Source organism: Carettochelys insculpta, chromosome 29 (assembly GCF_033958435.1).
Source record: "Carettochelys insculpta isolate YL-2023 chromosome 29, ASM3395843v1, whole genome shotgun sequence".
NCBI lineage: Eukaryota > Metazoa > Chordata > Testudines > Carettochelyidae > Carettochelys > Carettochelys insculpta.
In genome coordinates, this window is record NC_134165.1 from 618,764 (window position 1) to 679,711 (window position 60,948).

General features: G+C 61.6%; 1 protein-coding gene and 1 long non-coding RNA gene across 3 annotated transcripts; both read right to left on the reverse strand.

Moving 5' to 3' along the window:
• Positions 1-4,348: 4,348 nt before the first annotated feature.
• OLFM2 (olfactomedin 2) lies at positions 4,349-56,585 on the reverse strand. Of its 2 annotated transcripts, none has more exons than XM_074979914.1 (6): positions 49,794-50,536; positions 20,865-21,014; positions 16,964-17,119; positions 8,908-9,127; positions 6,854-6,960; positions 4,349-5,255 (listed from the first exon to the last, which is right to left on the reverse strand). In XM_074979914.1, the coding sequence occupies exons 1-6, from the start codon at positions 49,929-49,931 to the stop codon at positions 4,578-4,580; spliced, it is 1,449 nt and encodes a 482-aa protein (XP_074836015.1). In that variant the 5' UTR covers positions 49,932-50,536; the 3' UTR covers positions 4,349-4,577. The 2 variants fall into 2 exon arrangements, with proteins under 2 accessions (XP_074836015.1, XP_074836014.1); XM_074979913.1 differs by lacking the exon at positions 49,794-50,536 and adding an exon at positions 56,341-56,585 and having other exon boundaries at positions 4,350-5,255.
• Positions 14,407-16,931, reverse strand: LOC142003188 (uncharacterized). The gene is made up of 3 exons (XR_012642793.1): positions 15,133-16,931; positions 14,858-15,020; positions 14,407-14,429 (listed from the first exon to the last, which is right to left on the reverse strand). It is a non-coding gene; the product is annotated as an uncharacterized LOC142003188 (long non-coding RNA).
• Positions 56,586-60,948: the final 4,363 nt, after the last annotated feature.

Below are 60,948 nucleotides of genomic sequence, written 5' to 3' on the forward strand. Positions count from 1 at the left end.
CTGCTGGCGAGGCCTCTGCAGCCACCCCCTCAGACTCTCAGCACCTCGGCTACCTGCTGGCGAGGCCTCTGCAGCCACCCCCCCAGGCTCTCAGCACCTCGGCTACCTGCTGGCGAGGCCTCTGCAGCCCCCCAGGCTCTCAGCACCTCGGCTACCTGCTGGCGAGGCCTCTGCAGCCACCCCCCCAGACTCTCAGCACCTCGGCTACCTGCTGGCGAGGCCTCTGCAGCCACCCCCCCAGGCTCTCAGCACCTCGGCTACCTGCTGGCGAGGCCTCTGCAGCCCCCCCCCAGGCTCTCAGCACCTCGGCTACCTGCTGGCGAGGCCTCTGCAGCCACCCCCCCAGGCTCTCAGCACCTCGGCTACCTGCTGGCGAGGCCTCTGCAGCCACCCCCAGGCTCTCAGCACCAGAGGAGCCCGGCAGGGCTGTAGGGTGCACTGGCCTAGAAGTGCAGCCGCGACTCCCTGTGCTCAGACGTTGCCCTGAGTCCCCGCTGAGTTCCAGCCCCAACAGCTGGCTGGCCCCACCACAGGGACCTGTTCCAGGTCTGCAGGCCCTTGCAGCGCGTGTCCCTGGCAGCGCATCCCCTCAGCCACCTGACTCTCCAGCGCCTGCTGGGGAACGTGTGCTCTGCACTAGCCCCATGCACATTCAGGCTGGGCCTGGTGCCGAGCCCTCCGGCAGAGCCAGCTGCAGCAGCCCCAGCAGCTGGCCCCTTGGAGCCCAGGCCCAGACAGACGAGCCCACTGCACCTCCCAGCCGAGGGCAGGTCGCCTGACCGGCAGGAGCTTCGCCCTTGCAGGAGCACCTCATGACGCCAACATGCCTCCAAAGGCTACTTGGCGCCCCCCCGCGGTAACCCTGGGTGCGCACAAACGCACGCCAACCAGGGCGCACGCACGGTGTGCTTGTGCGCGAGACCTCCCGCACATCCATGCACACGCGGTCTGGCTACAGTGATGACCCCCCCCCACACACACACAGGGGACACACCCACACATGCTTTGTGTGCCTACACACAGAGGACACGCGCACACACACACACGCGCGCACACACGCACTCTGAGGACGCACAGGCCAGCGGGGTGCTTTGCGGTCACCGCTGGTAGCAGCACCCCGGTGACTCTCCCCGCCAGCCAGGAGGCGACACATTTGGCCCCTTGTGAGGCGGGGCTCCCTGGAACCGAAGTGCAGCAGCTGCTGTGCCAGCCCAGTGCCAGATTAATATTCATGCCCACAGCTTGTTTAGCTGCGGCAATTACCGAGCTCAGGAGCTTCGGCTGGGCCCTAATTGCTAAACAACTGTCTGGGGGCGTCTTGTTTACCGCGCACGGCCGGGAGCAGGAACTGACTGCGCGGCTGCTGATTACGTTCTGACTTTGCCCTTTGTGAGTCTGCTGCCCTGGCTGGCAGGGAGCCCCAGGGCTGGCATGGGGGCTGCAGAGCCCGGAGTGTGCCCCCAGGGCAGCCGGGCACTGCTGGAAGCACCGTCCCATGTGGGTACAAGCAGCGGTGAAGCGTGGACCCAGCGTGACTCTGGGGGGTCCTTAGTGGGATCACCTGCGGGGGGTGGAGATGTCTGGCCCCCTGCCACCAGTCCAGCACCAAGGGCCTGCCCAGGATGGGGTCTGGGTGGGGCGGTGGGCTCTGGCCAGGGGATGGACGTGGCAGGGAAAAGTGGAGCTGGGGGGTGGCAGCATGGAGGCAGTGGGCCCCAACCCCACAAAGGACTAGCGGGGGAGGGGGTGTGGGCACGCTGAGGGACACTCCCGCAGCTGCTAATTACCAGCACAGCAGGGGGTTAATTACTATCTATCAGAGAGGGAGCCAGTGTTAGCCTGTAGCTTCGAGAACAAGAAGTCCTGTGGCACCTCACAGACTATTTTGGAGCATGAGCTCTCGTGGGCAGAGACCCGCTGCGTCGGACGCACCAGCTGTGTGTATCATGAGCTGTACCTCAGGCACCTGCCGAAGCAGGGCCCTGCCCACGCGCGCTCATGCTCCAAACAGCTGTTAGTCTCTAAGGTGCCCCAGGACTTCTTGTTCTCAGTTACGATCTAGTCACTGTGCTGGTGTGCAGCCAGCCCTCACCCGCCCTTTGCGCAGCAAAACCAGACCCCCTCCATCAACAGACCAGGCCCATTGTGGGGCTACACCCCCTGCTCCGCGCAGGGCCTGGCCACGCACTCAACCAGACAACCCCACCCCACACCCACACCCCCTCTCTGAAAGGAGACCAGGCCCCCGAGCAGTGTGAGCCAGTGCCCCTGTCATGTCCCTCCAGGGCCCTTGGCCAGAAGGAGGCTGGATCGTCTCTGTCCTGCAGGCCATTGGCCAAGGACACCCCCAGCTCATCCAGGTGGGAACTGGTGCAGAGCTGGCAGGCGTCCAGCATCCAGCCTGGCCTCCAGCTCTGATGGGAGCCTCCAATCAAAGCCCAGCAGCCTTTGCACCTCACCGGGCTCCCGCCAGGCTTCTCCATCATGGGCAGAATAAATTTTGTTCTGTACACTGAGCCTGTGCCCGTGTGCACCACCACAGAAACACGCCGCCGGCTGGGGGCGCTCGCTCACCCGCTGAGAGGTACCCGAATTGCTCTGGGGCGGCTGCCCACGCACTCTGTTTGCAGGCTCCATCTCCAGCAGCTCCATCTCCAGCAGCTGCCTCGCTAGTGTTGGGCTTGGGGGGGAGTCGTCTGTCAGGGTCACTCTGACCAGGTAAGGGCCTGGTTGATTAGAACCAGACAGGCGGCAGTGCTGCACAGCAGGCCCAGGGCTGTGGAGCTGTAGATGCGGCAACAGTATCTGCCTTGTGTCTAAGTGTGTGCGTGCATTCATGTGCGTGCTCAAGCAGGGATGTATTTGCAAGTGCACATAGATGTGCAGCTGCGTGAGTGTGGAGGAGCACAGGGGTGTGCTGGCAGGCACGGCCGTGCGAGAGTGAGTGTGCATTGCTGGGCTAATCCCTCTGGACTGGTGCTTGGCTGGCAGCTGCGGTGCGTCAGACATGAACCAGCCGTCCCTGGGGATGGCCTTGAAACCCCTGTATCACTGGCTGTCCCTGCGTGCCCGACAGCTCTCCTGCAGGCTTCGCCCTGCCCCTAAATCGATTACCAAATGAGGACAGGCCGCGCCGCGCCGCTCGCAGCTCGCCTGGCTCTGCATTCTGCTGGCCCATGGCTTGCAGCCCCAGCGCAGAGCCAGGCTGCTGGGGGCGCGGGGGTACAGCCCTGACTTGGTGCCACTGGCTTCCCAGCCCCTGCTCCGCCCGCTCCCTCTTGCATTGCTTCAGATAATGGGCCAAGGCTGGCCTGGATCTTGTGAGCTTTGGTCCCTGGTGCCTTTCAGGCTCTCAGAGCTGAGCCCGCTTCCGTGCTCTGTCGTGGGCAGGACTTGAGAATCCACCGGTAGGAAGACACGTTACTAAGGAGGAGCGTCGCCAGGGCATGAGCCGTTCGCGCCCTTTAATTTTTAACATCCATGTGCAGAATCTATTCTGTTACATGATCAGATGTGCATGTGGCTGTGTACCACCAGTAGAAACAAGCACTGCCCACGGGGGGCGCTCTGCTCATCAGCTGTGGGGCCCCTGAATCTCTCCTAGGCGGCCACCCAAGCGCTCAGCTTACAGGGAACACTGAGCATGGGGGGCAGCCAGGAGGCCCAGGCCCCACTTCCCCTGCGTGTATTTTAGCTGCACAGCGATACCATCCAGGAACAGATGCCGTAGGCATTTCTTGGGGTATTACAGCCGTGCCGGAAGTCCCAGCCATGGGCTCGCCCTCGCTGTGTTGGTCACACTGCACAGAGCTAGCACAATAGATCAGAAATGGTGCAGTTCGTGCCGCACACGGCCCACGGCAGCTACGAGTGAGGGCTCAGCAGGACACGGAGTAACGAGCGCACGATGCTGGTTAGGGTGTGGTGTTTGCGCCCCTAGGCGCTCGTATTGACCAGCAGTTCAGATGTACAGCATTTGAAAGTCAGTCAACCCTAAGGACACTTGCCAATCTTCCACTTGCATTGCTCATTGCTAACATTGTAGCTGCATGTACGTTATCTGTCATTTTTAACATTCACCATCAGTGTGGCTCTGTGCGTCTGAGCTACGTTGCTCATCTGTAATGGGCGCTGCTACTTCAGTGTTTAACTTTAGCTGGCTGATGTTCACCTTCACCAGCCCTCTCCTCATAAACACTATCGACAATGCACTTTTTAACCGTTGCCCTGGTTTTGGGCGCAACTCTCGCACGGTTCTATTTTTACCAAGGTGAATGCCCCACAGGAATTAGAAGCATGGGTCCCTGGCACAGAAGCAGAGACATGCAGCCAAGACTGGACAGAAAAGCCACACGGCTCCATCACGTGTCAAAGAAATAACTTTTATTTGCCACCAAATCAAATCAATCAAATCACTGGCCTGGGCTCGACGAAAGCGGATGAGATCCATGCGGCACGTAACCCACAGGAGGAAAGAGAACACAACGAAGAAGCACCTCTTGGCTCTGCGTTGCACAAATGGCGGCCGACCCCAAGTGTAGAAAAAGAAAGAGCGAAGCGCCGAGTCCGCAGGCGGCTCACAACTCGCCCGAAGTCTTTATGACGTGGAAGAGCGTGACGTTGTACACGACCTGGTGGCCATTGTTCCACGTGTACAGCACCCTCTCCCGCGGGTTGTAGTCCAGCATAGAGATGTGGGAGTACTGGTTGTGGAAGGGGATGTCCGTGTACTCATAGCTGGAAGTGTTCGTGTAGTAGGCAAAGTAGATCTTGGCCCCGGCCAGGTGGGAGTTGGTGACGTAGAGGGTGCCGCAGATCATGAAGGACTCGCCAGCGCTGCGCTTGGGGTAGCCGGTGTCCCAGCTGCGCAGGACCTCCAGCGTCTGCGGGTCCACCTTGCTCACCACAATGTTGCCAGCATTCTGGTTGGTGGTGTAGACAGCCCACAGCCCGTTCTCGTCCACCATGAAGTCGATGTCGGAGAAGCCCCCCCAGGAGTAGGGGAAGGTGTTGTTGTAGCCGGCGCTGCTGAGGCTGCGCTGCACCTGCACGCTTCGCGAGCGGAAGTGGTACTTCACCACGATGTTGCTCTGGTACTTGTTGTAGTAGAGCGAGCCGTTGAACACCACGTGGCCTGTGCCGGCCCAGGGGTGAGGCAGCAGGTGCTGTACAAAGTTCTGGCCCGTCACAAAGTCGTTCAGGGTGCGGAACTCCAGTACGCGGCGCCCCTTGTAGTAGCCGTCCATGTACCACACCTGGGTGGAAGAACAGCCGGGGGGTGAGGGGGCAGCAGATCTGGGAGGTCTGCCCCATGTGGGCCCCCAGCCCTCACCCTGTTCAGGGCCTCATGTGAGGCTTGGACCCCAAATCCCACCTCTGGGTAGGGCCCAGCACGAGGCCCCCCCGCCTACCCCATAGCCCTCAGTAGGACCTTGCATGGAGCCTGGGCTGCCCCAACCCCTCTCCCTCTGGCAGGGCCAGCACGAGGCCTCCCCCCAGCTCCCATCCCCAAGTGGGGGCCACATAAGCCTAGGCCCTGCAAGTCCTCAGTAAGGACCAGTGCAGGGCCTGGCCCCCCCAGTGCCCCCATGCCTGGGCAGGCCCCAACACAAGGCCTGGGCCCAACCCCCGACCCTGGGCAGAGCCCAGCATGAAGCCTTCCCCCCGAATCCCTCACCCTGGGCAGGGCCAGCAGGAGACCTAGCCCCCCACCCCCATCTGCATAACGGGGGTTGTGAAGGGACCTGCTGCCCAGGAGCGGCTGGGAAAACGCTTTGAACTGCGCAGCCTGGGGCATCTTCCCCTGCCCCGCGGGGCTCCCCTCTGCCACTTTCCCAGCCCTGCTCTGCAGCACCAGAGGACAGTCACTCCCTCCCCGCATGGCGCGACGGCTCCCTGTGTTCCAGCCCTGGGGCCTGGGGCTCCGGTCCAGCCCTGAGGCCAGCCCAGCCCAGCCCAGCCGGGGCACAGGCAGTTGGCAGACCCTGCGGGGACATGGCAGCAGCCTGTCAAACCGGCTGAGGCGGGTAAGGGAGACCGAAAGTGGGGTGGGGATGTCCATGACAAGTCCCGCGTTCCGCATTCACGCAGAAATGTCCCGCGGGGTGGCCTGGGGGCCCAGGCCCTGGCCCTGGCCCTGCATGGGGGAGCTCAGCAGCCCTGAAGGACGTCTTGGCATAAACGCAGGACTTGTCATGGGAATTCGGGACTGTGCTGAAGGATGTCTGGGGACCCCGCTGCCGAGCACGGGCACATGGCAGTCTGCCAGGGCAAGGGAGGCCAGGGCAGCAGAGAACAGACCATGGGCGCTCGCCCCCCCGGATCTTAGCACCATCCCCTCTGCAGCTGAAAATGCCCCTTGCACCGACTGTGGACCTGGCAGCTGCCCTGGCTACGCAGCTCCATCATCTCCACGTGTGAGGGGCCCTCTGTCTCCCTGCACCAGCCACGGGCAGGGAAATACATGGAGGGAGCTGGAATTGTCACTAGTCTCCACGTCTGGAAGTGGGGCCAGCAGCAGCCAGCAGAGGCCTCCCCGATCTGTCCTGTGGACGGGATGGTTTGGCCGGTGACCTGCCAAGCACCTGAAGAAGCAGCCAGATTGTCTGAAGTGCCCAGTAGGCAGATCCGTGCCGGTGCTGAGCTCTGGGGAAAGCCTGCCTCCGGCGGCTGTGAGCACCAGTCCCGAGCCCTTCTTGAGCTGGAGCTCAGCCCCTGTCCAGGTGTTCCCACGCTGGGCACCTGGAAGGGCCTGAAGCCGAAGTCACATTTGTGGATCGCAAGGGGAGAGGGACCCTGGGCAGGTGGAGCAGCCCCTGAGCCCCATCCTGTCCCTGCAAGGCCCGACACTCACCCGGCTGTCAGAGCTGGGAGCCATGGTGTCTGTCATCCACGACCCGAACCGGGAGCCCGAGGCCCGGACGGTGATGGGGTTACTGACCCCCGTCAGCCTCCCACAGCCTGCAGCAGGGTGGAGAGAACAGTTACAGGAGTGAAAGACGCCCAGCCACCACCTGCAGGCACAGGGGGCAGAGCAGAAGGCTCCCGGGGGCTCAGGCAGCTGTGACAGACACCCCCTCCCCTTGGGCTCATGCCGGGCAGCGCTCCAAGAACGGCCCTTGCAGCCAGCCAGGGGTGCCTCCCTGAGCCTGTTCCCGCACCACTCCTCCTGTCCCTGTGCTGCTCCTGGGCCCTGCCTCCTTCCCCCACCACTGCTGAGCAGTGTGTGCTGGGAGCCATTCGTCCCAGGCAGGGCAGCCGCAGTGCACCACAAGGCTGGTGGCTGGTTCCAGGGGCCGCATCTTGAGGGGGCTCTGCCTCCGACTGGAGCTGTGTGATCCCATTGCTGGAGAGCAGCAGGGCACCCCGACCCCTGCTAAAGCAGCATGGCATGGGGGGCACCCGGCATCTCCACCAGGACCCCCCAGGCCCAGGACCCAGCTAGAAAGGACCTGGCTCAAAGCAGCGGCTGTGCCTGACAGAGCCCTGGTCCCTGCAGGGGCAATGCCAGCTCTGGTCAGCAGAGGCGTTTACATCTGTACAGGGCTCCTCTCACCCACGTTCTCTCCCGAGCCCTCAGCCTCATGTCCAGCTGAGCCTGGTCTCAGTCAGTCCAGTGTGGATCTGGGGTGAGCCATGTCCAATCCCGATTCACACAGGAACAATTTCAGCCTGGGGTCCTCTCCATCGTCGCTGGTGAAATCACCCCTACCACCGCAGCGCACGAGGGAGCAGGTCCTGGCACCTCAGCAGGTGACACATGAAGCCTCCAGTAAACACTGGCAAGATCGCACACAAACCGTGCAAGGCGCTGCCCAGCCCCAGCCATGGCTGGGCCCTCCCTCGCACGAGGAGCTGCACGGGCATGCTCCTGCCCCACAGGAGGCATAGGTGTCAGGCGGGAGGAGAAGGCAAGCCAGAGGCCAGCGTCAGGACTAGCACCCAGCTCTCCTGCTGCTCAGCCCAGCCCAGCCCAGCACACAGGCCAGTGAGGGATGCTCTCCATGGGAGGCACTGGGGCAGGAGCTGGGGACGTTGGGGGCTTTCAGGGACTGCACTGAAGCAGCTGCTCCTGCCAGCACGCTGGAACTGGCCGAGAAGTGACTCAGGTGGCAGCTTCTGACCCACAAACTGCTCCCATGCAGAGAATCAGGCCTCAGGGCGGCAGCCCAGGCCCAGCCTCCCCGGCAGAGCCCTCAGCTGCTGAGGTACTCGGAGTTCTTGCTTGCAGTACTAAAGCCCCTGGGCTGGGCACTGGGAGACCAGTCGCAGGGAAAAAGCAGCAGCTCCCCATGCACCCCGGGGGGCAAGCTTAGGAGGAGATGCTGGGCAGACCTCCCTGCAAGGGTTGCCCTGCTTCCTGGGAACTGACAGCCCAGTGTGGAGAAGAATGTAGGTGACAGCCCCTCCTTGAGCAGTTCTGCTCCCCTCCCTCCTGTCACACCTCAGCTTGGTCTTGTCACTCACAGCGCGAGAACGCAGGAGTCCTGGCTCCCACCCTCTGCCTGCAGGCCCCCACCCCTGCTGCCCTCCCAGAGCTGGGGAGGGAACCCAGGAGTCCTGGGCCCCTGTGCTAAGCCCTGAGATCCAGTCCTTGCTGTGCAAAAGGTGCAGGGAGGTAGGTAGGCCAGGGCTCAGACGGAGCCCTGGGCTCACTCAGCTAGCACAAGCCGCCCCTCTGGAGGGGAACAGGCACTGCCACGTGCCACTGTAGGCGCCCTCCCTCTTGGCCTGGGGTGCCCTCCCCGGGGGAATAGGGGGGCTTCGGGGCGCAGGCCCTGTCTGGGTGGGGTGCAAAGCAGAGCTGGCACCTCCGGGTGCGGGTGCTGTGGGAACGGGCACTCCGGGTGCGGCGCAGCCTGCAAGCGGGAGGAGGGACAGGGGAGCGAGGGCGGCCGCGTTCCATACCCAGTTTCTGCATACAGGCATGTAACCGCGCCTCCAGGACCAGCACCCTCTGCTGCAGCTCCTCATAGTCATACGCGCCCATCTCCTCCTGGATGGCCAGCAGCCGCCCCGAGACGTTCCTCACCTCCTCCTTCAGCTGCACGATCAGCCGCGCGTCCGCTTTGTACTGATCCAGCACAGGCAGCAGGGGCAGCAGCTCTCCCATTTTCTCCTTCAGCTCCTGCCACACGGACAAAGGGACCGGTGAAGGGAAACGCAACGCCCGTTCCTGACGCCAGCCAGCCCCCGCCTCGCCCCGGGCCCCTGTGCACGGGCTTCCTCCCCCAGCACACACCAGAACCCCCTCCCTGCCTACCGCCGGCCACCCACACAGCCCCATCTGCCTTCCGCCGGCCGGACTTGCCTTCCACCCCTGCCCAGAACCACCCCTGCCTACCTCCTGGTCCCCCATCCCGCAGCCCACGGACGCCCTCCTGCCTACCTCCTGGTCCCCCATCCCGCAGCCCGACAGACACCCTCCTGCCTACCTCCTGGTCCCCCATCCCGCAGCCCGACAGACACCCTCCTGCCTACCTCCTGGTCCCCCATCCCGCAGCCCCACGGACGCCCTCCTGCCTACCTCCTGGTCCCCCATCCCGCAGCCCACGGACGCCCTCCTGCCTACCTCCTGGTCCCCCATCCCGCAGCCCGACAGACACCCTCCTGCCTACCTCCTGGTCCCCCATCCCGCAGCCCCACGGACGCCCTCCTGCCTACCTCCTGGTCCCCCATCCCGCAGCCCCACGGACGCCCTCCTGCCTACCTCCTGGTCCCCCATCCCGCAGCCCGACAGACACCCTCCTGCCTACCTCCTGGTCCCCCATCCCGCAGCCCACGGACGCCCTCCTGCCTACCTCCTGGTCCCCCATCCCGCAGCCCACGGACGCCCTCCTGCCTACCTCCTGGTCCCCCATCCCGCAGCCCCACGGACGCCCTCCTGCCTACCTCCTGGTCCCCCATCCCGCAGCCCGACAGACACCCTCCTGCCTACCTCCTGGTCCCCCATCCCGCAGCCCGACAGACACCCTCCTGCCTACCTCCTGGTCCCCCATCCCGCAGCCCCACGGACGCCCTCCTGCCTACCTCCTGGTCCCCCATCCCGCAGCCCGACAGACGCCCTCCTGCCTACCTCCTGGTCCCCCATCCCGCAGCCCCACGGACGCCCTCCTGCCTACCTCCTGGTCCCCCATCCCGCAGCCCCACGGACGCCCTCCTGCCTACCTCCTGGTCCCCCATCCCGCAGCCCCACGGACGCCCTCCTGCCTACCTCCTGGTCCCCCATCCCGCAGCCCCACGGACGCCCTCCTGCCTACCTCCTGGTCCCCCATCCCGCAGCCCCACGGACGCCCTCCTGCCTACCTCCTGGTCCCCCATCCCGCAGCCCCACGGACGCCCTCCTGCCTACCTACCACCCAGCCAGACACTCCCATCTACCTACCTACCTACCAACCACCCCCACCCTCCCACCCACATGGTGACCGAGAGGGGCCCCGTCGGACCGGGAACTGCCCAGACACACAGCGACCGAGAGGGGCCCCGTCGGGCCGGGCGCTGCCCAGACACACGGCGACCGAGAGGGGCCCCGTCGGGCCGGGCGCTGCCCAGACACACGGCGACCAAGAGGGGCCCCGTCGGGCCGGGCGCTGCCCAGACACACGGCGACCGAGAGGGGCCCCGTCGGGCCGGGCGCTGCCCAGACACACGGCGACCGAGAGGGGCCCCGTCGGGCCGGGCGCTGCCCAGACACACGGCGACCGAGAGGGGCCCCGTCGGGCCGGGCGCTGCCCAGACACACGGCGACCGAGAGGGGCCCCGTCGGGCCGGGCGCTGCCCAGACACACGGCGACCGAGAGGGGCCCCGTCGGGCCGGGCGCTGCCCAGACACACGGCGACCGAGAGGGGCCCCGTCGAGCCGGGCGCTGCCCAGACACATGGTGACCGAGAGGGGCCCCATCAGGCTGGGCGCTGCCCAGACATACGGGGACCGAGCAGCCCCGTTGGCTCAAGCTGACACGACGTAAGATGCTTTGAAATAAGACTCTGGTTGCGGGCAGACGGAGAGCTCAGTCCCACATATGCTGAATCTGCAGGGCTGGCCTCAGGGCCTTTGGTGGCACGAGGACCCTAACCTGTCTGACTGGGGAAAGTCATGCTGAGCGGCTGGCATGGGGTCCCCGCCTGGCCCTGGTGCATTGTCAGTCTCCTCAGGCCTGAGGTGAGAGGTGACTGGCAGCCAGACTTCCCCAGGGCCTCTGCAGCACGAAGAGGTCCCCTGCAGCCTCAAGGCCCCTTTAGGCGAAATCCACAGTGCAGGGGCCCCAGAAGGCCGTGCCCCTCCCCCCCGGCCCCTGTACCAGTAAGGGGTGTGTGTCACGTGGGCACAGAAGTCTGGGGTGCAAGTGCATTTGCTCCAGAGTCCCGTGTGCCGGGCCCCAGCTGCATGGGGCAGTGGCAATGGGTCACAGCACCTTCCCCATCTGCTGCAGAACCAACTGCCATGACGGCCAGCAAATGCTGTGCAGTCACGGCAGCTCCGGAGCACCGGGAGATGACGGGGAAGGTGAGGGAACGGAGCAAAGGCTGGGGAGGTGGCTGGGCTGCAGGCATCTATCAGCACTGAGTCCTCCCCTGGGGCTGCCAGGAAAACACTCGTTTATTTGCATGTAACTGCAGATGCCGGGCTGGCGCAGGGCCAGGCCCTGCCTTCTCTGTTGCCTCTGCACCCGGCTGGGGGGACAGCAAAGGCCAAAAGGCTCCTGGCAAGGGCTGCGTGGCAGGGACATGCCTGGGACGGTGCAGCACTGTGATGGAGTGGGGGATACCTGTGTGTGTGGGGGGGGGGGGGGGGGGCTCACAGAGGGTGTGGGGCTCCTGCTGAGGGTAACCCTGACGACCAGGTAACACCTTTGTACTGCAGACAAAGGAGGAGGTGGAGCCTGAGGGGTTTGAACTGGAACTGGGAGTTGGAAGCAGTTAGTCTGGGCTGGGAGAGAGAGACAAAGGAGGGGGCCAGGCCCCAGCTCTGGGGGCCCCTCGGGGCCTCCTCTCCCCAGCATGGGTGGGACTGGCTGTCTCTGCCGGCTGCACTGACAACTCTGTACGATGCTGTGTCCTGTCGGCTAATAAACCTGCTGTTTTCCTGCTGAGTGAGAGACTCTCCTGCCTGCGGACAGGGTGCAGAGCTTGGGGGACCCCAGAACCCCATCACAAGCACTCTCTGGCCTCAGATGCTGGCAGCAGCAAAGCACCCGGTGCTCAGCAAGTCACCTATCCCAGGGGGCCTGGCTGGGTGCCACACACCCTGGGTGCACAGGCAGCCCTGGTCCATGAGAAAAGCTCTGGTATGGGACCCCCCACAGTGGCGACGTGGCTGGAAGAGCCCTGCCCTGCTCTGCTCTGCTCTGCTCTGCGGTGCTATCTGTGCCCACGAAAGCAGGGTCTGACTGAGCTCTCCCCAGGCAGCCAGCTGGGCAGGGGAGACTCGGGAGCAAATGATATCCATGCGAATGCGCTGTCGCTGCCAGGTCCCCAGCAGGGAGCCACTGGGGCTGGTGCTGAGTCACAGATCGTGCATACTGAATGCAGGGGCGTGAGACGCCAGTACCCCCAGTGCATGAAAGAAGGGGAGTGGAGCAGCCCTGAACCTGTCCCAAATGTGGGTCTCTCGGCTGCAAGGGCCTTGTCAAGCCAGGGCCGGTGGGAGCGGCCAGTGAAAGCAGTGAGCAATCAACAGGGCAGCTGGGTGGCAAACGCATGGGAGGGTGGCGGTTGGAGCAACCCAGGTGCCTTCCTCGCCGGCGGCGGGGCTGACCTCACCCAGAGGCACCCCAAACCCTGGGTCCCCCTGACCATGACCAGCCTCGGTGACCTCAATGAGTGGAGAGGAGCAGAGAGGGAGCTTTTGGCTGCAGAACTCAAGGACAGGAGGTGAAGGCCCTGCCCCAGGTGCTCTGCTTGCAGCTTTAGCAAGATTCCTGCTTGGGGCATTTTGCCCAGGTAGTGCTGGCTGACGCCCCGGCCCCCAGCAACACGCTCCCTCCTATGCCCACACGGGACTGGGGAAGTACCACCTCCCAGAGGTGCCCTGGGAGGGGTGCAAGGGTCCCAGGTTAGTGGTGGGGCTAGGGGGGCCCAGGCCGGGTCTGTGCAGGCTGGTAGCAGAGGAGCTCTTGCTGAGGGCACTGGCAGAAGAGTTACACCCACGCCACCTGGGCATGCAGCACCTGCCCTTGGCAGGCTGCCACCCGCATCGCTGAACTGGTCTGGTGCCAGGGGACAGCGCTGTAAGCGCTGCATCCTAGCCAGACGCCTGTGGTCTAGCGAAGCCACATCATCCAGAAAGAATCCCCTGCGCCTCCCGGTCTGCTCGTCTCCCCACGCCCCGCACCTCATCGGCTCTTGCTCCGCCCGCGGGTCAGAAATCTCCCCGTGCAGGCACTTGTGCCTTCGCTCCCAGCTGCTCCCTTCAAGCGGCAACACCAACTGTCCTGTGCCCAGCCAGCAGGTTTCCCAGCCCTCGAGTCTGCCCTGCGGCTCTCGTCGGAACGCTCTCCAAGGCCGCCCCCGCTTTGCTAGCGCCGCGACCCAGCAGGGGAGGCCGAGTGCAAACCCAGCACCACACTGTTGAGGGAGGACGGTGGGAAAGGAGAAGGCGCGAGAGAGACGGACAGTCGCAGGGTGGAGGCTGCAGACAATGGCAGAACAAGTGACGGGAACAAGCCTATAGCGGCTGCACGAATGGGACTAGGTAGCCCAGCTGTCTTCCCAGCCGTAGCGTCCAGTGCGCTGAGCTCCTCCGTGGGTGGGCACTGCTCACAGCCCAAGGGAGGGGCTGCTTGTGTGGGGGCCTCAGCTGGACGTCTCCCTCAGGAAGCCGTTCCATGCTCTGCCCGGGGCTGGCAAGCTGTGGCCCTTCAGCAGACCCCACGGGCTGGGCCAGGCTCCTGGCAACTTCGCCAGAACATCAGGAACCCACGCGAACACAGTGGGGCTTCGCCCCGCTCCAGCAGGCCGGGGAGGGTAACAGCCTGCTACAGGGGCTAGACAGAAGCTGCTCCCTTAGCTCGCGTGGCAGCTTGAAGGCTGACATTTTCAGACACAAGCCATTGGTTTGGATGGCCCGTCTGAGGCACCCTACGGGGGCCTCTTCTCCAGGGACACGTACTTACCATCCCATTAGGCCTGCTCACGGCTCAGGGGCCCCACACACAGAGACGTTCACAGCCAGGCATGGCCTTTGAGAGTGTGGTGTGCCGAAGGTCGTGGGATCCCGCTCTGCCAATGATGCTGGATGGCGGGGGAGCATAACCATGTTGCCCTCTGAGCTCTGGGCCAGGCTTCCTTTGGAAAGTGAGGAGCCCCAGGTGCGGAGCAAGGCCAGAGCTGATGGAGTCCCTGCAGACAAGGGAAACAAGGAGTCCTATAGCGCCTGAAAGACTAGCCATTGTATTCATTAGGTCGTCAGCTTTCGTGGGTCTTAAGACCTAAAGAGTAAAATGATCAGTCTTCCAGGTGCTACAGGACTGCTTGTTCTTTGTGAACAGACGGCTCAGTGCAGTCAGGTACAGACAGCGCCTGCCTGCTGACTGTGAAGCTACAGCCTAAGGCAGCTCCCCCTCTGAGACTCTTTGCACACAAGGGGTGAGGCTCACTGCCCCTGCAGGTGGGCTGAGAAGCACCAACTCCTCCCCAGGAGGCGGGGCTGAAGTTTGCCAGGTGGGGGGGCAGTTCTGGATGAAGCATCTGCCGTCAGAGCACCTCCACCCACAGGAACCGAAAAATGCAGCCGCCCCCTTCGCCCCTGCACACGTGGCTGCGGTGTGCGCCCCCTTTAAGGGCTTGCCGTGCTCTGGAGTAGATGCCGCCTCCGCTGCAGACAGGTCTCACAGGCACCTGCAGGTGCTGTCTGTACCTGAGTCCACCGAGCAGGTCAGTTCAAAGCACCGCGGGGGCCAGGATGAAACATTCCTGCACGGTGCGCAGAGGCAGGGAGGGACGCCACCAGCGCTCAACCAGGAAGAGATGCGAGACCCTCTCTCCAGCCAGCGTCTCCTTCTCGGCAGCTCCCGGCCTGGCTGTGGGAGATTTCTCTTTCACCTAGTGTGCTGCCGAGCACTGTGCTTCCCTGGCAGAGGCCCAATGGAAGCTGGGGGGCTGCCAGGCCGGAGCAGCTCTGGGCATATCTACCTGGCATCCCGTCATCTGTAGTGAGCGGCAATGTCTGCTTCACAGCACTGTGCAAGGCTCCACGCAGCTGGGCAAGGCCCCACTCAGTCGTGCGAGGCCCCGTGCCTCTCAGAGGGGAGGGCGAGACGCTGCCTTCACATTTGCTGTCCGTTCGACATCCGCCGACCTGGCTTCCTTCCCTCCCTTCTGCCATTCCACCAGCACGGTGCGAACTGGTGCCTGAGTTCCCCGGCTGTCCCCGGGCGTGGAGCTGGCAGCCGGTCCTGAGCCCCATCACACAGCTCAGCGTCGGACGCTTCGAAGTCTTGTGCCCCCTTGGGCCCTTCATTCCACTCACATTAATGCCACCTGCCCCGACCGGGGCTGGCTCATCCTCTAGGGGGTGGGGTGAAGGGAGGCGGGGGGCCGGGCCCTGGCCGGGGCAAAGGGAGTGCGGGGGCCGGGCCCTGGCCGGGGTGAAGGGAGGCGGGGGGCCGGGCCCTGGCTGGGGCGAAGGGTGGGGGGGGGCCGGGCCCTGGCTGGGGTTAACAAGATGGGGAGGCCAGGCTCTGCCCTGAGGTAAAGGAGGGGGGCTGGGCCTTGCCCAGAGGTGAAGGGGGAGCCTGGGCCCATCCCCTGGGAGCAAGGATGGACCGGGGCTGGTCCCTTCCCAGGGTTGATGGGATGTGATGGGGTTTCTCACCAGGCCCCTGGTTCCCAGCCAGCACCTGGAGCTGCATCTCCAGCCTCTTGGCCGGGTCACGTTCCCATCCCGGGGCCCAGCCCCTGCCGCTGCGATGAAACCCACCACGAGACCTGTTGCAGCTCGGCCGTTCGATCTTCGTCTCGTCCCGGCGGCTGTGAGCTCCATCCGCGCTCGGCCCGGCTTCAGCGCCCCACGCCGCCGAGGCACAGTGCTCTGCCGAGGGGCCATTCCCGAGGGAAGGCTCTGTGTGCAGGGGTCAGCCTGGTGCTCTCTCAGGGTGTGGTCACAGGGCCCCTCCGGCACACGGCACTGGGCTGTCACATCTGCTCACACCCTGTCCCACCAAGCCGTGCCCTGTCTGACTGATGGCCACACGCTGCCGCGGACGTCCCTCGCAGCGGGGGGCTCCCATCTGCGCAGGCACACACCACCGCGAGAGAGGCGCTAGCGAGATAAAGGCCGTCTGCACTGGGCACCAGGTCGGTTTCGCCGCGTTGCTGGGGAGGGGGTGATATTTCACACCCCTGGGCAGAGTTCCCTGTAACCTGGGCACTTGGGTAGCCCCCAGGAGAGATTCAGGTGTCACCTGGCCGATTAGCAGAGCGCCCACTGCCGGCAGCCAGCATTTCTACGCGTGGTGCCCATCTGCACAGGCCTCGTGCACACCACAAAATTTATTCCACCGACAGTGGATAAAGTGAGAGGCCTCATTGCCTGCAGCGCCAGTTCTGCAGATATAGGTGCCTATTGCGTGCCAGGCCTCCGGGCGGTTCGTGGCTCGCAATTTACAGTGGCAGGGCTTGAGCACAGACAAGGCTTCTGCCTGCCTCGCCCAGTCAGGCCGTGAGTCTGTCTCTGCCCAAAGTCTCGTGCAGGGTCTGCGCAACGCCCGGCGCCAGGGGATGCTGCTCACAGGATTCTCAAAGCCACTTTGATGCCCAAATCCCACCCAGGCCAGGGCACCACCATGTCCCACTGTCTCTGGCCCCACATCCACAGCTGCGCACACACACAACAGCAGGACACCCCCATGCACCAGACATGCCCGGCGTAACTCAGAGCACAGGCACACGGGAACCCTTCCCCTCGGTCCCGGCAGGGACCCCGCCGCCAAAACGGAGGAGGGGGTGTCTGCAAAGGGTTTACCTGGAAGCTTCTCGTGTTGAGGCTTTTCTGGCTGTCGGTGGCCACCTTCAGCCGTAAGTCCAGGCCCTTCATGAGGGACTCGGTGTTGCGCACGTACTGCAGGTCACGGTAGGTTCTCAAGTCCAGCACCTCCATGGACTGGGAGAGGTTCTGTACCTGGAAAGGCAAAGCTGAGTGGTCAGAATATGAGTCCTTGGGTGAGGTGCAGCCCGTCCTGCCCAGAGCGGTGCAGGGGACAGGCCCGGGCAGCGGAGGGCCACATATCCAGGAGACCGGCCCTGCCCCCAGTACCTCTATCACTCTTCACAGGGCATTTATCTCCAATCAAGGGCTGCACGAACTCAAGTTCTGCAGAAGTTGAGCCATCTTTTGGCTTCCCAACTGGGGGCATCACTGGGGGGGGCAGGGGGTCAGCAGCTCCCCCCCACCCAAGAACGCTGCCACTGCAGGACATTGGCTTCTGCCTCCCCTCTGCCCAGGAGTGTGAGGGATGCAGGACCCTTTATTTCTGCATCTCTGGCTCTGCTGTTTCTCTGAGGCTCCCCCAGCCCCCACCTGCCCCCAGCCACACTGCCTTCAAGCTAATTCACTCTTCTCTCTCCTGCCACCCCCCGCCCCCCAGGCTGGCTGTTCCTCATTCCATCCCCTAGCAGTGATCGCTGTAAGAGCAGCAAGAATGAGAAGCCCTGGGGCACCTTATAAACTAACAGATATTGGAGCCTGAGCTCTCAGGGCAAAGACCCGCTGCGTTGCCAGATCTGCACGTATGCGTCTGACACAGCGGGGCTTTGCCCACGAGAGCTCATGCTCCAATATACCTGTTAGGCTATAAGGCACCACAGGACTTCTCATTGTTTCTGCAGATACAGACTAACCTGGCTACTCCTCTGATACTAGTACAAGCAGCAGAGCTAAAGAATGGCCACCTGCTGGGATCGTCCCCTGCTGCCAAGAAACCAACATGCGCCTCACGCCGCAAATGTTGCTTAAATCACACTTAAACCTTTCCTGCTTCTCCCAACTCTCCGACTCTGGGGGCACTGACCTATTCTTCCATTAGCTCCACTTCGCACTTGTCTGGGAGACCCTTTCCTTTGCAATGGGCTGGGTCAGATTTCCTGGTAGGGCCCAAACTGTTACACACAAGTGTTGGTTCCTCAGTCCTGCGGCCCCCGCCCCCCCTGCTGCAGCCACAGCCTGGGGTGAGCAGCTATTCCGGTGCATGTGAGGGTCGCTTGGCTGCGCATGGTGTCAGCCTCTCCCTGTGCCCCAGTACATGCTCACTGAAGCAGTGGCAGCTCCGAGGCACTGCCCGCCCCAGAGGCAGCACCAAGGACCTGAGCCAAGCTCTTCCGTCGGGAGGTTTTAACAAAGCCAGCTCTCCTGCCAAAGGCCAGGACCGACCTGCCATGGGAGGTTCAATAAATACAGCGCTAAGTCACTACGCTCTACAGTCGGATCTCCAGGCTGCCAGGGGCCCGTTGTGCACACAGAGATGGACGGAGCTCGCTGATTATCCCACGACAGCTGCAATCCCTGTGACAGATGGAAACGCAAGGGACGGCAGAGCACCAGAGCCTCACCCGCTCCAGGGCGGGGTCTCCCCAAAAGACGGGCACCCATCAGGCACCCGAAAAGGGGCCTGGCCCCCCATGGGGCTGCGCAGCTGTGGAAATCTGGCCCTGGTTGTGGAATGGAGGGAGAGAAATTCTGAAATCCCCAGCCCCAGCCGGAGGGACTGAATCCTTCGGTGGCTCTGTGCAGGGCACCACCCGGGCCCAGGCAGAGAAGGTTCCCAGCCCAGGCTGAACAGGTCAGCTCACGATCGCAATCCAGGCCTGAGAGTCCCGGCAGGCCAGGGGTCCAGACTCCTGGCCCATGCCTGGCCCCAAGCAGACCCCATCTCTACCGGGGAAGGAGCACACTGGGGATGGTTCTGCATGTGCTGCTGAGAACGCCTCTCTTCCTGCAGCTTGAACATACCAAGTCCCATCCTCCCTGCAGAGCCTGCAGCTGTTCCTCGATGCACCAAGCGCACAACTCGGGGTGGGCTTTGGCTCCAGCTTCCTCATTTCTTCTGTGGCTGCCGCTGACGTTCGTTTAGTTTGGGCCCTGACAAGACGAGGACGCAGCCGTGCTCCGTCAGGGAGTGTTTATGCATTAGCCGGGCCCTGCTGCTGCTTACAGCTGCGGCCTCTGACGGGAGCTGCTTCCAAGCTGTTTGCAGCAAGTGGTAATAAAAGTTTAATCATTGTGTGTGCGAATGTGTACAAGGAACAGGAAATAAAAGGAGAACTGCCTGCTCCGTGCCCTGTGCCTGCCTCAGACCAGGGAATCACGACCAGTTAGAAACCTTCCCACCTGCAAATACCACTTCCCACAGCAAGGCCCCCGCCAGCAGGCGATTCCTACGCAGAGCTGCAGCGCCCAGCCAGGGCAGCAAGGCAATCTCCAGAGACAGCATCCGCCTGGCAGCCGGGAGTCTGACCTTCTGTCTGCCTTTGCAGCCTCCCATGCTGAGCAGGTGGGAGATCTGCTACAGAGCTGTATGGGGACTGCCCGGCTGGCAGTTGACGGGCAGGGGAGCATAGCAGCATGGCACTCCGGTAGGCAAACTGAAGCGAGCTCAGAGCCAGCCAGCTCCCCGAGCAGCAGCTGACCCAGGAGCCAGGGGAGCTGGACACTGTGCGGCAGCCAGGCTGCTCATTTTCCACACTAGCTGGGTCCAGGGCACCTCAGGGGTCTGCAGGTCCTGCAGTCACAGCTCGGACGGCTGTGGAGACAAGCTCCATGTCTCTGCTGGAAGCTCAGATCCCTGGAGCTAGGTCCTGGGAAACCCTCTCACCTCCCACCCCAACCCCTCCCGAGGAACATCAGCTCCATGGGCGCCTCCGGGGTCCTCTCAGCCACGCCCCCAAATGGCTCACCTCAGTGGGAATGCTGCAGCCAGCTGCCATCAGCCAGCGCTGGGCTGTGGTCACAGCTCCGCTGGGAACCGTGCACACCCGCTGGGTTTGTGCCCTTGTCCCTCCCATCCTGGCCCGCTCTCGTCTTTGTACAGCCCCTAGCGCAACAGGGCACTATCATGGCTGGCCTCTGGCATTAGCGCAACAGGGACATTAGCCACCTTGATAGTTGCTGCACCAGGGACTGAAATGGAGCCCCCGGAGCTGTAACAGGTGCTCATCACCTGCAGAAGAGGCACCCAGGGGACCAGTAACACCCCTGGGTTACACTCACAGCAGCAGCAATGGTCCTGAGCTGCCCACTGTTGGGGAGCTGCTTCTCTGCTCTCTTGTGCGGCAGGGCTGTTCCCGGCCCTGTCACCAACTCACCCAAACAGATGGACTCAGGTCCTCAGCAAGCCCCGCCACCCCCAGCTCCTCACGCTGGCCCAGGCACAGCCAGCAGCCTGGGGTGCTACCCCCTGCTCTAACTGATTCATGTGTTATTTGCAGGTTCACAGGCAATAACAAGTTGGCTTCCCTGGCAGGATGTGCCAGAATTAATTGCATTCAAATCGACTAGGATGGATTTGCTGCTCAGTCTGCATTAGGAGTGATACAGACTCCATTTGCATGTCATTAGCAGAAGGAAGGGAATCCGGCCTGGTCCCCTGACCCATGACTGCTCTGGGCTTTCAGCTCACGCAGCCTGCATCCGAAGTTTGCAGAGGGCAGGAGAAACCTCCTGCCATGGCAGTGCAGGGGACGTGGGTGCTAAGGGCTGGCAGACATGAGCATCCCCCTGGGCAGGGCAAGACCTAGCCAGTGTGCCGTGCCCATTCATCTCAGCACACAGCCTAGGTGGGTCTGTGCTACCCTTAAGGCTGGGGCAGAGCCTCTCTCCAGAGGCAGCGTAACCCCAGGCCCTCATGCAGGAGCAAAGCCGAGTCTCTCACCTTCTCCATCAGCTGTCGGAGCTGCCGGCTGCGCAGGTCTCGGGAGCAGGTGCCCTGCACTGGGATGACTGCTGTGCACAGGCATTTGCCATCCGGGGCTTGAGCGGAGGTGTAAACTTGCCAGCCATCATCAGGGCTTTGGAAGAGCGTCTGCAGGAAAAAAGAATGGACGACTTGTCAGCCTGGCCTCCCGCAGCAGCCTGCTTTGCTGCAGGGCCTTCGGGTGAGACTTGTTCAAGGCTCTCTCAGAGTCCAAGGATGACCTGACCCCTCTGAGACGTCTCATCGATCGGTGAGGGCGAACTCCCCTTACAAAGGCCAGGCTGACTCCACCTTGCCCCCACACACACTGTGGCTATCCGCCCCCTGATCGCTCTGTCTGCTACCACAGGTTCAGTCAAGTTAGTTCCATGTTTCAAACAAGCAACTTACTTGTTCCCACAGCACCAGAACGAGAGGTCACCAAATGACATTAATGGGCAGCAGGTTTAAAACAAACAAAAGGAAGTTTTTCTTCATACAGCGCCTGGCAGGCCTGTGGAACCCCTGGACAGAGGATGTTGTGAAGCCAGAACATTAAGAGGGTTCAAAAATAAATTCATGGAGGTTTGGCCCATCAATGGCTATTAGCTGGGATGGACAGGGAGGTTGTCCCTGGCCTCTGCTTGTCAGAGCTGGGAAATGGACAACAGGGGAGGGAATCTGTTCACTGTCAGCAGACAGGATGCTGGGCAGGACAGACCTTTGATCTGACTCAATCTGGCCATTCTCATGTTCTTAATTTCCTAGGGACTGAAGTCAGGTTTACCAGCCTGGGATTGCCAGGTTCAAACCAACATTACTGGATCTGTTCTCCAGCCATCTGGCACAGAGGATAAGCAACAGGTTACGAATGACAGGTAATAGTTCTGCACTCTCACAGCTGAGTTCCCCGAGAACGTTTGCAGGAATACCATCGGCTCCTGGTGACTTCCTACCTAGCATCATACTGTTCCATCTAAGACCTCCTTTACTGACATCTCAATCTGGGGCAGTTCCCCAGAACTGCCCCCTAAACAGAATGGCTCCAGCGTGAGCATCTAATGCAAAGATCCCTTTGCAAAGCCTCCGGTAGGGAGGGTGCCGGTAGCGCCTCCACTGTCCACAAGGTCACGCTGATTGTTTGGCAGCTTCCTGCTTCTGATGTACTTAAAAACCTTTCCGCTAGTTCTTCTTTTGCTAGTTGCACTTCACGTTCCCTTTAGGCCTAACGATGTGCCCGAGTGCCGGCTCCTTTCCATGTTCCTTAGTGGAATGAGACCGCCAGGTTTTAAAGGGGCCTTTGTGCCTCTCCTGGCCTCTTTCACGCCAGCAATTTTGGGCCCATTTTTCAAAATGTGGAGCCTGCGCTGGTCTGAGCCTGTCCTGGGGTGAGTTTGCGACGTTCCCATGCAGCTTGCAGGCAGCACTCCTGCTTCTTCTCACGCGTGTGCAGAGCGACCTTTGTTCTGTGCGCTACGGCACGTGCAGCGCTGACAGAAATGCCGGCGCCGACCGTGGGCGCTCTGCCTGTCAGCTGGGCGGCCACCCCAGCACTCGGCTCACAGAGAACACGGCTCATGGGCGCCCCAGTCTTGTGACTGTTCCTTTTAATTTCTCTTTGCAGTAGTTCCTGGCTGAAGCTAAACACCCGCCCTCCACATCCAAACACCTCCCTCCCAGCTGCCCTCACACCCCGCGGCTCTGCCCCGCTTGCACATGGAGCTGCCCACTTTACTGCATACTCGCTCCCTGCAAGGTCTAGTCCTAGGGTCACAGTCCTGGTAAAGGCCTCGTGGTGTTGAATTTGGCATCTGCACCATGACTGCAGGCTCCTGGTGGGAACCGCCCTCCGTCCCCTGGGCTCCCTGGACAGCCGGGGTCTCTGACACCAGGCTAAAGAGCTTTTCTGACCCAAGCTCGCGTCGGTGAGCCCCGTGGGACCTGGCAGCAGGAGGAGGGAGAAGGGGAGGCTGGAGTCCTGCTAAGAGACATCACAGTTGCATTTAGCACATAAGACATCATAAACCTGGCTGCGACTCATACGTCTGGGTGCTGACTTTCTCCAGCACCGTGGGGTTCCCGGCTCCTCCCTGAGTAAATACATCAGAGACAGGGAGGCTCAGCCTCCGGGGCGGTGGTGGGAGGTGAGCAGAGACAGCTCTGGGCTCCACATCTGACAAGAGTTCCTGGCTCGGCTGGATTCCGCACTGCGCACTCTTGAACCCCCAGAATTAATGGTTTTCCTGAGTGTCAGACGCAGCTGCCTCCACCCTCCCTGTCCAGACAAGGCGCAGGGCCCAGACGAACACCGGGTGCCAGGCCAGCGGAGGAAGAGCCTGACACTGACGCAGAATGGGACAGGCTGGCGGAAGTGGCGCCATCTGGCATGACGGGTGCAGCCCCAGCCTGGCAGACGCCCACACGACAGTTGTGAGCATATAGTGCCAGTGTAAATATTTATCGGTGCAAGCACAGAGTGCTAGTACTTGTGTGCCGCCCACTCTTGGAGCTGTGCAAGACGCAGGAGCAGGCCACAGCCAGTGACAGAGTGAGCTAACGTCCATGGCTGGGCCTGTCCAGAGATCGCGATTTATAGTACAGGCTCCCACGGGCCCCAAGAGAGACCCAGGGACCCGCCCCGAGAGGCTCAAATGGAGCAGGGTCACTGCCCAGGGCAGGGTCATTCCCGTTTTACAGCGGGGCGCAGACACAAAACGTGGCCTGTGTCATGATTCAGCACTTTCCCTCGCACCAGCTGTGTGAGGCCCACGAGACCAGACCAGCCTTTGCACGGACTTGTGTGAGCTCTGCTCAGGGCACTGATGGGAACAGGGCGCAGTGACCTGGCCTGAAGGCACTGAGCTGGCAAAGTGCCCCTTGGCCGCGTTACTGACTCGGTTGAGGGGGTCAGCCTCAGACTGGGCAAAGGAGCAGAGCTGGCCTGTGCAGAGGATGGCTCGGGGTGGCCGCACCAGGCCTGCTCCTGGGGCCCGACACTGGCCATCTCAGCTGCCCTTTGGATGGGACCTGGCCGCCCAGGGGATTACCTTGGGGGCCTGGGGCAGGGCAGCAGCTGGCACTGGCTCCCCACATTCACCCCAGCGGTAGGATACAGCGCGCCTGGCCACTACTCCACCCTGTCCTCTACCAGCCCTCTGCACTTGGCTTCCCCTTGACAGCAGAAAGCAGAGTGCCCCAGCCCCCGTGCTCCTCCCCTCCTGCCGCTGCAGAGGGTGTGGGTGTGATGGGGTTCAGGGGTCCCCCTGCACTGCACCCCGTCCGCTGGCAGGAGTGACTCTCACTCAGCAGGTACAACAGGAGGTTTATTAGGCAACAGATGCCCAGTTTCTCACAGAAGCGACAGTACAGCAGCCAGAGACAGTCCTTCCAGCCCGTCCTGGGGAGAAGACCCCGAGGGGGGCCCCTCTGGGGTGCAGCTTCCCCCTCCTCAGGCTGGCTGCCTTCCAGCTCTCTCTCCCCCTCGCCTCTAACTGCCACCCCCCCACCCCCATTCAAACCCAGCTCGGCTCCTCCCTCCTCTTTGTTCAGGGCAGAGGTGTTACCTGCCAGCCTAGGTTATAGCCCCAGGGTCATCATTAGCCGCTGGGAGCGGCTCTGCTTGTCTCTCACATCCAGCCTGAGTCTCACACAGGCACCCCCCCCACTCCATCACAGAGGGAGGGGGACCAACTGCTGCTGCCGTCCTGTGCAAGGGCCCCAGTAATCCCCCTCGTGGAGGAGGGGCAGGGTGGGGTGAGAATGGAGCAGGGACGGGGATGGGGCCGGTGGGGGGGGGGTTGCCCACCCTGCCCGGGACACTGTGGGGTGGGGAGAACATGCTCCAGGCCTCACACCCCTAGGGACAGGACAGCCCTGCAAAGGACGCACATGACTTGTCTCCAGCCCTTCTTGACAAAGACAGATGCATTTTCTCTGGAGCTTTTCCTGTAACTTTTCTGTTTTTCAAAGAAATGGACCCACTTGTTTGCTTCAGGACTTTGTGTAAACCCCTTCCCCCCACTCCTCCTTCCCCCCCCGGAAAAGCAAGGAACTGTTCCAGTTTTCAAAACCAACAGACTTTATTTGAAACAAGAGAAAAGGAAAGTTTCTTTTTGCTTTTAACTTGCATTGAAAAAATGCAACCCCCTAATTAATCTTGTCAAAATGAATGCGTTATTCTAACAGACTTCTTCTGACTGAAAGCATAAAAGCCTGAGGTGAGAGAAGGGAAAGTGCCAGGCAGGAGTGCCAGCGCCCCTCTCCCCAGAGCTCCCACAGCCGAGAGAGGAGAGACCAGCCCCGACGCTGCCACCAAGACCGCATGACCTAGCGCCAGGCACCCGTGTGAGGGGGACATAGTGCTGCTCTCGCTGACGGCAAAGATAACACAGGCTGTGAGGTGCTCACCAATGGAGCTGGGTAACTACCCACACCAACAAGTCTGCAAACACCTCCGACTAACTCCTGGAGGCCTCAGACACGCCAAATGCCCCTCCGTATCGTAAACATACCGACCCCTTCTCCCTCAGCCAGGCCACTGGGGGAGTAGCATTTCCCAGCCCTGGGACCTGCTTCTCCCTCGGCCAGGCGGTTGGGGGATTAGCACTTCTCATGCTCAGGACCCGGCTCCTGCAAGGGTCTGGAGATCTCCTTCCATGCCAGCCGTGATAGCTGTGACATGGTACTTGTCCTGCTTTGCACTTCTCAGCCCTTTAAAGGCTACTGCCTCCATCCCTCTGCTCCACCTGGTGCAGGTGGTTTCTTCCTCTGCCCCTGCAGGATGGGCTGGGGAGGAGGGTCCTGCCCAGCTGGGCTGGAGGGAGATGCCTCCAGTCTCTCCCCAGCAGAGCTCTGGGAAAGCCCCAGGCCCAGGTGTGAGGACAGGGAGTTGTGCCACCGAGCTGCGCTTCCTGGGAGGACAGACCAGGTCACGCCACAACTCACTGCCCAAGTGCGTCGTGTCCTGCAGCAGCATCAGATAAACACAGAGGAGGTTCCATGAACAACAGGATTCCCCGACTGCTGCCACCTGTGACCCTGCAGCTCGCACTGTGTGCCGCCTCCCCCTCTGATGGTCAACATCTCTCAGCTGTGCTTCCTGGCCTGCTGCAGCTCCTGCCTGGCTGACCGCAGCCCAGCTCCAGCTCCTGCCTGGCTCACCCCGGCCCAGCTCCAGCTCCTGCTCCCGCCTGGCTCACCCCGGCCCAGCTCCGGTTCCGGCTCCCGCCTGGCTCACCCCGGCCCACCTCCAGCTCCGGCTCCCGCCTGGCTCACCCCGGCCCACCTCCAGCTCCGGCTCCCGCCTGGCTCACCCCGGCCCAGCTCCGGCTCCTGCCTGGCTCACCCCGGCCCACCTCCAGCTCCTGCCTGGCTCACCCCGGCCCACCTCCAGCTCCAGCTCCTGCCTGGCTCACCCCGGCCCACCTCCGGTTCCAGCTCCTGCCTGGCTCACCCCGGCCCACCTCCGGCTCTGGCTCCCGCCTGGCTCACCCCGGCCCACCTCCGGCTCCTGCCTGGCTCACCCCGGCCCACCTCCGGCTCCGGCTCCCGCCTGGCTCACCCCGGCCCACCTCCGGCTCCGGCTCCCGCCTGGCTCACCCCGGCCCACCTCCAGCTCCGGCTCCCGCCTGGCTCACCCCGGCCCACCTCCAGCTCCTGCCTGGCTCACCCCGGCCCACCTCCAGTTCCAGCTCCCGCCTGGCTCACCCCGGCCCACCTCCAGTTCCAGCTCCCGCCTGGCTCACCCCAGCCCAGCTCCAGCTCTGGCTCCTGCCTGGCTCACCCCAGCCCAGCTCCAGCTCCGGCTCCTGCCTGGCTCACCCCATCCCACCTCCGGCTCCAGCTCCAGCTCCTGCCTGGCTCACCCTGGCCCACCTCTGGTTCCAGCTCCTGCCTGGTTCACCCCGGCCCACCTCCGGTTCCAGCTCCTGCCTGGCTCACCCCGGCCCACCTCTGGTTCCAGCTCCTGCCTGGCTCACCCTGGCTCCAGCTCCGGCTCCTGCCTGGCTCACCTCCGGCTCCAGCTCCGGCTCCTGCCTGGCTCACCCCGGCCCGCCTCCGGCTCCAGCTCCTGCTTGGCTCACCCCGGCCCGCCTCCGGCTCCAGCTCCCGCCTGGCTCACCCCATCCCAGCTCCGGCTCCAGCTCCCGCCTGGCTCACCCCATCCCACCTCCGGCTCCAGCTCCTGCCTGGCTCACCCTGGCCCAGCTCCGGCTCCGGCTCCTGCCTGGATCACCCCGGCCCACCTCCGGCTCCGGCTCCTGCCTGGCTCACCCCGGCCCAGCTCCGGCTCCAGCTCCCGCCTGGCTCACCCCGGCCCAGCTCCAGAGCAGCTCCGCCGCTCCGCTCACCCCCACCTGGCTCACCCCAGCCACCCAGCTCTCAGCATACTGACCACATGCATGTGTTTCTGTGGGTGGTGGACGGATGTGGTGTTACAGGGTTTCCTGGGCACCGCTGAGAAGGCCAAATTTGGGGTCTAAGACCGGGGTCTTCACTGTAAGGCACCAAAGCCACCACACAGAGCCCTTCTGTCACCACACTGGCAGCCAGAAGTGACACCAGCAAATCCCCCAGAGACTCCAGCTTCCTTGGGCCGCAGCCCGTCCCCGCCGTACACAGTGAGAGGTTCTGAAAGCTCATTGCACCAAACCCACACAAGTTCCTCCTGCCCAAAGGAGCAGCCCCAGTGCCAGGTCCCTGGGCCAGCCTGTGATCACATAGCCTCCGAAGGGCTGTTAACAAAACTAAACAAAGAGCAGGGTGAGAGTAAAATCACTGAAGTAATCAAATTACATACACTGGTCACCAAGTTCAGGTGCAGGCTGCAGCAGAGGTGGAGCAAGCTGCTCTCTCGAACATCTCTGGAGTCCATTCCCTGTTGGGATGGGTCTGCAGTCCTTCCTGGCCCAGTTCGTAGCAGAGATGCTCCTGAAGCGATGAAGACCAAGACGGTGGCACCTCAGGGCGCTCTTGTAATGTGACGGGGTTTCTGGGCATAGCTGAGGGAACCAACCCAGGGTATATTTGCTTAAATCTGGATCACTTACAGCCCAGGCTGGGATCTCCTTCTCACTACAGCAACTCCAACCAGCCACAACAGCACCTCCGCCAGCCCCCCGGCCAGCCAGAAGCCACACAGCAAAGCCGCAGATTTCCCAGCTGTTCTACCACCCAGAGCAACAGCTCCCCCCTCAGCTGAGAGGCGCTTAAAACCCATTTCGGCAGCTCCCCACAAACCCTTCTGGGCCCCAAAGGGACCAGCCACGGTCCCAGGTCAGGGTACACTTGGATCTTACCCAAATTGCCACCCTGACGCCAGTCCTTCTGACCTAACACCTAAAGGGCTATTAACAAAGAAAGAAAGAAGCGGGTGAGAGAAGAATTGTTAAAGTGATACATCCCATACACCAGTTACAGCTACTGACGCAGGGACAGCTGATGTTATATGCTGATTTCATGAAAGCCTGGGAAATCGCACCCCAATGGGGGTGGGTGTGATTCCAGGTTACATTGGCTTAATTCGTGGAGACTGGAGCACCAAAGACTAGACCACGGGATCACTGGAACTCAGATGGTGCCTGCCAGGGCCATTTGATAGTTTTTCCTGTGGAGGGAAAAAGTCCTTTCAGTCCCGTCAGGCACTGAGGGTCAGACTCACCTGACCCAGGTGAGCTGTTATGGCAAACTGCCATTGTCTCTCTGAGTCCATCATCCCGGCTTGAGAGGCGATCACACCTCCTCTTGTGAAACACAGCACTGAAACATTGCCAATGCAGCTACAGAGCCAGTACCTACGACGTCACAGGCAAGCATGGCACAGACATCCCCAGCCTTTGCCGGACACCTCACTTGGTCCACCTGGCACAAGAACTGCTGCCACTAAGAACAAGGGCGACCAAATGGCTTCCACGTCCCATTTCAACATCCAGTCACGTGACACCTCTTTATAGCATTTGCCATGCGGAGGGAAGTCCATTGGTCCTTGCTGTGCAGAAGCACATCCAAAGTGGAGCCTGTCACATGGGCAGAGCACCTGTCCAACGCCCGTCTGCTGCTGTCACACCTCACAGCCAGATTCCTCAGGTGGTGACTGGCATCAGGTAACGCCAACTGTCTGTTGACTACGGCTTCAGGCAGCTGGGAACCCTTCATGGTAGTGTGTCAAAAAATCCAGCAGCCAGCCCAGATCCAGTACTGAGAACACCACCGGTAGAAAAGCTACACACACACGTAAGCAGCATAGACGGACTCAGTGAACCACCGGAGTTCAACGGCCGCCTCACATGGGCCCCTCGGCACAGGGCTGAGCACTACCCTTGCACACTGGGGGCAACACTGGCTTCCGTGTTCATATTAAAATCCAGCAATGTCGCAACATAAAATTTATTCTCCACATGGAAGAAAAAATTTAAAGGGAACCCAGGTGGCGAGAGACATTTTTTAAATGGAAGCAGTGAATTCACATGAGCAGGTGACTCTATGAGGAGTGGCTGGCACAGAACCCCACCTCACAAGACTTGTGAGAAAGACCACAAGAGGAGCCACCACCATCAGCTTCCCAGTGGCCCTGGCTGACTTGGTGCCTGTCCTCTTTGCCCTGCAAGCCCAGGAGGATGTGTGTGGTGTGCACGCTGCCTCCAATGCAACCCCCGGCCCCGTGTGCTACTCACGGAACTGGCAACGGGCTCACGCTGTGACTGGTGCAGGGAGGGGATCTTTGGGACAGTATTTTTGCGAGGTCCCTTCCCCTTCTCGCTTCCCAACTGCCGTGTCCCGTTGGCATTGCCAGTTCAGAAATTTGGACAAACTCTCCATGAAGTCAGGGAAAAGGTCTCTCCGCCGACAGTTTCCACCCCTTTTCACTCCCAGTTCAGTATAACGAGGACCCAGCCCCAGGAGGGGAATACAACAAACGGCTGTTAATAGGAACCTAGGGTCTGTCCTACTTCCTGACGACTCTGTACTGACAGCTGTCCAAAGCCCCAGGCACTGAACAAAGCACTGCCAGATGATTAGGGCCCTACCAAATTCACACCCCTGGAAAACATGGGACAGACTGTGAACTCTGGTCCACTGGGCGCTGTTACCTGCATGCCACAGATTTCACGGGGGCAAGGCCGGCATTCTCGAGCTGGGGGCCCCAAGGACATTTTAGGGGCTGTGGTATCGCCGCTCTTACTTCTGCACGGACATCAGAACCCAGGTGTGGGCCAGCAGCCACCGCTCTCCTTGGGTGGAATAAATGTTGTTCTGTGCACCGAGCCATGCGTCAATGTGCACCACCCAAAGCAGCACCAGCTGCCGGCTGTGGGCGGTGCACTGCGACTCAGCTGGGCAGCACCTGACTCTCTCCTGGGCAGCCACCCCATCGCTCAGCCTATGTACAGGGAACGCTGACCTCCAGCTGCCCAGGCCCACAGGCAGCACTGCTGCCAGCATTGGCACAAGACTAAGGGCAGCGGTGCCACAACACCCACATGTGAAAACCTTGCCCCTGCCCCCTCCCCGGACTCCGCAATTGCAGCACCACGAGACCTCACACGGAACTGGCTGAAACCACAAACTTTGCGATTTGTAAAATCCCGGGACCATGACACTGGCCCAAAGGGACTGGGAGTGTGGGAGGTAGGTAGACGTTCCCGACTCTGCTCAGCTGACTCTGGGAAGGCAGCCAAACTCTGGCCTCTATTCAAGGAATTTACATCTTGCAATTAGGAGCATGAGAACGGCCAAACTGGGCCAGACCAAAGGCCCATGCACCCCAGTCTCCCATCTGCCAACAGTGGCCAACGCCAGGTGCCCCAGAGGGAATGAACAGAACAGGCAATCAGCAAGTGAGCCCTCCCGTCAGACATTTCTACTTTCTGACGCAAACAGGCCAGGGCACCTCCCGTCCCAGCCTGGTGAAGAGCCATTAAGGAACCCGTCCTCCACGAACTTACCTAGTTCTTTCTTGAACCCTGTTATGGTCTTGGTCTTCACAGCCTCCGCCGGCCAGATGTTCCGCAGGCAACCGTGCGCAGCCTGAAAAGTGTTCTTCCCTTGGTTTGTGTTAAACCTGCTGCCTAGTAACTCCATTTGGTGACCCCCCAGGTCTTGTGTTATGAGGAGGGATGAGCCCCTCCTTACCTACTTGCTCTATACAAGTGATGATTTCATAGACCTTTATCACATCCCTGCTTACTTACCTCCTTCCCAGGCTGAAAAGTCCCAGTCTTTTTAATCTCACCATGTGGCAGCCGTAGCAGACCCTGCATCATTTTTGCTGCCCCTTTCCAATCTCTTTCCCTCCGTGTGTGTGTGTGTGTGTGTGTGTGTGTGTGTGTGTGTGTGTGTGTGTGTGTGTGTGTGTACACACACACACACACACACACACACACACACACACACTATATGTAGGTACCTATATATAATTTTTAGATGGGGTGACCACACAGCATGCAGGATGTGGATGTACCATGGCTCTATACAGAGGCGATATGGTGTTTTCTGTTTTGTTTTCTGTTCCTCTCCTAGTGAGTCACAACACTCTGCTAGGCCTTTTTGCCAGCTGCTGCACATGGAGTGGATGTTTTCAGAGAACTCTCCACAGCGACTGTGACGTCTCTTTCTTGAGTGGTAACACTCACGTAAACCCTGTCGTTTTATATGGCGAGCTGGAAGGGTGCTTTCCAAGGTGCATTACTTTGCATTTATCAACACTGAACTTCATCTGTCAGCGTGAGCCAGTCAGTAGCAGCTTAAAAACTAATGATTTTGTTTATAAGCATTCATGGGGGGCTTCGGTTTGTGAAGCTACAGACTAACACGGTTCTCTCTGAGACTTGCAGTGTGTTGCCCACTCACGCAGGCTGATGATATATATCCCTTTGAAGCTCTTCATGCTCTGCCTCAGACTTGACTATCTTGAGTAGTTTTGTATCAGCTGCAAATTTTGCCACTTCACTGTTTGCTCCTTTTTCCAGATCGTTTAGGCATATGCCGAACAAGCCTGGGCCCAGAACAGAGCCCTGGGGGCACAACTAGCTCCCTCCCTCCATTCTGAGAGCTGACCTTTACTCCTACGCTTCCTTTCATATCTTTTCGCCAGTTACTGATCCATGCGAGGCCTTTCCCTCTCGGACAGCTTCCCTCATCAAAGGCTTTCTGACAGTCTAAGTCCGCTATGTCCTATGGCCCCTTGTCCACATGCTTCCTGACTGCCTCAAAGAAGAATATTTCCCTTTACAAAACCACACTGACTCTTCCCCACCAAATTGCATTAATCTCTGTGTCTCACTATTGTTCTTTGAGGTAGTTTTAACCAGCTTGCGCAGTGCTGAAGTGAGTCTAACTGGCCTGTAATTGCCAGGATCAGCTCCGGAGCTCTTTTACAAATTGTCAGTTTAGGTCTCCTCCAGTCATTTGCTACAGAAGCAGATTTAAAGGCTGAGTCCCAGCCTGTGGTTAGTGGCTCCGCAATTTCACACGTGAGTTCCTCTGGAACGCTCGGGTGAATGCCATCTGGTCCCAGGGACTTGTCACTCTTTAATTTATGAATTTGTTCCAAAACCTCCTGTAATGACGCTGCAATCTGGGAGCGTTCCTCAGATCTGTCACCTAGCAAGAATGGCTCACATTGGGGAAGTTCCCTCAGGTCCTCCGCTGTGAAAGATGGAGACAAAGAATTTGTTTCCCTTCTCCTGGATGACCCTGCTGTTCCTGAAAGCTCCCTTAGTATTATCATCATCCCGGAGCACCTCTGCTTGCTTAGGTGGCTTCCTGCTTCTGCTCTACCTGCAACTGCTTTTGCTATTACTGTTTGAGTCTTTGGCTAACTGTCTGTTTTTTGGCTTTCCTAAATATATTCTGACACTTGCTTCACTGGAGTTCACACACCCTTCTCTTTTCTGCATGAGGATTGAGCTTCCACATTTGAAACAAACCCAGTTTGCCTCTCATGGCTTGTTTTACTGTGCTGGTTAGTCCCTGTGGCTCCTTTTCAGTTCTCTTGTTATAGTTTTTAATTTGTGGTCTACACTTAAGTGGAGCCTCTATTTCAGAGTCTTTAAAAAGTTTCCAGGTAACTTGCAGGGAGGGGACTTTGCTTTTGGCCCGTGCCTTTTCATTTCTGTTTAACCTCCTCGCTTTGTCTAGTTCCCCTTTCTAAAATTAAATGCCACAGTGTTGGGCCGACGAGATTTTTTTTTCTGCCACTGGGATGCGAAACATAGTTTTATTATGGCCACTATTTCCAAGTGGTCTAGCTACATTCACCTCTTGGACGAAACCCTGTGCTGCACTTCAGACTAAATCAAGACTTGACTCCCCTCTTGTGGGCTTTGGGACCAGCTGCTCCAAGGTTTAAGGTGCTAAGGAACTTTTTCTCTGCACCCCGCCCTGAGGCCGTGTGTACCCAGTCGATACTGGGAGAGCGGAAATCCCCCACCACCTGAGTTTTCTGTATGTAGAGGCTCTCTCTCTCATCCCCCTGAGCATTCCACAGTCACTGCCCCATCCTGGTTGGCAACACCCCTCCTGCTGCTTTCTCAGTAGGAGAGCACGGAACCACCAGCCACGGCGACTATTTAACCCATACAACAAATCAGTTCAGTTCAGCTTTACGTCGTTTGACTTTATTCTTTCTTTCACATGTTGGGCCAGAGAGGGACCCTCAGCTCCTCCGGCTACTCCCAGCCCCTTCCCCAGCTCGGCTCGCACGGCTCTGCCCCTTCCCCAGTTTTGCTCACACGGCTCCATCCCGGCCCGGCCCGGCCCAAAGTGTCTCCCTTTGCACGGCTCTGCCCCGCCCCCAGAGCTGTGCCCCTTGCACGGCTCTGTTCAGGATCCAAAGCCCCATCCAGTACTGTCGCAAGGTCTCTGGGCTGCATTCCAAGGGCTTCTGCTGCTCACATTTGTCCCTCCCCTCCCACAGTGGTGAGAGCCACCCGGCACGTCCCGGGTCCCCCATCAGGTAGGTTGGGACACTAGGCCTGCACCACCCAGCACCATGGCACGCCTTGTGCCCCGGCCCTCGGGGACTGCCCACCCCACCTGTGCAATGTGGTCATGTCCCCCTCCCAGGGTGCGTCCTGTCAGCACCGCAGCTTTGCTGGCAGCTCTCCGTGGGCTATGCATATAGCCTGGCCCAGGAGCCCGGCCTCGGCTTGTCCCTGCAGCTGGGCTGGGGCAATGGCTCCATTCCTGCTCAGTTGACTCCCAGTGACCTTAACAGCACTGTGCCTGAGTCCCCTGGTGAGTGCAAAGCGTTGTCATGGAGCGGGGGGTCCCTGTGCCCTGACCCCTCCACAGCCAGACGCAGCTCTTGCTCCGCGGGGGGAACAGACGGGTTAGGGGGCGACAGGGACACAGCACAGAACAGACTGGTCAGCACAGGGCCCAGAAGCCGCCAGTACCACCCATCCTGGGGAGAGGAGCCCAGAGGGGTCCCCGAGCTGGGCCCTGGCCCCCTTCCCCCCTCTCTGGCCAGACCAGACTGCCCCACCCCAGCACCTGGTTCCCATTCAACCAGCCAGGCCCCTCCGCCTGCCTCTGTCCCATTTCCCAGGGAAAAAGTAGCACCTGGTTGCCATGGTTATGAAGAGCATACAGAGCCATTTCTTACATGTGAGCCGTCATCACACTAAACATCCATCACCGACCATGCATTGATGCTGTGCCTAGAGAAACTGAGGCACCACCAGGTGATATTACAGGACAGTAGCAAATGCAGCTGAACCAGGGGAATAAAACTGTCGTATGACCACTTTGTCAGGGGGTAAGAGGCCTCCCTGCACAGGGAAAGCAAAGCCAAATGCCCTGGGGAGAGGGGTAAACAGGGAGGCAGCAAAACTGGCAGCTGGTACAAAACTGCTGGAGATAGTTACGCCCAAAGCAGAGCGTGAAGCGTTTCGAAGGGCTCCCCCAGCCCGGGGTGCCGAGGCAGCCTGCTGGCAGAAATTCAGTGTTGACAAATGCAGAGTAACACACCTGGGAAAAGAGAATCTCAACTCTATGCACGCAATGCTAATGTCTGAATTAGCTGAAGCCGTCAATGAGGAGATCTGGGAGTCACTGCAGATCATGTGCAATAGCAATTAGGAACACTAAGGGAATAGTGGGACGCATTAACACAGGCAGAGATAAAAAGCCAGAGAATACCACATTGCCTCTCTATAAGTCCGTGGTATGCCCACCTGTGGTACAACGGGGTTTCGGGGTTCTCAGCTAAGAGAATCAACCCAGGGCATATTTGGTTAAATCCAGGCCACTTACAGCTCCGGCCAGGATTTCCTTCTCACTAAGGCAAATCAAACCAACCATAAAAGCACCTCTGCCAGTCCCCCTGGCCAGCCAGAAGCCACACAAGCAAACCCAGAGGCTCTCTAGCTGCTTCACAAGTCCAGGCCAACAGACCCTACTCAGGTGAGAGGTTCTTAAAACCTATTTCACCAACTCTACACAGATTCTTCTGGGGCGCAAAGGGTCCAGCCACAGTCACAGGTCAATATATACTTGGGCGTTATGCAAAACAACATGCTGATGACAATCCTCTAGAATCTAAAATCTAAAGGCAAAGAAAGAAAGAAACAGGGCGAGAGAAGAATTGTTAAAATGATACATTCCATATGCCAGTTACCGCCTCGACGCAGCTCAGCAATTGTAGGGTGCAAATCCAAGCTCCTGACGCACGCTCTGGTTTCTGTTAGGACCTCTCACTTTATGCCCAAATTTCATAGTCTGGTGTAAGACCCAACTAACTCATTAACAGCAACGCAGGGTCCTGTGGCACCTTATAGACTAACAGAAAAGTTTTGAGCATGAGCTTTCGTGAGCACAGACTCACTTCATCAGATGCAGCTGATGAAGTGAGTCTGTGCTCACGAAAGCTCATGCTCAAAACTTTTCTGTTAGTCTGTAGGGTACCACAGGACCCTTCATTGCTGTTACAGACACAGCTACCCCTCCGATAACTAACTCATTGTGATGGGGTTTGGGGTCCCCCAAGCTCTGCACCCCATCCGCAGGCAAGAGTGACTCTCACTCAGCAGAAAAGCAGCGGGTTTATTAGCCAGCAAGACACAGCATTGTACAGAGGAGTCAGCGCAGCCAGCAGAGACAGCCAGTCCAATCCATGTTGGGGAGAGGAGGCCCCGAGGGGCCCCTGGAGCCGGGGCCTTGCCCCCTCTTTTGTCTCTCTCTCCCTCAGCCCAGACTAACTGCTTCCAACTCCCAGTTCCAATTCAAACCCCTGAGGCTCCACCTCCTCCTTTGTCTCAAGTACAAAGGTGTTACCTGGTCATCAAGGTTACCCTCAGCAGGAGGCCCCCACACTCTGTGAGCCCCTCACACACACACACAGGTACCCTCCACTCCATCACACTCATGACATGTATCATGGCTCACAAATACACCTACGGTGAGAAGAAACTTGCAAGCAAGGCCAGAGCTTTCTCATAGTCCGGAGAAAGAGATAATAACCACAGCAACTGTGCTGCAAGGCCAAGTCCAGAGGCTGCAAGACAAGGCTGAGCTGCCAGGGACGAGATACTCTCCTCCCTTTCAGGACTCTCTACAAGACATTTCCCTAGTTCACTCAACCAGGGCCCCCAATACAAGAACAATGTGTTACAAATGACATTTGTTATATACTCTGTAGCCAGACAGAGTCTCCCCCTTACAAGCCAGCTTGCTCGTTGCCCCCCCCCCCCCCACTGAGGAGCACACAGGGCACGGAAATGGCTGCTGACAGCACAGTCTTTGATGCCCTCATTGAGGCCCAGATATGCTGGCTTATCGTGACCCTGAGAAGCAGAAAGTACAGCTAGAAGGCTAACAGGCCAGACTGTCAACATGAGGTGGGGGGACCCTCAGAAATCACCCCAGCTGGCATTGATCAATATGATGCACACACACAATCACCCAGAAGGGGACGTGCCCCGCCCGCACAAAAGAATGTCCTGTACTCCTAAATTGCTTATCTCTTGTCTTACAAGTGCAAACTAAGTAGAAATGCCCTTGTAACAAACTGGCGTCACAAAGACAGACCAGTATGATCTGGCACCATAGATAAGAAAGAGAATACGTAACCCAGAAGGGGTATAAAAAATGGGTCCAGCAGAACTCTAACTCTGAGTGCATCTCCACCAACTACCTGCTGGTCGGGTCAGGTGATTGCCTCCCAAGGTCCACAGCTGGGGACGCCCAACCTCGTATTCGTCTTTCTGCAGAATTGAGTGACCGATCCGGCTTGGCTACGCTGGTATCGAGAGACGCAGAGAGGGTAAGATACACCCATGCTAGGTCTCTGACTTTTTTTGTGCACAGCTAAAGAATTAGAGCTCTGTAACTAGATGTCATTGTGCCAAGATATCATTGTGTTAGATGATCACAGATATCTTTGTATTGGATTGTAACGTAACTTGTTAACACCTGTACTTTGCTAGCATATAAGAAGTAAACAATAGCCTTTTGTAACCGCAGGCTTATAACTGTAGCTTAATAAACTTGTAACTAGTTAAGATCCAAGCCTAACTATTTTGTTAACCCTTTTGTCACTGCAACACAGCCGGCACAACAAAAGAACTTTAACCGTTTGGTTACTACAGCCTGGCCGTGGGTGAGTGTGCTAGGAGCTGCCTGCTCTTACAGTAAAAAACTGGGTTGCTTAGGACCCAGGGGAGTACCTCACCGCACATTACCTGGCCGCCGGCTAACAATACTCTCATGGTTTTATTTTAACTCCTTCAGATGTGAACCTGTGGATCATACCAATCCAACAAGGGCATCATTACTCCCATGGATACCTAAGTGGGACTAGAATCCATGTATGTGTTGTTTAAACAGGTGGCTAAAGAAAAAACGCACCTGTGTATTGTCTACCATGTTGCATGTAAATTACAGGCGGAGTCGCTGTGTAACCTTTTAGGTTATTGGCTTATTGTGCTCATCATGTCTTGCTGCCAACACCTGTCCAGGAGCTGGGACCTCTCACCCCGTTGTTTCCCACTGTCCACTGAGATCCTATATAATCACTTGTAACCTATTGCTTGACAGTGCTTCACTGACCTAGCCTGACAGGCCAGGTGGCACTCCGCCAGCGCTGTGTGTAACAAACCCTCCTGCTTGATTTTACCCGGTGTCCAGACTCCGTTCCTACAGCAATGTTCTATGCTGAGTTCTTGAAAGTCTCTGAAAACATCCTTTCGAGGGATGGGAACCCTCAGTCCAGACAAGCTAAGTTCATGAGGGATGAAAGGAACCAAGACGGTCCCTGCCAGGGCCCACTTACAGTTTTTTCACGTTGAGGGAAAACTCCTTTCTTCTTTCCATAGGCACTGGAGGGTCAGGATCACCTGACCCAGGTAGGCTGCTGTGGCAAACTGCCATTGGTGGCTGGTTTTGCTAGCACACCCCAGTCCATTTACACAGTATGTGGAATAAAAAAAAAAAAAAATCAGTCAAGTAGCACTTTAAAGACTAGCAAAATGGTTTATTAGGTGAGCTTTCGTGGGACAGACCCACTTCTTCAGACCAAAGCCAGACCAGAACAGACTCAATATTTAAGACACAGAGAACCAAAAACAGGAAGCAAGGAGGACAAATCAGAAAAAGATAATCAAGGTGAGCAAATCAGAGAGTGGAGGGGTGGGGGGGAAGGTCAAGAATTAGACTGAGCCAAGTATGCAGACGAGCCCCTATAGTGACTCAGAAAGTTCCCATCACGATTTAAACCATGTGTTAATGTGCCGAATTTGAATATATAGATTCGTTGCAGTGGTCTGAGTTGGGGGCTGTAGGTGATGACCAGTGGTGTTCTGTTCTTGGCTTTTTTGGGCCGATCTTGGACTAGCTGGTCTCTGGACACTGCAACCAATTATTAAAGACCTACAACCTATCCTTAATCAGGATGCCACGCTCCAGAAGACCCTGGGTGACATGCCTGTTCTCTCCTACAGACAACCTCCCAACCTCATGAGGATCCTCACTAACAGCCACAGTCTATACCCCAGGAACACCAGTCCTGGAACCCTTCCCTGCAACAAAGCCCGCTTCCAGCTTTGTCCACATATCTTCTCTGGAAATACCATCACTGGACCTAACCAGGTTACTCTCAGAATCACGGGCACTTTCTCATGCTCCTCTACTAACATCATATATGCCATCATGTGCCAACAATGCCCAGATGCTTTGTATATTGGACAGACTTCTAACTCCCTTAGACAAAGGGTCAATGGGCACAAAACAGACATCAAAACACTCCAGATCCACAAACCAGTTAGTCAACATTTTAATGGAATGGGGCATTCTGCCAATGACCTCAAGGTATGTGTGTTACTGAAAAGGAATTATCGCACCGTTTTGGAAAGAGAAGCGGAGAGCTGACATTTATATTCAAATTCAGCACATTAACACATGGTTTAAATCGTGATGGGAACTTTCTGAGTCACTATAGGGGCTCGTCTGCATACTTGGCTCAGTCTAATTCTTGACCTTCCCCCCCACCCCTCCACTCTCTGATTTGCTCACCTTGATTATCTTTTTCTGATTTGTCCTCCTTGCTTCCTGTTTTTGGTTCTCTGTGTCTTAAATATTGAGTCTGTTCTGGTCTGGCTTTGGTCTGAAGAAGTGGGTCTGTCCCACGAAAGCTCACCTAACAAATTATTTTGCTAGTCTTTAAAGTGCTACTTGACTGCTTTTTGTTTTGATAGTGCATAGAGTAGCACGGCTTCCTCTCTGTTACTATTCAGTATGTGGAATAGGTGTCTGGGCCTCTGATTTCTGTTCCATTCCCCTGAGCAGTTGGGCTGGGGTGGATGACAAGTCCCATACTCCTGAGATGTGTATTTGATGTCTGAGCCTTTTGTTGAGAGCATCGTCCTGGCTGGGGGAGGTGATCACACCTGCCACTGCAATTCTCTGCACTAAAACATTTGTAATGCAGCTACCGAGCCAGTATATATAACGTCACACACAAATGTGGCACAGACATACAAGTAACAAAGAGCTTCAGAGCGCCTCCAGCTTTCATCAGACACCTTCTCCAGCACAAGGATTGGTGCTACTATGCACAACGGTGACAGAAATGGCTTAAGGTGCTGCAGGATGGCTCATTCCTGCTAAAACACCAGTCCTAGTGCAGAGAGCATGACGGAGAGGCACTAACGCAGGGCTGCTGCCCAGGGTTCCCGCCAACGTTTTCCATCCGCAGCTGGAAGAAACATTGTTCTTTTCCCCCGGGTGCGCGCACCACCACAGAGAGACGCCGCCGGCTGCGGCGCTCTGCTAACCAGCTGGGCGACACCGGAATCCCTCCTGGGCGGCCACCCCAGGTGGTGCTGCCCAGGTCTGCTGAGAACGTGGGCCCACTGCCCCTGGATGGGGGAGCTGCCCCAGGTGTAAGTGACACGCCACAGTGGCTCCAGCCTGGCTCAACGCAGTCCGGCCGTTTCCACCCCATCTGTGTGACTTGCTCCTAACAGCCCTGGCTCCCACGCATGCGTCCAGCAAAGGGAGTAACCCACATTCCAGCTGACGTGTCCTGGGGTGCCACGTCCCAGCAGGCCATGATCTGTCACAGCCCATTATGCCAGCTGCCAGGCGAGGCTGCGACAGGCGCCTGTAACAGGCTGCAACAGCACAGTACAGCGATGCACAGCGACGTGGGGTCACTGGGAACTCTGGCTGCTGGGGGGGGACATCTGGGAGAGTCTGCTGCCTGTCAAGCCTCTCCGCCACTGCTCACTGGGGGTAGGGAGACAGTTAATGGCGTGGGGGGGCGGGTGCAGGGCTGTCTCTCCACAGGCCGGGGCCTTGGCCGAGACACGGCAGAAAAGGCATTTTCCCACTGTGGGAAATTCCAGGGGAAAACTTCCAGATTTGTCCCATTTTCATGTCACCCCCAAGTTGGCCCCTTGGCATCTGATGACAGACCAGGCCCATGGGAGAGGAGGGCAGACAAGGCTGGTTCACTCCCTCCTCCCCAACCCTTTGCTCCAGGTTGGAAAAAAGTGGGTCCTGGTCAAACCGAACCGAATGCTTGGGCCCTTTTTGTCCCATTCACCCATGAACCCAAATGGCCAGAAACACGCTGTACCAGAGACCTGCTCTGGAAAACCCCCTCCTGCACTAACGCCCAAACCACAGAGCAGAACCTGGGGGCTCCCATACAGCCCCGCTTGCGCCGCCAGGAATCTGCCCCGAGGAGACAGTGTGCAGGGGCACCTTACTTGCCGGCAGCAGGCAGGAGCCATGTTGCTCCTAGGCCCACGGGAACTGTTTGGCTGCCACCGAAGGGGCACATTGGAAAGTTCCCATGTACAGACTGCTTACAAGGGGTAGGAGATGCACGAGCATGTGGCAGACAGCGCAGTCTCTGTCCAGAACCGGCTCCACAGGCACAAGGGCCTGGCAGGGGGGCCTGGGGTCGCTGAGCCCTCACCCGCATACAGCCCAGCAGCAGGATCCATCTCAACTTGGCAAGCCCCAGCCTCCTGCAGGCCCAGACACACGGCAACCAAAAGGAGCACATCGTGCTGGGCGCTGCCCAGAAACATAGTGACACAGACGAACCCCCAACAGGGCAGGCACCCCCCAGACACACGGCGAGCGACACGAGCACGTCGGGCCGGGCACCGCCCAGACACACGGCGAGCGACACGAGCACGTCGGGCCGGGCACCGCCCAGACACACGGCAAGCGACACGAGCCCTGTCGGGCCGGGCACCGCCCAGACACATGGCGAGCGACACGAGCACGTCGGGCCGGGCACCGCCCAGACACATGGCGAGCGACACAGACGAGCCCTGTCGGGCCGGATACGGCCCAGACACACGGCGAGCGACACGAGCCCTGTCGGGCCGGGCACCGCCCAGACACACGGCGAGCGACACGAGCACGTCGGGCCGGGTACCGCCCAGACACACGGCGACACAGACGAGCCCTGTCGGGCCGGGTACCCCCCAGACACACGGCGAGCGACACGAGCACGTCGGGCCGGGCACCCCCCAGACACACGGCGAGCTACACGAGCACGTCGGGCCGGGCACCGCCCAGACACACGGCGACACAGACGAGCCCTGTCGGGCCGCATACGGCCCAGACACACGGCGACCGAGATGGGCCCCATCCAGCTGGGCACTGACCAAGATGTGTCTCTGCCTGGTTTCCCGCAGCGGGTTCTGATCTCTGGTTGCGGCAGATGCAGGCAATGGAAGCCAAAGTGGAGGGGTGAGAGCTGAGTTCACACGGCCCAGCCTGTAGCACGGTGTCTCAGAGCCGCACTCCCAGTCTGTGCCGGGCAGGGCCCAGGAGCCTCACCCAGCCTCCTTGCAGGGAGCTAAGGAGCTGTCCAGAGCGCAGCAGTCCTGAAACACGGACAGCACCAGCGGAGCTGCTCACCCATGCCAAAGCCAGGCCAGCACCAGGCTGGCTCCCTGCGGTGTGCGTCGGGGGGGACCCAGCAGGCCTGGGGAAAGGGGGGATCTATCCAATCTATCCCCCTCCAGGAGTCGTGTGCACCCCATATGCACATGTGCCTGGCCATGGCCCACTCCTGCCCGGATTTGCTAGAGGCCTCCCACAAGGACAAGGGGGACTCGGCCTTGCTCCCCAGAGGAGCAGCACTCGGCGACAGGGGCCAGCCCCACACCCATCAACTGCAGGGGCAGCACAGTGAGAGCTCAGTGCCCCGTGGGGAGGGAGTGACAGTAGAACGTCTGATGCCAAGGGATTTGGGGACGGACGGACGGACGGACGGGGTCCCAGTCTTGCTGCCCAGGAAGAGGAGCACAGCTAGCCCTGTGGGTCGAGCCCACAGCCTGGGAGCCCTTGGTACTGCAGCCCTGGGTGGGCACCTGGGGGGTGTCAGAGCCAGGAGCCGGGCTCGGGGTCTGGGCACCACGTGCTGGCTGTGGCCACTGCTACATTAACGCTGACAGCTGACAGCAAGCAGCCACTCGCACTGGGCCTGGAACCCAGGAGTCCTGCAGGCAGGAAGGGGCCATGCTCCCTATGCAGCCCCCAGCCAGCTTCATTGGGGTTAATGCAGCCCCCAGACCTGCCAGGTGCCCCCAGAGCCCAGGGCTGGGAACCGGCCTGCATGAAAGGTCGTGACCTTCAACTGCCCCAGCTCCGATGCCCCCACCCCCTCCGGAGACTGCAAGCCCGGTCGTTCGCCACACGCAAGCGCCCCGCAGAGCCAACAGAGGAGGGTCCATTCGCCCTGGTGCACCCCCCCACCCCGCTCACACCAGCACAGTCCCTCCCGCCACCCCCGTTCACAACAGCACGGACCCTCCCTCCCCCCCTTCACACCAGCACGGACCTTCCCGCCACCCCCGCTCACACCAGCACGGTCCCTCCCTCCCCCCCAGTTCACACCAGCACGGTCCCTCCCGCCGTTCACACCAGCACGGCCCCTCCCTCCCCCACCCCATTTACACCAGCACGGTCCCTCCCGCCGTTCACACTAGCACGGTCCCTCCCGCCACCCCCGTTCACAACAGCACGGACCCTCCCTCCCCCCCTTCACACCAGCACGGACCTTCCCGCCACCCCCGCTCACACCAGCACGGTCCCTCCCTCCCCCCCAGTTCACACCAGCACGGTCCCTCCCGCCGTTCACACCAGCATGGCCCCTCCCTCCCCCACCCCATTTACACCAGCACGGACCTTCCCGCCACCCCCGCTCACACCAGCACGGACCCTCCCTCCCCCCCTTCACACCAGCACGGACCTTCCCGCCACCCCCGCTCACACCAGCACAGTCCCTCCCGCCACCCCCGTTCACAACAGCACGGTCCCTCCCTCCCCCCCAGTTCACACCAGCACGGTCCCTCCCGCCGTTCACACCAGCACGGCCCCTCCCTCCCCCACCCCATTTACACCAGCACGGTCCCTCCCGCCGTTCACACTAGCACGGTCCCTCCCGCCACCCCCGTTCACAACAACACGGACCCTCCCTCCCCCCCAGTTCACACCAGCACGGTCCCTCCTGCCGTTCACACCAGCACGGCCCCTCCCTCCCCCACCCCATTTACACCAGCACGGTCCCTCCCGCCGTTCACACTAGCACGGTCCCTCCCGCCACCCCCGTTCACAACAGCACGGACCCTCCCTCCCCCCCTTCACACCAGCACGGACCTTCCCGCCACCCCCGCTCACACCAGCACGGACCCTCCCTCCCCCCCTTCACACCAGCACGGACCTTCCCGCCACCCCCGCTCACACCAGCACGGACCCTCCCTCCCCCCCAGTTCACACCAGCACGGACCCTCCCTCCCCCCCTTCACACCAGCACGGACCTTCCCGCCACCCCCGCTCACACCAGCACAGTCCCTCCCGCCACCCCCGTTCACAACAGCACAGACCCTCCCTCCCCCCCAGTTCACACCAGCACGGTCCCTCCCGCCGTTCACACCAGCACGGCCCCTCCCTCCCCCACCCCATTTACACCAGCACGGTCCCTCCCGCCGTTCACACTAGCACGGTCCCTCCCGCCACCCCCGTTCACAACAGCACGGACCCTCCCTCCCCCCCTTCACACCAGCACGGACCTTCCCGCCACCCCCGCTCACACCAGCACGGTCCCTCCCTCCCCCCAGTTCACACCAGCACGGTCCCTCCCGCCGTTCACACCAGCACGGCCCCTCCCTCCCCCACCCCATTTACACCAGCACGGTCCCTCCCGCCGTTCACACTAGCACGGTCCCTCCCGCCACCCCCGTTCACAACAGCACGGACCCTCCCTCCCCCCCTTCACACCAGCACGGACCTTCCCGCCACCCCCGCTCACACCAGCACGGACCCTCCCTCCCCCCCAGTTCACACCAGCACGGTCCCTCCCTCCCCCGCCCCGTTCACACCAGCACAGTCCCTCCCGCCGTTCACACCAGCACGGCCCCTCCCTCCCCCACCCCATTCACACCAGCACGGTCCCTCCCGCCATTCACACTAGCACGGTCCCTCCCGCCACCCCCGTTCACACCAGCACAGTCCCTCCCTCCCCCGCCCCGTTCACACCAGCATGGACCCTCCCGCAGTTCACACCAGCACGGTCCCTCCCCCCGCCCCCATTCACACCAGCATGGACCCTCCCCCCCGTTCACACCAGCATGGACCTTCCCGCCACCCCCGCTCACACCAGCACAGTCTCTCCCGCCACCCCCCGCTCACACCAGCACGGTCTCTCCCGCCACCCCACTTCACACCAGCATGGTCTCTCCAGCCGTTCACACCAGCACGGTCCCTCCCACCACCCCCGTTCACACCAGCACAGTCCCTCCCTCCCTCCCCCGCGCCGTTCACACCAGCACAGTCCCTCCCTCCCTCCCCCGCGCCGTTCACACCAGCACAGTCCCTCCCTCCCCCCCCGCCGTTCACACCAGCATGGACCCTCCCGCAGTTCACACCAGCACGGTCCCTCCCCCCGCCCCCATTCACACCAGCATGGACCCTCCCCCCCGTTCACACCAGCATGGACCTTCCCGCCACCCCCGCTCACACCAGCACAGTCTCTCCCGCCACCCCCCGCTCACACCAGCACAGTCTCTCCCGCCACCCCAATTCACACCAGCATGGTCTCTCCAGCCGTTCACACCAGCACGGTCCCTCCCACCACCCCCGTTCACACCAGCACAGCCCCTCCCTTCCCGCCCCCGTTCACACCAGCACAGTCCCTCCCTCCCTCCCCCGCGCCGTTCACACCAGCACAGTCCCTCCCTCCCTCCCCCGCGCCGTTCACACCAGCACAGTCCCTCCCTCCCTCCCCCGCGCCGTTCACACCAGCACGGTCCCTCCCGCCATTCACACCAGCACAGTCCCTCCCACCACCCCCGTTCACACCAGCATGGTCCCTTCCACTGTTCACACCAGCACGGCCCCTCCCCCCCACCAGTTCACACCAGCACAGTCCCTCCCACCCCCCTGTTCACACCAGCATGGTCCCTCCCACTCCCTTTTCACACCAGCATGGCCCCTCCAGCCCCCTGCTGTTCTCACCAGCATGGCCCCCTGATGGCTTGCACAAGAGACACAAGGCAGCTGTTGATGACTTGGGGTGGGGGGGTTCTCAGCCTTGAAGAGCTGTTACAATCACTCCTCCCTGGCTGGCCCCAGGGCACTGGGATCTCTGGGCTCTGGAGCACAGCAGATGTGACACAGTTCATGGCTGGCGATTCACACCTGTGATGGAGTGGAGGGGTGTGTGTGAGACTCAGGCTGGGTGTGTGTGTGATGGGCAGAGCAGCTCCCAGCAGCTAAGGATGACCCTGGGCTGTACCCTAGGCTGGCAGGTAACACCACTGCCCTGAGCACAGAGCAGGAAGGAGCCAAGCTGGGTTTGAATGGGAGGCAGCAGTTGGAAGCTGAGGGAGAGGGAGCTGGAGGGCAGCCAGCCTGGTGTGGGGGGAAGCTACACCCCAGAGGGGCACCCCTCGGGCTCCTCTCCTCTCAGGACGGGTTGGAATGACTGTCTCTGCCGGCTGTACTGACACCTCTGTGCTGAGCTGGGCCTCTGTCGCCTCCTAAACCTCCTGTTCTACCTGCTGGGTGAGAGTCACTCCTGCCTGCGGACGGGGCACAGTGCCTGGGGCCCCTGAACCCCATCACACCACCATCCCACCGCTTCCATGGAGCCAGACCCCAGCAGCGGCCCCCGCCCCACCCTCTGGCACTCTGCCTGGGGCTCAGGAGGAGCTGAGGGAGCCAGGCCACTTCCTGGTCCTGATCCACACAGAATCGGGGCCATTTACACTTCCCCAGGTCCCCCAACGCCCCCCTCCCCCTACACACAGCACCTGACCTGGTCTCAGGCTGGGCCCCCAGCTCAGGCCAGAATAATGCAAGAACTTTTAAATGGACTCCGCCAGGTGCAAGCTGGCCTGGGGAGGGGGCAGGTGGGGGCATGGGGGGCACAGGGGCTTTCAGGCCATTAAGGAGCCCCAGTGGGCCTCCCCTGGTGCGCCCCCCCCCGGCACCAAGCCAGCTGCCAAAGGTGGGGAGGCTCAGCTGGCTGAGCCACAGGCTGCTCCGGACACCTCCAGCCTTGCTCAGGCTCAAGCGGGAAGGACGGGTGCAGCGTGGGTGCGAGGGGCTGGACGTGTACACAGCACCTGACTCCTGGGGGGACCAGCTGCCACTGTCCCATCAGCTCTCCTGCGGCACGGGGGGTTTGCTGGGACAACCCTTCTGCAGTCACCTGCTGCCTTGGCGGGGGGACGTGGCAGGGTCACCCCCTCCAGTGCTTTTTGGTGCCAGTACTTGCTGGTGCTGTACCGAGAGCCCCTGCTGCGGGACTGGCTGGGAGGAGGAGCGGGAGCAGCTGAGCACTGTCCCTTCTCCACCTGGCCACAGGCACAGGGCACTGGCAGGATCCCACCCTGCCCACAAAGGGAACCGAGAACGCTGGCGCCAGTGGGGCCCTCCCACACACTCGCATGGGCTGACATGCTAGAAGGCTGCAGCCAGCGCCTCTGTAACCGCCCAACGGCACAGCCCTGCTCTCACCTGCTCCCAGCCCCGGGTCCCACCAGCTCAGCCCCAGCCGCACCGCTGGGGGCTCCCTATGACAGGCCTCAGGAAGCAGGAGAGGCAGTGGAACAACCATGGCAGGGGGGCCGGGGATCCCCCAGCCAGCTGGGGCTGCGGAGCTGCTCCCATAAGGGTCCCACACAGGCAGCAGGACAGGGACAGTCACTGACTCACAGCGTCAGCTGCTGGCGGGTGCACGTGGCTGGACGGAGGGATGGACACACAACCCTGATGCAGACAGCCGGACTGCTGCAGAGCCCTGACTCCCTATGTCTGCTGCTGGCAGGGTGTGAGGCACTGGGCACCTGCAAGGACCTCCCCCACAGGGCCCCCCCTCCCCCCCCCACACACAGCCACATGAAACGCAGCACCCCTTGCCTCAAATACCCACAGGGTGCACAAGGCCAGACAGACACAGACACGCCCAGGGCGGCCGCAGCAGCCTGACTCCACAGTGACAGCCACACACATGGAGACACCACCCCCGAAGGGCACATCAGCCCCTGACTCCCTGGAGCCGGACACACGACCCCCGATGGGCACAGCAGCCCCTGACTCCCTGGGCCTGGACACACGACCCCCGATGGGCACAGAAGCCCCTGACTCCACAAGGCCGGACACACGACCTCCAATGGGCACAGCAGCCCGACTCCCCGACGGGCACAGCACCCCTGACTCCCTGGAGCCGGACACACGACCCCCGACGGGCACAGCACCCCTGACTCCCTGGGCCTGGACACACGACCCCCGATGGGCACAGAAGCCCCTGACTCCCTGGAGCCGGACACACGACCCCCGATGGGCACAGCAGCCCGACTCCCCGACGGGCACAGCAGCCCCTGACTCCCTGGGCCTGGACACACGACCCCCGATGGGCACAGCAGCCCCTGACTCCACAAGGCCGGACACACGACCTCCAATGGGCACAGCAGCCCGACTCCCCGACCCCCGATGGGCACAGCAGCCCCTGACTCCCTGGGCCTGGACACACGACCCCCGATGGGCACGGCAGCCCCTGACTCCACACGGCTGGACACACAACCCCCGAAGGGCACATCAGCCCCTGACTCCCTGGAGCCGGACACACGACCCCCGATGGGCACAGCAGCCCCTGACTCCACAAGGCCGGACACACGACCTCCAATGGGCACAGCAGCCCGACTCCCCGACCCCCGATGGGCACAGCAGCCCCTGACTCCCTGGGGCTGGACACACGACCCCCAATCAGCACAGCAGCCCCTGACTCCACACGGCCGGACACACGACCTCCGATGGGCACAGCAGCCCGACTCCTGGACGGGCACGGCAGCCCCTGACTCCCCGGGGGCGGACATACGACCCCTGATGGGCACGGCAGCCCCTGACTCCACACGGCTGGACACACGACCCCCGATGGGCACGGCAGCCCCTGACTCCCTGGGGCTGGACACATGACCCCCGATGGGCACAGCAGCCCCTGACTCCCTGGAGCCGGACACATGACCCCCGATGGGCACAGCAGCCCCTGACTCCCTGGAGCTGGACACATGACCCCCCGATGGGCACAGCAGCCCCTGACTCCCTGGGCCTGGACACACGACCCCCGATGGGCACGGCAGCCCCTGACTCCACAAGGCCGGACACACGACCCCCGATGGGCACAGCAGCCCAACTCCCCGACCCCCGATGGGCACAGCAGCCCCTGACTCCCTGGGGCTGGACACATGACCCCCAATCAGCACAGCAGCCCCTGACTCCACACGGCTGGACACACGACCCCCGATGGGCACGGCAGCCTGACTCCCTGGAGCCGGACACATGACCCCCGATGGGCACAGCAGCCCCTGACTCCCTGGAGCTGGACACATGACCCCCGATGGGCACAGCAGCCCCTGACTCCCTGGAGCTGGACACATGACCCCCGATGGGCACAGCAGCCCCTGACTCCCCGGGGGCAGACACACGACCCCCGATGGGCACGGCAGCCCCTGACTCCCCGGGGGCAGACACACGACCCCCGATGGGCACGGGAGCCCCTGACTCCCCAGGGCTGACACACGACCCCCGATGGGCACAGCAGCCCCTGACTCCCTGGGCCTGGACACACAACCCCCGATGGGCACAGCAGCCCCTGACTCCCTGGGCCTGGACACACGACTCCCGATGGGCACAGCAGCCCCTGACTCCCTGGGGCTGGACACATGACCCCCAATCAGCACAGCAGCCCCTGACTCCACACGGCCGGACACACGACCTCCGATGGGCACAGCAGCCCCTGACTCCCCAGGGCTGACACGCGACCTCCGATGGGCACGGGAGCCCCTGACTCCCCAGGGCTGACACACGACCTCCGATGGGCACAGCAGCCCGACTCCCCCGAGCTGACACCCCCCCTCCCCCAGCAGCTGCGGGACTCACGATTTTCTCCGAGGTGCCGGCCCGGGAGACCGCCGTGCCGTTGAGCCCCACCAGCGAGGGTAGCGTCTGCGACATCCAGTTGGTGACCATGGCCATAGTGCTGAGCACAGCTCCGATCTTCAGCAGCGGCACGGTCATGTCGGCCCTGCCTCATCCCCCGGGTGAGCGGCTGCTGCACCCCTCGCCAGCCGGCCCCGGCTCCTCCGGGCTGCGAGCCGCGCGGTGCCGCTCTCTGCCTTATAAGCGCCCGGCTGCAGCCAGCCCCACTCCCGGCCAGTGACGTCAGCCAGTGAGGGCCGCGGGCCAGCTGGGGCGGAGCAGCCGGGCCGCGGGAAGCCCAGCCATCTGGCCTGGCTGCGGCACAGCCGGCGGGGTGGGCTGAGGGGCCACTTGCAGCCTCCGGCACTAGCCGGGAGCCGAGGGGTTGTCGCGGAAACGGAGGAGTCCGGGAAGGAGGGAGGGGAGTGCAGCTGGGGGGTCATGCGGGGCCTGTCAGTCCCACAAGCCCTGGCCAGTCGGGGGGTGGCTTAGAGGCCAGCTGCTGAGGGTTGCCAACCCCGCAGGACCAGCCTCGAGTCTCCCAGGATGGACACCCACCTCCCAGGTGGGCGCACACGCCAGGATCCCGTCAGGAACGATCCCCCCGACCTGCTGGCGCCCACCCCAGGCCAGCAGGGAGGAGAGTGAATAGGGGACAAGGGGGGACACCCCAGCCTGGCTGCCCCATCCAGGGAGGGAACCCAACCCTGCTCTCCATGTGGGGGGGCACCGCATGGCCCCAGACAGAGAACAGAACAGGCTCTGCTGGAGGCCAAAGAACTGCCCTACCCAGGCCGACCCTCCGCCCCTGCTGGCCTAGCCCCCCACCGCAACCCACAGCTCTGCTGGCACCGCTCACCCCCCAGCTCCTGCCCCTTACCCTGACCCACAGCCCCTGCCCACCCAGCCTCTAACCCCGACCCACAGCTCCTGATAGCCCAGCCCTGGCCTCCCCACACCCCTGGTATTACCTGTCACTTCTGACCCATAGCCCCCAGATCCAGAGTCAGGAGTGACTCTCTCAGCAGGTGGAACAGGTTTATTAGTCGACAGGGACACAGGGTGGTACACAGGTGTCCGTGCAGCAACCAGAAACTGTCCAATCCACATGGGGGAGTCCCCCTGACTTCTGGGAGCGCCCCTTACCACCCTTCAGCAAGTCCTGGGAGCTGCCCAGACACCCAGGGACGGAGACGGGCCCTGTCACCCCACTCTCTGCCCAGACACACGGTGATGGAGACGGGCCCTGTCACCCCACTCTCTGCCCAGACACCTGGTGACGGAGACGGGCCCTGTCACCCCACTCTCTGCCCAGACACCTGGTGACGGAGACGGGCCCTGTCACCCCACTCTCTGCCCACACACACGGTGATGGAGACGGGCCCTGTCACCCCACTCTCTGCCGAGACACCTGGTGACGGAGACGGGCCCTGTCACCCCACTCTCTGCCCAGACACCTGGTGACGGAGACGGGCCCTGACACCCCACTCTCTGCCCACACACACGGTGATGGAGACGGGCCCTGTCACCCCACTCTCTGCCCAGACACACGGTGATGGAGACGGGCCCTGTCACCCCACTCTCTGCCCACACACACGGTGACGGAGACGGGCCCTGTCACCCCACTCTCTGCCCAGACACCTGGTGACGGAGACAGGCCCTGACACCCCACTCTCTGCCCACACACACGGTGATGGAGACGGGCCCTGTCACCCCACTCTCTGCCCAGACACCTGGTGACGGAGACAGGCCCTGACACCCCACTCTCTGCCCAGACACACGGTGATGGAGACGGGCCCTGTCACCCCACTCTCTGCCCAGACACACGGTGACGGAGACAGGTGAGACGGGCCCTGTCACCCCACTCTCTGCCCAGACACCCGGTCATGGAGACAGGCGAGATGGGCCCTGTCACCCCACTCTCTGCCCACACACCTGGTGATGGAGACAGGCCCTGTCACCCCACTCTCTGCCCAGACACACGGTGATGGAGACAGGCGAGATGGGCCCTGTCACCCCACTCTCTGCCCAGACACACGGTGATGGAGAAGGCTCCATTGGGCTGGGTGCTGCATGGATAAGGCAGCAGACAGTCCCCGGCCTGAAGACAACGTGTTGTGTTACTCAGGGCCTGGGTTCAGCATATTGTAATGCTCAGCACTTGGCTGGATTGAGGCCCTTGTTCAAGCCAAGGAGCAAGGTTCCCAGTGCCTGGAAGTGGGGCCATTCTGGGGGCTGGGCTGGGCTGGGCTCTATCGCCTTCCTCAGCCTGAGGCTGTATTTCTGCTGCGGCGGCCCCTGGGGCCGAGGGCGCTTTGGACACGGGCCGAATCCTGCCAGGAAGCGGCTCCTGTGCTCAGTGCAGGGCCCAGACTGGCCAGTCCTGCAGTGCCGCCATGTGGGCACCAGCCATCACTGCAGACACACGCCGGGCGTTGCAGCCCATCACCCCAGCCTCCCAGAGCTGTGCAGAAGGTAACGCTGGGATCCCTGACCCAGGGAAGCCCCCGCTGGGGGGACACAGTGGGTCTCTGGCCCATCCCGGCCTCCTGGGCCCCTCCTGCCCCTCGCTGCTCTAACGAGGGATGTTAGCGTTAGCTACAAACGGCCAGCGCCGTCTCCCAGCCCTGCCCGGCTCTTGGCCACGCAGAAACGGGCAGGTCCTGTCTGCGTTCGGTGCCTGTGCCAGGGCCCTGGGTGCTGACACAGCTCCGGTAAATGCTCTGCAGCCTGAGCCTGTCCCTGTGGCAGGCCCCCAGTGCAGGGCAGCCTGGCAGGCCAATGACTTCCCCCCCCACCCAAGCAGAGCAACTGCAGCTCCACATCCCCCCCGCTGGTGGGTTTGGACAGGGATGGCCCCAGGCTGGGCTGGCGGCAGGGACCCCTCCGAGTGCCAGGGGCTCCACCAGGCCTGACCCTGTAGGCTGGTGGGGGAACCGAAATAAGACATTCACCTCAGTCCCCACAAGCTCCACCCCCAGCCTAGGGGGCCCAGGGCTGGCAGATTGCGTGGGGCCTCCCTTGACTCTGGGGAGAGGCTGCTGGGAAGCAGCTTGGGGTCATAGGCTCTGTCAGGAGGGGGCAGGAGTGGCGTCTGGGCAGGGTGGGGCTCTGGAAGGAGGTGCAAGGGGCCGGGGGGGTGAGGGGACACCTACCTTGTGCAGCTCCGGGAGGAGGGCACACGGCTCTGCCAGTATGGCCAATGGGAGCGACAGGGCGGTTCCCTGCAACACACAGGAGTCGCTTCTGCCTTTGCCGTGGGAGCCCCCAGCTGGATTTGGCTCCAGCCTGCTTGGATTGGGCCCGTGAGGCTCAGGGCTCCCTTCCCCCCACAGCGGAGCACCCGCGCTGGGCTCAGCCACAGATCACAGCCCTGCGAGGGGTGTGGTAGGGCCTGACCGCAGGCTCCCCCATCGCCCTCGGTGGCAGGCGGGTCTCTGCAGCTGCAGCACGTGGGCAGCACAGCAGTTCGCCGGTGTGATGGGGACCTGCCCAGGACCCTCTGCCAGCCTGGCCCCTGCCCCATGTCGAGCCCAAGAGGGGCCCCCCCTTTGTGTGTCAGGTGAGAGGGGCCAGGAGAGAGTCAGGTGCTGCCCATCTGATTAGCAGCACGCCTGCAGCCCACGGCATGTTTCTATGGGTGGTGCACATCCACACAGGCCTCGGTGCACATAAAAGTTATCCCACCCTTGGGTGGGAAACAGTCACGGGGGGCAGCCATGTTAGTCTGGATCTGCAAAAACAACAGAAAGTCCTGTGGCACCTTAAAGACTAAGGGATTTTTGGGAGCCTAAGCTTTTGTGGGCAAAGACCTGCGTCAGCATCTGCTCCACAAGAGCTGTTTGTCTATAAGGTGCCACAGGACTTCTTGTTGTTTCATCACCTAATAAATTACTTTGCTGCTCTCTGAAGTGTTACAGGACTGCCCTTTCGTCTGGGGATGGAAAACACCAGTGGGAACATCACACACAACCTGTGCCCAGCAGGGCTCCCAGGATTCAAACCCACAAGGAGGTGGATGGAGAATCCCCGACCCCATCCATGGCCCCGGGGCAGCAGCTCCTCCCTGTGGGTAACCTGGAGTTCTCAGCTAGCCCCAAAACGGCACTGCCGCTCGGGACGTTAACAAGTGACTGGTCAGTCAGTCACCCGCACCCTGCACGGACGCACAGCCTCATTGTTAACGGTGAATGAGAGGGGGCCACAGCAGTCCTGGTCCCCGGCTGGGCAAGCCTGGGAGCAGCAAGGGCTCTCGAGCCTGGTCTGCAGCAGCCCTGGGAGCACTGGGGCCACACCAGGGGCCAAACCAGTAACGCAATTAAGTGGGATTTTACACCCCTAGGGCTGGCAATTTGCCCTTCGGGTGCTCACCACGCCCACCCACGGTGCCTGTCACCTTTCTCTGTGTTACCAGCAGAGCGGAAACTGCCTATCTCCTGCTGGCCCTTGCACGCTGCTTCACACTCCACCCAGCCAGCCATGAGGGACCCTGCCTTTGCACGGGGCCGTGAGCCAATCAGCCCACGCACCCCAGGCACACGCAGCAGGAAAAGCCCAGCTGGCCAATGGCAGGGGCACGAGCCCCCGTGAATATTCAGCAGCAGCCCAGCGAGATGGGAGTAACCCAGCCTGGATGCCCAGGGGATGGGCTTGCAGGTGGCACCTCCACCTGGCTGGCTCAGCCACCACTCACTGTGGGGAGGAGCGTGGGATGGGCACCGCTCAGGGACCCCTGCCTCCAGCCATTTCAGCCCTGCAGGCAGCCGAGCCCACAGGGCCGCAGCAGGAACCCGCCACAGACTGTGGTTCCCTGGGGAGGCCACAATCCCTGCCAGCCCCAGGCCAGGGGCATCCTCTGCCACTCCCCCCGGGCTCTGGGCAGCCCCAGATGCGACAGAGTAGGCGGATGTGGGGACTATAGTCCGCTGGTTCGGTTGCAGAATTTCCTACTGTCCTGTAGCAACGCCATGGGGGTGCCTCAGTTTCCCTGGGCACAGCCTCTGCACAGCGGGGAGGGGAGGGGAGTTTCAGTGTGACGACTGCTCCCATGTAGGCAATGGGCTTCCTTTGCTATTTGTAACCATGGCAACCAGGTGACCCCCCCCCCCCCCAGGACAGAGGCGGGGGAGGGGCCTGGCTGGTTGAATGGGAACCAGGCGCTGGGGTGGGGCAGTCTGGCCTGGCCAGAGAGGAGAGAGGGGGCCAGGGCCCGGCTCGGGGACCCCTCTGGGCCCCTCTCCCCAGGATGGGTGGTACGGGCGGCTTCTGGGCCCTGTGCTGACCAGTCTGTTCTGCGCTGTGTCCCTGTCGCCCCCTAACCCGCCTGTGCCCCCCGCGGAGCGAGAGCCGCGTCTGGCTGCGGGGGGGGGGGGGGGGGGCAGGGCCCAGGGACCCGCCACTCCACATCTGTGGCGCAGGTAGGCCTCTCCCAGGCCAGGTGTACAAACCCTGCTCTGCTTCGGGGCCCAGCCAGCGACTGCTGGCAGCCCTGGCTGAGCCACACTGGTCCCTGCAGAGGGGCCCGATCCACGCCCAGGCATTCAGCTCAGCCAGGAAGAGCCGGCAGCTGGCAGCAGCAGGGCGGGGGCCAGAGGCGGAGGGGGCCATGGCCGGCCCTGAGGGGAGAGCAGGGACCTGGGAGTGTGGCACTAATGGCTCCCCCCAGGACTCTTGAAAAGCCAGGGCACAGCACAGAGCCAGCGCATCCTCCGCTTTTGGTGGCCGGGGAGCCCTTTGGCATTGGTTCTGGGCTCTGTAGTGCCCCACTCTGCCCCTCCCTGGCTGGCCCCCACGCCGGTGCCCCACTCCGCCCCTCCCTGGCTGGCCCCCCCGCCGGTGCCCCACTCCGCCCCTCCCTGAGCGGCCCCCCCGCCGGTGCCCCACTCTGCCCCTCCCTGAGCGGCCCCCCCGCCGGTGCCCCAGGACCTGGCCACCACCAGCAGGCAGAGGCTGGGCAGGTGGCGCATGGTGCAGCCACTTAGTTTCTGCCAGGCCCTGGGCAGGATGGGAGGCAGCAGGGGGCCCATATGGTACTGGTACTGGTGCACAGGGACACGAGACAGCAGGAGGGAAACCCAGAGTTCTGCAGCTATGCCTGCAAACACCCCCCTACCCCCAGTTACACGCCACCTGCTCTGGGCCGCTGCCCCAGGGACCCTCGCCAGCCAGCTAACCAACATCATACTGGGGAGCAGGGGGAGCCTCACTGGCCCCCAGGGCTCAGGCCCCTACCCAGCTCTGCGCGCAGAGAGGAGCAGCCCTCCACCCCGCCAGTCATCCTGGGCCACCCAGGAGTCCCCCTCCAGGTCCCAGCAGGGGATGCCTGGCTAGGGCCCCCGGGGGCCTGCACCCCTGCAGCCACATGGCCCCCACGCCCCTCCCTGGTGCCCTACATGGCTGGACCCCCATCCCTCCCGGGCGGCGACCCCCAGCTCCCCCAGGGCCCCTACGAGAGCGGGGCCTCATCCCTCTCCAGCTCCGCGCCTGGCCGGACCCCCCGGACCCCTACCTGGGCGGCCCGGGACCCGGCCACCACCAGCAGGCAGAGGCTGGGCAGGAGGCGCATGGTGCAGCCGCGGAGCTCCCCGCCGCCGGGGCCGCCGCTGCCCCCGGCTGCGCCTCGCACGGGGCCGCCCGGCCGGGGTCGCCGCGCACCCCGGGGCTGCGCCGAGCAGGGAGCGTGCGCGGGGGGCGGGGAGGGGCCCGGGCCCATTGGCTCAGCCGGGCCGCGCCTGCCCGCCCGCCCGCGCGGGGGAGGGGCGCAGGACGCCTGGGTTCCCTCCCCGGCCTCGGGGGCGGCGCGTGGTTAGAGCGGGGGAGGGGCGCAGGACTCCTGGGTTCTCCGCCCCGCTCTGGGTGGGGAGGGCGGCGTGGGAGTTAGAATGAGGGGTGCGCTTAGGGGCAGCCCCCGGGTTTCTGCGCGTACCGAATGAAGCTCCTTTCATCTGTGGGGGAGGAAGAAATAGAGGTAACCCGGTGGACGGCCAGGACGCCTGGGTTCCCTCCCCACTTGGGGGTGTCGAGGTCGGGGGGTGGGGTGGAGGCTGGTAGCAGGACACCTGGGTTCTGTCCCCAGCTCTGGCCAGCGGGAGGGAAGCTCTTGGGGTTACAATGGGGGCTGGGAGCAGGACACCTGGGTTCTGTCCCTAGCTCTGGCCAGCGGGAGGGAAGCTCTTGGGGTTACAATGGGGGCTGGGAGCAGGACACCTGGGTTCTGTCCCTAGCTCTGGCCAGCGGGAGGGAGGCTTTGGGGGTTACAATGGGGGCTGGGAGCAGGACACCTGGGTTCTCTCCCCAGCTCTGGGTGAGGACTGGTGTCTAGTGATTGAAGCATGGAGGGCTGGGAGCCAGGACACCAGCAGCTGTTCCCTGACTGGCCTGGGCTCACCAACCTGGCTGTCCACTGAATAGAAACAGGCACCCATCCCCATAAGGTGTTCCCTGTTCAGAGCCATGGGGGAAACAGCTCAGAACCTAGAATGGGAGGTCCAGGACATGCTGGCCCTGGGGGACCCTGCTGTTCTCCAGCCTCTGGGCCTCTCCTGTGGTGCTGGTCTCCAAAAAGGACGGACGGGTCAAGCTGGTTTTGTGTGGACTATTGCAGGCTCAGTGCCATCACTGCATTGGAGACCTATCCCATGCCTAGGCCTGATGAGCTCGGGGGAGGTGGCTACCTTACCACCACAGACCTCACCAAGGGGTACTGGCCAGGTGGGCAGCAGCTGCTCAGTGCCAGGGCTGGCTGGGGTGGAGAGCATCAGGGCATGTGCCAGGTCCAGGCCTTCATTGGGATGGTGTGGTACCACCGGTGGGTTGTGCCCCACTTTAGCTCCATTGCAGCCCCCTTCTGTTACAGGATTGGGGGGTCCCCAAGCTCTGCACCCCATCTGCAGCCAGAAGTGACTCTCACTCAGCAGGTGGAAGAGAAGTTTTATGCCGTGACAGATGCAGCAGTACAGTTGTGATGGAGTGGGGGATACCTGTGTGTGTGTGTGTGTGTGTGTGGCTCACAGAGGGTGGGGGGCTCCTGCTGAGGGTAACCTTGATGACCAGGTAACACCTTTGTACTGCAGACAAAGGAGGAGGTGGAGCCTGAGGGGTTTGAATTGGAACTGGGAGTTGGAAGCAGTTAGTCTGGGCTGAGGGAGAGAGAGACCAAGGAGGGGGCCAGGCCCCGGCTCTGGGCGCCCCTCGGGGCCTCCTCTCCTCAACATGGATGGACTGGCTGTCTCTGCCTGCTGTACTGACTCCTCTGTACGATGCTGTGTCCTGTCGGCTAATAAACCTGCTGTTTCCCTGCTGAGTGAGAGACTCTCCTGCCTGCGGATGGGGTGCAGAGCTTGGGGGACCCCAGAACCCCATCACAACAGTCTTGTCAGCACAGCACCCAGAAGCAGTCTGCCTGCCCCAGGCTGTGGGGAGCAGCTCCCCCCATGCCCCCCAGAGAACCTCAGGCCTGGGGCCCTGCGTTCGCCAGCTGGCCGCCTGCCTTTGTTCCTCTCTCGCTCTCAAAACCTGGCTGGGCTCTTGTCTGGCTCCCAGAGAGGTGTCACCTGGTCGCCCAGGTTACAAACCACCAGGCCTGGTTGGCAAGCCCCCCCCCGCAGAGACCCTCGTTGCCTAGGTTACAAATCAGGGTGCAAGCGCACACGCATGCATGCACGTTCTACGTGAGGGTCACGGAGCTGCCTGAGACGGGGAAGCCAGACCAGGTGGTCTGGACCGAGCAGTGCCAAGAGGCCCTCTGCGCGCTGAAGGAGGCTCTGGTGAGGGCCCCAGTGCTGGCAAACCCAGACTTGGACAAACCCTTCCTGGTGTTCACCGATGCCTCAGACGTGGGGCTGGGGGCGGTGCTAATGCAGGTGAGCGACAAGGGGGAGAAACACCCCATCGTGTACCTCAGCAGGAAGCTGCTGCCCCGGGAGCAGAACTACGCGGCCATAGAGAAGGAATGTCTGGCCATGGGGTGGGCGCTGGGGAAGCTGCAGCCGTACCTGTTTGGACGGCATTTCACCGTGTACACCGATCGCTCACCCCTGACCTGGCTGCATCACATGAAAGGGGCCAACGCCGAGCTCCTGCGGTGGAGTCTGCTCCTGCAGGACTACGACATGGAGGTGGTCCACGTCAAGGGGAACAAAAACACCATAGCCGATGCCCTGTCACGCAGGGGGGGCCCTGCACTGCCCCAGTCACTGGCTAAGTGACCCCGCTCAGCTCGGTCTAGGAGGGGGGGAGAGAAGTGATGGAGTGGGAGGTGTGGGGATTTTATCTCCCTGATTAGGATGTATGTGTCTCTTACTGTCCTGTAGTACCACAAGGTGCGTGCCTTAGTTTCCCTAGGTACAGTCTGAGTGCACGGTAGTGAGGAGCGTGTCAGTGTGATGACTTCTCGTACCTAGGCAATGGCCCTCCAGGGCTTTTGTAACCATGGCAACCAGGTGACACCTTTCTTCCACAAAAACAAAAAGCAGTCATGTGGCACTTTACTGATACTGGTTTGTTAGTCTTTAAGGTGCTACGTGACTGCTCGTTTGTTTGGATAGCGCACAGACTAACATGCCACCTCGCTGTCGCTTTCTGCCACAGGATCTGGACAGAGGCGGCAGAGAGGCCTGGCTGGTTGAATTGGACCCAGGTGCTGGGGTGGGCCAGAGAGGGGGAAGGGGGCCAGGGCCCGGCTCGGGGACCCCTCTGAGCCCCTCTCCCCAGGATGGGTGGTACTGGCGGCTTCTGGTCCCTGTGCTGACCAGTCTGTTCTGCGCTGTGTCCCTGTCGCCCCCTAACCCGTCTGTTCCCCCCGCGGAGCAAGAGCCGCGTCTGGCTGTGGGAGGGGCAGGGCCTCGGGACCCCCTGCTCCATGACATCCACTATCATGAGCCATTCCCCTGCTTGGTTCCCCCCAGGAAGCCCTGCCCCCGACTCCATGCACTGAGCCCTTCCAGCCCCACTGCTCCACAGACGTTGGCTGTCCTCCTGCACTGGCCCCACGGCTGCCCTGTGTCCATAGAGAGTGCCCCAGGGGCTTCCCCACTCTGCACCTCAGCACCAGCCGCTTCCTTCCTCGCCCCCCCAGCAGGGCCCACAGCCCCCCAACCTGCTCACTCAGGGACCTGTGTCGGACACCTCGCTCCTGCGAGCACTCCCTGCCCTGACCACAACTGCTGCCCCCAGCATGGGGGGAGCAGGGGGACTGGCAGGGAGCTGAGCAGTAACGACTAACAACATGCCAGGCAATTAGTGTGAATTACAGTCTGCCCCTCAAACGCTGCCTGACACGTGGAGGAGCAGCGCCAGGCTCAGCCCACAGGGGCCAGGACTTGGGTATCTCCTCCCAGCTTCCTCCTCAGTGGGTGCCCCACATCAGCCCCACGGAGCTGCCTCAGCCCAGAGGCTACTGGGAAATTCTGCCCCATAACCGGATCCATCCCCACACCAGGGTGAACCCGAGTGGCTGTGTGCTGCTCAGTCTTCTGGGAACGGCCACTTGGGCTACAGCCTGGGAGTCGGGGGGACACCAGCAGAGCTGGGGGGGCAGAGCCGGCAGGGGCTGTGGGTCCGGAGTGGGGGGCACTGGCAGAGCTGGGGGGGCAGAGCCGGCAGGGGCTGTGGGTCGGGGGGGGCACTGGCAGAGCCTGGGGGGCAGAGCTGGCAGGGGCTGTGAGTCGGGAATGGGGGGGCACTGGCAGAGCTGGGGGGGCAAAGCCGGCAGGGGCTGTGGGTCGGGAGTGGGGGGGGCACTGGCAGAACTGGGGGGCAGAGCGGGTAGGGGTTGTGGGTCGGGAGTGGGGGGCACTGGCAGAACTGGGGGGCAGAGCGGGTAGGGGTTGTGGGTCGGGAGTGGGGGGCACTGGCAGAACTGGGGGGCAGAGCTGGCAGGGGTTGTGGGTCGGGAGTGGGGGGCACTGGCAGAGCTGGGGTAGGCAGAGCTGGCAGGGGCTGTGGGTCAGGAGTGGGGGGGGCACTGGCAGAGCTGGGGGGGCAGAGCTGGCAGAGGCTGTGGGTCAGGAGTGGGGGGGCACTGGCAGAGCTGGGGGGCAGAGCTGGCAGGGTCTGTGGGTCAGGAGTGGGGGGCACCCAATGGGTTGGGGGGCAGCCACAGGCCACTCCATGCAGC

Excerpts from the sequence above, each read along its gene's own strand:
- OLFM2 (XM_074979913.1), bottom strand. The coding sequence starts at position 56,544 with ATGGGCCCGGGCCCCTCCCCGCCCCCCGCGCACGCTCCCTGCTCGGCG. Across the intron at positions 9,128-16,963 it reads TCAACACGAGAAGCTTCCAG|GAGCTGAAGGAGAAAATGGG; the intron begins GTAAACCCTTTG and ends TCCGTGTGGCAG. Across the intron at positions 5,256-6,853 it reads CTCCCAGCTCTGACAGCCGG|GTGTGGTACATGGACGGCTA; the intron begins GTGAGTGTCGGG and ends TCTTCCACCCAG.